Source organism: Salminus brasiliensis, chromosome 18 (assembly GCF_030463535.1).
Source record: "Salminus brasiliensis chromosome 18, fSalBra1.hap2, whole genome shotgun sequence".
Lineage (NCBI taxonomy): Eukaryota > Metazoa > Chordata > Actinopteri > Characiformes > Bryconidae > Salminus > Salminus brasiliensis.
The window spans coordinates 6,597,568-6,669,457 of NC_132895.1; the positions used below are offsets into that span (position 1 = coordinate 6,597,568).

Sequence of the window (71,890 nt, forward strand, 5' to 3'; positions counted from 1 at the left end):
TCATCGCCTTCAGAACTGACTGTTCACTTCCTGCCCAATATATCCACCCTTTGACAGATGCCACTGTAGATAATCAACATTTCTTTCTTTCTTTTTACTTCACGGGTCAACTGTTATGGATGATCAGTGTATCTAAATAACAACAATACTTAAATAATTAAAAACAAATCTATAAACAATCATTAAATAAAAAATATTAACTGCATAAAATCATGATTTCTGCCCTCTGGTGGATTAACGGTGCACTGCATGCATCAGCAAAATACATCAATTTCTAAGTTTAAAATTACTTGAGCAAAGTTTTTAAGGGTTTAAGTGTTTAAACAATTGAGTCCTTTAGATTTTAGTTTGTTTTACAATCATGCTGTGAACAACACATTCATTTGATTGATCAAACTGAAGTGTTACTATTTTTTTTACATATTTGTAGGTCAGAAGGTCAAATAATTAAAATATAATTTAAAATTTAAATTATCAGATTTTTCCTGGCAATTATTTGATGCTTCAGGCTTTAAAGGGTTCAATTATTGCAAAAATAACCACAAAGCACCCACAGTGTATAGTGCAAAACATTGAAGACGATTTTATTTTCATCGTTCACAGTTAACACAAGCAACTGCTTTAAGAACTTCCTTCTCCATCCAGAGAAGGTGCGATTCCAAACGTTCCATTCAGTTCTCACTGATTGTACCTTGTATCTCGGTATGTTGTAGTTCCTATTGTTGGCATTTAAAGTGAATTGTTGTACATGCTTTAGATAGCAAGGCAGAAGGGATGACAGCAGAGACTTCAAGAGGACAACAGGATTTGTCTACCTCAAACAGAGCCAGGAAGCCCACCATCACGAGCTGATAACCACACCAAAACACTGCCACCTACAAACCAGTCGACTGGCTAGTTACGTAACGCACCCATTTGCTGACCTGTGCCCTTGGTACTGTGGTCTACTTGTCGTCTTCACTGACTTAGCAGTAAGTAACAGTTTCAGTAACAGAATATTCATACTGGATTAGATAGAATTAACTGATTAGATAAAGAACCAGTATGTATTTGTGCACCTTCTAACAGCGATATGCAAATAAAGACCTTAAGTAAACACAAAAACGCTTCTGGTGCACAGAAATATCTGACGGTTTATATTATATTTGGCATTTTAAAGTTGGGACTAGTAGTAAAGGGTTAAAAAACAGATGTATTGAGGGTAAGAGAAGGCAAATTCTTCAGATTTTACTACGTTTGTCTTCTTCTTGCTCTTGCTACGTCTTTTTTTATTCATCCTTCTGCTTTCATGCCAAGTTTAACCAAACTGTGTTAAAATAAGCTGCAAAGTGTGCAGAAAATGATCAATGGTCAGCTGACTCACATAATCACTCATATTTGGATATGAACAGCAATAACCGGATCCCAGTTCTGTACCAACATATGAGGCCTGTCCTAAAATACAGCACAGAAAGTGAACATGCCGCAGTGGCAACAGATGAGAATTTGGCAGGGGCTACATTTCACAGTGCTGGGCAGATGAAGTCCTTTGCCCAGCTGCTGCGGATGATAATAATAAACATTGACCATCTTACTAGGCGTAAAGAATCAGAACCCAGAGCGGTTGTAACAAATCTGAGGGTTTTGATATTCAAGTGTCAGTATCTCTGTACGGATTAGTGCAACGCTTACTGTATTACTGATCAGCAGAATCCTCAGAATAAGGCCTAATGATGATCTGTATATTCATGACTTCATTATAAAGAAATAGCATTCACAAAATGATGGGAATTGTAACATTTCAGTGCGAGAGACTTCTGAAGTTGTGTTGTCAGCCTGTAGTCAGTGTCCATATTAGGCACTAATGCGAAGATTTGCTTTATTAAAACAAAAAAAAGAATGGCATCATCATGTCCTGGGTTTAAACAACAGACCTCATTCACCACTATGCATCTCTCTAAGAATCTTCTTCAATTTATTATTGAGAAAAGTCAGGACAGGTCAAGGTCTGGGTCAGATTCCTGATGAGTTTATAAACTGCAGAATTGGTCACAGATCTGCTCTTATAACGAAAGAGCCCACTGTCCTCATAAACTGAACAAATCCCACATAAGAAAACACGGGCAAATGTCAAATTCTTTATGAAAACTGCGCAAGTGGGATTTTTAATAAATATATATAATATTTATATATATATATTAGTTCTACTTTTACCCTATTTCCTACTTAACTAGAAAGGTCAATTACACAAGCCCCGTTTATGTGACTCCCCCAACCACTAGCGCAGCCCCCCCCCCAACACTAGAAGGGTGAAGACTAGAACATGTTTCCTCTGACACATGTGAAGCCAGTCACTGCCTCTTTTCGGACTGCCACTGATGCAGCATGTAGCCAGCACACTCTGAGTAAAGCGCGGCTCCCTGGCTCCAATGTAACAGTGAACAGATGCTTGTGCTGACCAACATTACACTAGCTGCAGTGATCCTAAAATCAATGAATGGGGGTCCCATGTCCTAAACCAGGATTACATTTAGCTGTACATACATTTTTCCTCCGAATGTCACCGAATCCTCCACATTACAAAGTCCTTAGTTAAAATATTAACATTGAATACTGAACTGACATTAAAAGACATCTGGCATTCACATGAACAGCATCACTGGCTCATCGTTGCCATATTGGATAATGGTGCATTGCCAATTCCCGTAATTCAGAGGATTCTGTGCCACTCTGGGAATAATACGCACAGAACAAAATACAACTGTGATAGCTGTGATTTAAAAAATCCAGCTCATTTAGAAATGCAGCTTAGACCTGACTGGAGTTCCTAATATGGGCATGACATCAACTACAGAATGACAACACAACTATTGTTTCACAGCACTGATTTTGTCCTCGAGTTTTGACCCCCAGACCTTCATTTTTGCTCAATCCTAATGTGTTGGGGATTCTTGAGGAACGCTTTGGTAACCACTGGTCTACAGGATGTAAAACAGGATCTCACAGTCATTTCTAATGACACTATTACTATTACAGATACTTGGGTTTTTACTTGGCGGGACTGGCATTACTTTGCAAGTGACTTGGAAAGCTAGTTTTGTTGACTTGCTTTTGATGAGCGTTAATACTTCTCTCTTACCAAGAAGGCAGTATGTCACAAAGTAGAGACAAAAAATAAATAATTTAAAAATTCTAGTAATATAAAAAAGCACCTCTACTAAAACTCTTTCCTCTCACACACACACATACACAGACTCTTCGCCATTCATACTCACACTCACTCTTACACACACACACACACACACACACACACACACACACACACACACACACACACACAAAAGCAATATGCATGGTGTCAGCAAATCAGGGTTAATCCTCAGTTCTTTAAGGGGTCTGGTACATAGACTTTGTTCCTCCTTGACACAAGAAGGATGATCTAGCTCCGTGTGTAAGCATGCCCTGCACAACGCAGCAGACCTTCATAAGCACGCACACACACACACAACCCAGAAATCAGTACACCTAAACCGCATATTGCTCCTGTAAACTTCCACACAACCAGAGACCTATACAAAAGGTTGACGCTCCGCTCCGCACTTGAGCTGGGACTCGATAATAGGTTCCAAACATTCTGCTAATTTAGCAGATCTAAGGACAAATGGATGAGCCTTGTGGGGTTTCATAAGAACAGAGAGGGGCCAAATAAACCTGCAGTGTGACCCTGCGTAGGATGACCTCGCAACACTGTCTTTTAAATCCAAGCCTTTCACAGCTCCAGTTTTTTGGCCAGAAACACACATCAGTGGTTCCAAATCCTGTTGTCCACTTGAGGGAATGGGACAAATAACACTGAAATCAAAAGAGTCCTGCGTAATCCGATCTCAGCTTGCAGCTTTCTCCTTTTACCAGCTTCTAGCCCAACTTCTATTTCTCGCTTGCTCTCTCTCTCTCGCTCTCACTCGCTTGCTCTTTCTGTCTTTCTCGCTCTCTAGCTGTGCTCCTGATGGGTTTCGTTATAGTCCATGATCCGTAGTTGTTGCTGCCTTGGCCGTGCCGGTGTCCCACAGGCCGCGCCTCCTTCTCGGCTAGCAGCCCGTTGCAGGCCATGGGTCTGGACCTTTTTAACCACTGTGGTGAGGGCGGGCCCAGGCACAGTCTTTACAGGTGGTTCTACGCAGAGCTCAGTCTTCAGGCCCTGCGACAGACCAGTAAGCTGTGGGCGCAGGACTTCACCCTCGTCACACTGGCTCTCGCTCTTGTTGCGGAACAGCTCCCGTGCCCGCATGCCCAAGAAGCTTTTGGCGCTAGGGTAGGAGCCCACAGTGAGGGGTGCAGTTGGAGAGGGGGCTGGGGGTCCAGGAGGCCCCAGTGGGACGTGCGGCCGAAGAGGCGGCGGCTCCACCAGCACAGGTGGAGGGGTGCCTCGGCTGCCGTTAACAGACTTGGCTTGCCCTGATGGTAAAATGCTGCCGTTACCATGTGGAGACAGGGAGGACTCCGTGTCCTTTATGGAGGCCGCTTTCACTGGTCTATCCAACACCCGGACACTGTGGACAAGTACAGTAGGACAAATCAGAGGTGGAAAACAAAAACGTGTGTCAGTTCATGGAACGATATCTTAGATTATGTGAAACCAAGGCCTTTTAATGGAGATGGGTCTCAGGTAAACACCAACTTTAGAGGAGAAGGAAAAAACTCTCTTAAACTGTAAATGGAAGACAATGTAATAGGATTTAATTCCAAGTTATTTTGGACCACGTTTATTGGATCCATCCATCATGAAATTCCAAAAAACATTCATAAGTTCACATTCATTCATAAGTTCAAGTAAAAATACAAGGTTTATGCATGACAGCAATGATATACAAGGTATTGATGACCAATAGAGCAGTTTGCTTCCAGAGAAGCTAAATTGAGACGAATATCATATAATTATTATAACATAATATAATTATTAACTGGACATTTTAATAAATAAATATACATGCAAATTCAGCTAATCTATGGAGGCATTTCCACAAAATAAGACAAGACAGTTTTACCTGGTCTCTGGGGGCCCGCAGTGCTCTTTGGCTTCCCCTGCTGGTGAAGCTGCAGCAGTGGTAGTAGGAACTTCCATCTCCAGCCTGCTATAGAGCTGCAGCAGCTCTGTCTGCAGGACCTGCGTTATATGCCTCTGAGCATGGTACCTGCTGTCAGACGCCTGAAGGTCCTCCCTATAGAATGACACACAGGAAAGATAGATTCAATGTGTGTGATTATCCTTGGTTTGCCTTTGATGTTTCCATTGTATATATTATATTGGGATATGGGCACACATTTCCTGCATATGTGAAATTGTACTTTTCAATGTCATTTTATTTGTATAACTCTTTACAAGAACTCAGTAATAGGATGAGAGAGTAACAAATCATAAAACAAATAATTTTTCACCCACATAAAGTGAAAAAGAACTGAATTCAGCAGATTTATAATTATTTATAAAAAAATGTAATATATCAATAGAACCAGCGTTTAGATTTCCAGAAAAGGCCAGAGACTAGTTTTACCTCTCTGTTTTAAACCCAACAAGATGTAAATGGGTCAATGTGACCCAAATTCGTTTTAGTGGTGTTAGTAAGCGCAAGTCCATACTTGGCCTGGCACTTAACGTCCTCCAGGAACTTCTTCTGCTCTGCAATCAGGTGCTCCTTCTTGGAGAGTTGCGTCTCCAGCTCTGCTACTCTCTGCTGTGCTGCATCCAGCTTCTGCCCCTGAAGCAGCAGGTTCTGCTTAAGCCGCTCCACCTCCTTCCCCCAGGACACCTGTAACATCTGCACCTCCTGCAGAAGGAGAAGGAGATAAAGGGAGGCAAAGGGAGAGAGAAAAGTACTTTCCATAAGATGCTTTCTGAGCAACATACCCTACAGCGATAACCAGATCTGCCACCTTAGCAAGGACATTCTTACTGCCACTCTGCCTGTCAAACCTGCAGCTCCACATCTTCTTCTCACAGCTGTAACTGAGACTGACCCCAGTGTTGCCATGTGAACCTATCTGTGTTTCTTTAAGTGTCCTTTTCTAGTCATTATGAGAGCAATCCAGACCTGCAGTGTTGTGTAAATACGGTGGTAGAGAGTGCAGTAACACAGGGTTTGGAAATTGTATTCTTAATTTACTTAATTGCTACAGACCAGCCCTTTTTTATAATTTACATGAACAGGCTTCAACAAGATGTGATGGGTGTTTTAGCCCTTCACCAACTAAGACGTGCAATTTCTTCTAAGAAAACCACAGAGTTTAGCATTGAAAGCTATTTCATTTATATTTCAACCAGTGAGTCTCCTCCTCTGACCGCATCATATTGTGTAAAATCAAAGTAGTTCAAGGCTATGGCAGTGGTGGCTCAGCGGTTAGAGCACCGGGCTATCGATAACAGGGTTGTGGGTTCGATTCCCGGGCTTGGCAAGCTGCTACTGTTGGCCCTTAAGCAAGGCCCTTTACCCTCTCTGCTCCCCGGGCGCTGGAGTTGGCTGCCCACCGCTCTGGGTGTGTGTACTCACTGCCCCTATTCACTGGCGTGTGTGTGTGTGTTCACTACCACAGATGGGTTAAATGCGGAGGACACATTTTGCTGTACATAGTACAGTGACAAATACGTGCACCTTTACCTTACCTTTTTACATTATTTTGGTGCCAGGCAAAGATGTTTCAGCTCTGACCTGCCCCTTAGTGGACATTTGTTTTAATCCTCCAGACACATAAAATATTTATAAAAGAATGTGTAAACAATACGGGTAGTAGCATTTGTGAGCTCATTTACATAACAGTAGTAAGGCACACACCTTGCTGATGTCTGGGCCTGTCTGCTGAAGTTCTTGCACACAAAGTTTATGTGCCTCCCCTAACAGCAGCAGCTGTTTGCTCAGAAAGCTCAGCTGTTGCTGGGTACTCTCACTTGAGGACAACTAAAAAAGAAGAAGGAGAACAAACAACAATGAAATGGTGAGTTTTATATGCATCTTAAATAAATACTTATTTCAATATGCATTTATGCTTTCTTTTGATCATATATTTTTTTTCTATCTAAAATAGAAAATCTATTTTAGAAAATCTATCTAGAACAAAATAAAATATAATTTAACAAACAAATTAGGTGAATTGTTACTTATTTTGAGGAAAATTTTTAGCTGTGATTTCAATTTTCTTTTTTTTCTGTTACCTTGGCTGTTAGCTGGTTCAGTTGGTGCCCTGTATGGCACACTTTGTTATTAGCCCTCTGTAGCTCCGCCTCCATCTCCCCCAGCCTCTTCTGACACTCCTGTAACTTACTCTAAAAAGCACACACACACACACACACACACACACACACACACACACACACACACACACACACACACACACACACACACACACACGTCAACAAAACATTTTGTCGTTTTGTTTGTTTGTTCGTTCATCAAAAACTGATTAGAAATGCTGTTTGTTTTCTTCACTCTACAGACACTGTCCACAGTTTGTGAGGCAGCAAAACACACATACCAAGTACATTATATGTCCAAATGTTTGTGGACATCCCTTTTCATGAATGCATTCAGGTATTTTAAATCTCACCCATTGCTGACCATTGCTGATAGCCAATTGAAAAGGACTCCCCGGAGCAGACAGACATGAACCTTGGAACACTGAGACCATGCCGAATGCCAGGCGTGGATTAGAAAGGTGTAATATGAACAGTGATTTGGGTTCGAAATGCTGCGATCTAAAGGCCGGCCAGAGCTAAGGGCAGCTTCTTCTCACAGACCTATCACTGTGCTATATTCAGGGGCATGCTGGAACAACAACAGCCATCCAAGTCTCATTATGCTGACCAGGAGCCCATCGAAATCATATCCTGCAATAACAAACATTAAAGTACCTGTCAGACTGTGTAGAGTCTCACCAATAGATTAACAGACAAAAGTATTGGGACACCTGCTCATTCATGGTTTCTTCCTAAATTAAGGCTACTTGAATAACTGAAAGGTTTTCTACTGGATTTTGCAGCATTGCTGTGAGGATTTAATCGCATTCAGCAACAGGAGTGTTGGTCAGGATGTTGGATGACCATCATCATCATCATCCTACCTCATACCTTAACACACCAACATATCCCAAAAGTATTGGCTGGAGAACCACCCATCATTCCAGAGAACACATTTCTACTGCTCCACAGCTCAATGCTGGAGGGCCTTATACCCCTCAAGCCCACGTCTGGTTTCACAAATGTATTAGAAGGGGTGTCCACAAACATTAGGACATATAGTAAAGCTAGACTGGATGCACAACATGTCGGAGTTATTGTGGCTCTGTAAAAACGGTACCTGTAACTCCTGGTTCTTGGTATAGTAGTCATCTCTGCTCTGCTGGAGCTGGCGGATCTGACTGTGCAGGCGTGTGACCATGGTCTCCCTGTCATCCCACAGCTGCCTGTAGCGCTGCTGTTCAACCTGTAGGCTCTCGCGCAGAGACATGATATCCACATTCTGCAGGTTCAGCTGGTCCTTCTACACAAACACAAAACACACATAAAATGGTGCAATTTTCTATTTAACCAATCAAACTGAACCTCGCTATTTTTTTGTCCTCTTTAGGTTGTTCAAATCTAACAAAAGGAGTTACAGTGTAGGACACCATTCTTTCTATTACTGTCAGTAGAGCATCACCATGATTCTGAATCTTTGAATCTACTATTTTAAGGTAAATCTGCTGCATTAGGTTAATTTAAAAGGAACATATTCCCAATATCGGATTTCCATCCTTGTATCCTAAGAACATTTATTTATTTTAATCTGATTCTAATGTAATATCTTACATTTTTGAGCATTTTAAAAGCATAGCAACACAGTAGTAATCAGAAAAGTGCATTTATCTATCTACTGCTATGCAGTTTCTATGGCATTCCAGGTGGTTTCTATGGTGTTGCTAGCAGGTTGCTATGGTCTCCCAAGTGGTTGCTAAGGTGTTGCTAGGTGGTTGCTATAATGCCTCATGATGTTGCTTACTGCTTCCTAGTGTAGTTTTTTCCTAGTAGGTTTTACAAGCAAATTTGTATTATTTGCACCTTTGCACCGTTTCATTCCTTTTTTGCTTTGCAATGCACAACCATAACAATTCTAAGAAATCTTTCCCTCTGTGCTTCATCATCATCATCATCATCATCATAACTGCCGCTGGTCTTCCTCAACTCTTTATTTGTGCGAACAAACCCTTAGCTGAAATTTTGTGTGAAACAGGAAGGCTTTAATGTTGCTTGCTGAGTGGTAATATCAATATCTGGGGTGGTTACCATGGCGTTGTTCTGCTCCTCCAGTGCTGTGGCGTTGATGATGCGACGGAGCAGGCGGCGGTTGCGCACAGCATGCTGTTCACGCTTATACCGCTCGTAAAGCAGCTGATTATGCAGCAGTAGCAGCTGACTGCGCAGAGTCTGCAGTTCATCCAGAGGAGCAGAGCCTGCAGAGAGAGAAAGAGAATGGGAGGGGGGGGATGGAGACAAAGACAAGTGAGGCAAATGGGTGAGGATGGTGGAGGTAAAGTCAGAAAGAAGTGCACAGGACCAACCAAAAAAAAGAAAAGAATGGTGAGAGAATTTCACCTCCATTATGCAAAAACCTCAAATCTCAAACATCAACAGGAGAACAAAACACCTTAAACTTCAATGGAAGTCGATGTAAAAAGATATTATGCCCAGTCATGGAGCATTTCTATTGGTCCCTTCATCATGGAGTAAAAAACTGGCACAATGAAGATACAAGCTTTGCAGGACAGTGACAATATGTTTCATAAAGGGAGGTTGGGGAAAAAAAGGGAAAAAAAAGGAGTGCAACAAGAGTGCAAACAAGCACAGAGGCCTGCTGTTGGCCCCCAGAGCACACAGAGCTTCTTTCAAAACAGTGCCTCACACAATCACAAATAAATGACTCTTATAAATTACACAACTGCTGGGCCTTATTTAATTCAAATAGTCTTTCCTAGCAGCAGGGTATGCTGGGCTTTTTTTCACCAGTCATCATCTGCTTGTCATTAGACTAGAGGCCATGGGACAGTCAGAGGGCCTGTCCTATTCAGAAACATTAACTCTTTGGTCGGTATGGTCCCACCTGTAGCCACTTTTATAAAACAGTAATTTATTTATATATATATTGATTATTATTATTATTAATTTATTTTTTTTAATTATAAAACATTTTTTAAAATATTTTAATCTTCAGTATAATTATTTGTTGGTTAGCTGTTCAGAACTCAGCGAGCATCAGATGAAACACTCTCTCTTATTGGGACATGTGCTTATTTGTTGTTTCCTAATGGTATTAACGGTATTTAATCATTTTTAAAAAATATCCTGTTTTTGTTGGAGTAACTGTCTTTACTGTCCAGGGAAGAAGGCTTTCTACTACATTTTGGAGCATGGCTGTGAGGATTTGATTGCAATCAGCAACAAGAGCAGTAGTAAGATCAGACCACCCCATCTCATTCTAAAAAAAAAAAAAATAATAAAAATAAAAAATTATATATATATATATATATATTTTTTTTTTTTTTGTTTGTTTTGTTTGTTTGTTTGTTTTGTTTTGGTTTTTTTTGGATGGAGCTCCATCATTCCAGAGCTTAATTCTGGGAAGCTTTATACCCCTCTAGCCCACGCCTGGCCTTACACATGTTGGCATTAAATTAATGTTTATCTGAAATAGAGAGCCCATTTTGCACTGGCAATTTCTGACATACTAGGGACGCTGTGTGCGTGCGTGCGTGCGTGCGTGCGTGCGCAAATGCGCGTGTGCATACACATATCTGTGTCAGCAATGGGTGCAACATAGTAGTTGAATGCATTCTTTAGAAGTGGTGTCCACAAACATTTAAACATACCAATAGGCCACGCGAACGGTGTAATGTTTGCACAACTGTGTGCACCTAATGTGTATCGATACACCTCTAGTAGGTACAAGTATTTGTACATTCCTGCCTAACCCAGAGAGGAAGACTTTCTTCTTTTCTAAACGGAGACTACGATTGAAAAAATTGTGAAAAGTAATATGTTACAACTGGCACAGTCACAATTTCCTGTTGTTACTTGTATGTTTAGAGTCTGCTGATGGGGCCTATAAAGATAGCATCTTCTCAGCCCCTAAAGCATAAACACATTTTACGCACATCAGACAGATCCTGGGAAGACGCAGCACTAGCCTGCGGCAGAAAACACGCTGGGAAAGACGGTACTCTGAAAGTGCTGCCCCCTCCCCTCACAATTTAACACAAGTGCACTGGTGTAATGTTGTTTACCTCCGAAGTGAGTCCAGTCAGCTGACTTGCTTGGCAGAGGTAATCTGAAAAAGATTATATAAATGAGGAGATCAGCAGGGTCAGCAATGTGACGGCATATTAAGCACAAACTTCTGCTCTGGCAGAGAGTCCTGCAGGCCCTCCTGACCCTGGCCTGGACACGCCAAGGCCTGGACAAACCCAGCTCTAGTGCAATTCAATTACTCAACTATGGAGAAGAGGAGAGATGGAGGGAAGAGAACCAGAGAGAGAGAGAGAGAGAGAGAGAGAGTGTGTGTGTGTGTGTGTGTGTGTGTGTGTGTGTGTGTGTGTGTGTGTGTGTGTGTGTGTGTGAGAGATAGAGAGAGAGAGAGAGAGAGAGAGCGAGAGAGAGCAAGAGAAGGAAAAGCTCTGTTTGTTCTGTACTGACACTGGGGCTGTTGACTAGTTGGCTGCTTTTGTGGGCCAGTGTAGGAGACACAGGACAAAGGCTGCAGTTGTTTCAGTGTGAAAGGAAGCCAGCAGGTCACAGCAAGCCTGCAACAAGCTTAACACAGTGCTGTGCACAGTCCTACAGCACAGCACAGCACAGTAATGCTACCCTAAACCATGACATTTTCCACCTAGGATGAACATTTTGGCAGAATACATTAGATTAGGTGGATCAATACAGTTCTGGAGCAAATCAGCAGAGAGCATATACCTTGGAAGCTTGGAACTGTAGGTACTGTATGTGCGGTATGCCTTTATATAAGAAGGTCACAATTCTAACATTTTCATTTATAACTAAATTAAACCTTAAAATATTTAACAATTGTTGAACTGAACAAAGAAAAGCACTGAAATTGGTACAAATTAAACTGGTAGACTATAGCATCATTGTTTGCTATAGTATAATACTTATAACACAATATAATACTTATGTGTAATGTTTATCTCCCCCCCACTTGTGGTGTTTGTGTGGGTTCATGTACCAAAACATTTCACAAGCCTTTATCTGTTCTTGCCCCTTACAATTAAACAGGCTGCTTTTGTCGCTGTGCCTTAAAGCAACATTATGGAGCAATTGTGCTTCAAAAGATCCACTTCATAATCATGTTAATGTTCCACTAATTGAAATAAGAATAGTGTCTCTGTCCAGCTACTGCACTGAGGAACTATGTAACTTCAGTGGAGCTGCATGAGATCTTTGCCAGAATTGTATTATGCTACATAATCCAGGTCATATTTGTGCCAAATCCTATAACATTACTCTACTGCCTCAGTCCACCTGCTTCTTTCGCTTCAGATGCGGGTTTTGCATCTCTCAGCTTGTCAACAAAAGTATATTTACAGCGGGAGAGCTAATGGCAGAGTATGACCTGCAATAGGGAGAAAGTGAATTACACTCCACCAACTGTAGGGGATGCTCCTTTGAAGACTGATATGTAAACGACCACTGAAACACTCCAGCCATTGGCTAACTAGGCACAGGTGAAATAAAAGTGATGGGATTTATGACATCATAAAAGCAAATTAATTACTACATACTTTGTCAAAATAATTTCCAAATCCAAAAAATTCTATAGCATCCTTTCAAGCTTTATGATGTGATTTTCATTTTTTGCTACTGGACTCCCCCTACATGTGGGGAGTGTAATTGGGCCTTAGTTAAGCCATTTACTGTGTAATACAATAAGCCCTCACCTCTTTAGCACCTTGTCGTGGGCATCGCTCCCCTGCTGCACAAGGCGGTCTAGCACCTCAAGAGGAGACACAGACGTTGCTCCAAGACTGTCTTCGCCCTCCCTCACATCTACCAGCCTGCTCTCAGCCGTCACTCTCTCCAGCACTTCAGAGGTCCTGTTGCCCAAAAACAGGGAGGCAGCGCGGGGAAGGGCCAGGTCAAACAGCGCCTCATAGGGGAGCGATGGGGCTTTGCAGGGGCTGGGTGAGAGCAGATTGTATTTGAGAGCTTCCTCATCCACAGCAGGGCTGTGGCGGACGTGGCCAAGAGCCGGGTCCTCGATGGGAGTGAATACTGGTTGGAATGACCACTGCTGCTCTTGGGAAGGGCCGCGGCTGCCCATGCCTCTGCGTCCCACTCGGGTGTCCGTTTTGTCCGGAGTGGAGACAGCGTTGTTGGCTTCTCTAGACAGGCTGCTCTGGGTGGACATGGACGGGGGTTTCTGCTGGGCCCCGGTTAGGGTCTCTGTGGTGTGGAAGAAGGGCGAGTCAAAGCCACGCAGCCCAACTGGATCACGCTTCTCCTCAGTCAACTTTAGCAACTCTTCAGTGATGGCAGCTGTGAAGGAGATGCAGCATAAGTTAGAATGCAGGTTAACTGCTCCTTGTGCAAGCGCTTTTCCTTTTCAAGAAGTACAGTATCCAATAAGATAAGTGTAGGTGGGTCTAGAAGACAAAACAGTAAGTGATCATAAGCATAAGCATCATAATCCAATATTTTGTGTGTGTGGGGGGGGGGACACCTGTAGAGTATGTGAGGCAGTTCAGTGTGAATTATTCTGCATTCATGCCAAAGTGCATTGAAGGGAACCCTGACTGTTAAGACATGCTAGCCATGCTAGCCATAATTTAATGTATAAATGCATGTTTAATGTATCAAATCAGATACATTACGCTGTGGTCTGCACAGAGCTGCAGACCACAGCAATGATTTCAAATCCTATCCAATTATTTATTTATATATAAAATTATAATTGAAAAACATGATTATTAAATAATCATTTACCTTACGAACCTTAAACCTATATTCATGTTGTATACATGTTGGTACTCGTTTTTTTAGCCATATCATCCTGTCCTACATTCCGGATTCATACGATGCACTAAACTGCCACCAGATAGTGATTGTTAACAGGTTTTCTGGCAAGGACAAAAAAAGTGACTAAGAAAAGTGAAGGAAGACTGGCTTTCGTCCCTACCCTCCTCCCTCTCCTTGCCCATCCTCAGCTGCTCTTGTTCCTTCATGTAGACCGAAAGCTCAGTCAGCGTCATGGATACAGTCTCAGCCGCACCATCTGATCCAGACAAAAAAGACAAAAAGAGCCAAGTCATGCCCAAACTTAACCAATCCATCTCAAACAACTCTCAATCATCCACTCTGCTCCACCAGCAAAGCTACTGTATAAAAAGCACTGAATTGCAGACAAACACAATTTACTACACAAATACCTTAGAAAATGCCTAAAAGTCAAATAATAATACTTTAGTAATGGACTTCCCATTATTGCATGGCATGTTTTTCTCTTTCTAAGGGCTTGGAAGGTCAATTTTGTAGTTCTTACCTCTTTGGTTGGTCACCTCACCCCCTGCTCTCTCAAGTTCTCTGACTGGTTCCTGCCTCAGTAAGGGAGGTTTGCTGGAGTCTATTGGTCTACCATCCTAAAAAACAAGGCAAAGTTAAAACACTTTTGCTGCCATTCAGACAGCTGGCCCATTTACAAGGTTAGTCGACAACACACCCATTGCTAAAGACATTGCTAAAGAAGAGTGGCCATCAGTTCAATATTCAGAACTTTGTAGTGAATCTTGGATATTTTTTTAAACAGCACAAAAAAACCTTATTTACTTTCAGTTAGAGACAATGTAAAATCATTTTATTCCATATACAGTGAGTCCAAGAAGTATTTGATCCCTTGCTGATTTTCTTTGTTTGCCCACTAATAAAGACACTATCCTTCTGCACTTTTAATGGTAGATATATTCTAACATGGAGAGACAGAATATCAAGACAAAAATCCAGAATATAATTTTAAAGAATATATTTTAATTAATTTGTATTTCAATGAGGAAAATAAGTATTTGATCCCTCTTGCCAAACACACTCAATACTTAGTGGCAAAGCCTTTGTTTGCAAGCACAGCGGTGAGACGTTTGTTGTAGTTAACCACAAGTTTAGCACACACACCAGGGGGAATTTTGGCCCACTCTTCTTTGCAGATCCTCTCTAAATCATGAAGGTTGGTGGGCTGTCGCTTGGCAACTCTGACCTTCAGCTCCCTCCATAGATTTTCGATCGGATTGAGGTCTGGCGACTGGCTGGGCCACTCCATGACCTTAATGTGATTTTTCTTGAGCCAATCCTTTGTTGCCTTTGCTGTATGTTTAGGGTCGTTATCATGTTGGAAGACCCAACCACGGCCCATTTTCAGATCCCTGGCAGAGGGGAGGAGGTTGTCCCTCAGGATTGTGCGGTACATGGCTCCATCCATCTTCCCAGTGATGCGGTGAAGTAGCCCTGTACCCTTGGCAGAGAAACACCCCCAATACATTATGCTTCCACCTCCATGCTTGACGGTGGGCACAGTGTTCTTGGGGTCATAGGCAGCATTTTTCTTCCTCCACACATGGCGGGTGGAGTTGAGGCCAAAAAGTTCAATTTTGGTCTCGTCTGACCACAAAACCTTCTCCCAATAACTTGGTTCATCTTTCAAATGATCATTGGCATACTTGAGGCGCGCCTCCACATGTGCTCTCTTCAGCAGGGGTACCTTTCGGGCACTGCAGGATGTGAATCCATTGTTGCGCAAAGTGTTGCCAATTGTTTCCTTGCAAACTGTGGTCCCAGCTGCCTTCAGGTCATTTGCTAACTCCTGCCGAGTGGTTGCAGGACGATTTCTGACTGTTCTCAGCATCATTGCCACCCCACGAGGCGAAATCTTCTTTGGAGCACCGGGCCGAGGTCTGTTGATTGTCATGTTATACTCTTTAAACTTTCTGATAATTGCACCAATAGTTGTTACTTTCACATCCAACACCTTACTAATCTTTTTGTAGCCCATTCCAGCTTTGTGAAGGTCAACAATTCTGACTCTGAGGTCCTGTGACAGCTCTTTGGTTTTACCCATGTTGGAGACTTGAAATCTGTGTGATCTGTCTGATTCTGTGGACAGGTGTTTTTCACACAAGTGATTAGTGAGAACAGGTGGCTTCAGGTCAGGTAACAAGTTGATTGGGAGTGTCTAACTGGTCTGTAAAAGCCAGAACTGCTAATGAATACTAAGGGATCAAATACTTATTTCACTCCATGAAATACAAATCAATTAATATATATTCCTTAGATTTATTTTCTGGATTTTCTTTTTAATATTCTGTCTCTCCATGTAAGAATACATCTACCATTAAAAGTATAGAATGATCATGTCTTTATTAGTGGGCCAACGAAGAAAATCAGCAAGGGATCAAATACTTCTTGGACTCACTGTACATGTTGGAGCATTCACACTATCAAACACCATCAATCCATCATGAAATTTGACTGCCAGATGTAAATTCTGTAAGAAGTACCAATACTTCTGTAAGAAATACCAATGACCAATGATGACCAACAGAGCATTCCAGTTCACACCCAAGATTTTCACTGCAACTCAAAAAGTAATTTGATTTGTGATCCATGGTGAAATGAAGTGTGGCAGGGACCACTACTGGAAACTAATACCACAAAGCAAGAAGGGTACCTTGCATAACAGGCTGGTTGTGCTGTGGTGCAGAGAACCAGAGGGCAACTCTTCTGTGAGGCTAGGTGGAGGAGAGGATGCTGCAGGAGTGCTGGAACATGGGGTACCTTTTCCACCAGCTACCAGAAAAAGGATGCAATATTTAAAATAATAAATAAATAAATAACCCACACAAACACAACAAGTCAGTTTCTTTGGCCCAGCATTTTGGATGGAGAATCTCTATTCAGGACTAAGCCTAATCACAGCACAGGAAATTGTCCACATAACATAAAAATAGCTAGAAATCATTTAAAATAAACTATGTTCCTACACAAAAGTAAGGCAGACACAAAAGTTTTAAAAAACAAAAATATTCTAGTCTGACCGCACTGGAGTACAAATAGTGTGAAAAGGTGCAAAAATACACATTTTAATTTAAGTATATGACTTGATTTTCTGCTCTCTACTCTAAATTCTTTATGTTATTATGTACTACACACTGTTTTGATGCAGATTTTGATGTCAAATAAAACTGTCAACAAATCGTCAACTGTCAGCTGTCTTTGCAGCTTCATTCATTCAGTAAGCTTTACAAAAAAATAAATAAATAAATAATAAAATAAAAATAAAATCACCCTAGTATTGATAAACTCTTTAGAAAAAAAGTCCAGTCACTTGAGCATGTGTGTGGCAGAGCATAAGCCCCTCCCCATTCCCATTACTATCAACTGGTCATTTCTACAAAGAAAGGGTGCACTGGTGATTGTACACTCCTATTCACTATTTTGTATAATTGTGTAACATTAAAATAAACATGGAAATTATGAATCTAATTGTCCATTACTGGGCTTTCCACCCCTATGTTTACCTGGAGTGCTGTGAAAACGACCAGACAAGTGAAAGGCACTCTGAGATAGCTCAGGGTTGGGCGACATCCCTCTTGACGAAGGGGGGGTGGCCATGCCACACTGGGAGGAGGGGCTCCAGAGAGTGTCCTTGATGCCATAAATGGAGTTGAATTCACAGCTGGAGTTCTAAGGAGAACAACAATAAAGACCTCCATAAGTTTTAGGAGAGTGAAATCATAATTAAGCACATGTTAGAAAAAATAAAACACATTGAAACATTCAGAACATACAAAATCAACATGGCCTGCACGCTGCGCAACTTACTGACACCATGCCTGCTTTTATAATGCGCCTTTAGCGTCAACAAGCACAAACCAACAACACCTTCATTGCCATCTAATAAAATAAACATTATATTACACATTTTAAAATGCTTTGACGGCAGATGCCAGCTCTGTGTTTCTCAACTTGTCAACAAATGCCCATGTACAGCTGTCCATAAGCGGGCGCTCATATTTATGCCAGTGGTTTGAAAGTGCATTACACTCTGCAACAGCAGGGGGAGCCCAAGAGCAAAAAAAAAAAAATTCAATTCAATTTCACAAATGCCACATTTTGACCTAAGCCTGTCACAATAATAATGTTGACCAACCTATCGTACAATATAGGGATATGACCATTTTTGCTGACCTTGAAATTGCCTATTGTGTTTACTTGTCAAGGAGAGCCCATCAACATTAACGTACAGTTATGTTAACTACTACATTATGCCATTTCATCACCATTATATCAATGTACTAAAATGGTTCTGAAGAGATAAAAAAAATAGCTAAAAAATTAAATTAAATTAAAATACAATTATGAATAATTAAGTTTTGTATTCAGTGTATCAAGCTACACCATAAGCTACAGTTAAGTTTTACAGGCCTTTCTGCCCTACAGAGGCCAATTTATATTTTTCAAACTTTTTCCTGAATAAATAGTTATTTAAGATTAACATACACTATATGCCAATACAATAGGACTCTAGAGCAAATAAACATGAACCAATTGGCACCATTCCTAATGCCAGGACGAAAGCCCCCCAGCATTAAGCTGTGGATCAGTGGAACTGAGTTCTCTGGAATGAGCTGGGGAGTCAAATCCTTAATGCATCTAGTATAACCTAGTATAAAGACACTTACTCCAACAAAAGCATGTCTCCTTGATTTGCGCAGGTTTCCCAATACTTTTGTCCATATGGTGTATCAAAATATTATCTCGTGATGGGAGTCCACCATGTTTTAATAATAATTAAACATAACATATTTGACTAAGAAGCCCAATATAAACAAATAGTAAAAGTAAAACTGGAGTGCTTGCTCAGTTGGGTCTAGAGCTTCTTGGCTCCATATGGTGGGTGAGGGGTTAAGAAGAATGAAATCCCTGCCGATGGGCCACCAGGAAAGGAGGGAGAGCTGCACCAGCATCATCCACATTGCCACAGCAACCAGTCCTGCGTCAGCTTGCGGATGGTGCGATTTTCTGTTTTTAAATCTTAGCACACCCACCCACCCAAATGACTCAATGTTTCAACGTCTCTCCTCACACCTCAGCTCTTCATCCCTCCTGCCTCTCTGCTCACCCCCTACCTCTGCCTGACTACTGGAAAACAAGGAGACGATTCAAGCTGCTCAACTGAAAAGGGGGGGGGGGGGGGGTCATTTACGAACAGCAAATGGTAAATTGGCTGCATCAGAAGTAAGCACTCTCTTGCAGGAAAACAACAATAATAAGCAAGAGGGTCACAGAAACAAACAGCCCATTTCTCCTCCAGCCTCAGTCAACAACTATGAAGCAGATACAGGAGAAACACCTCGATCTGGACCAGTTTGTCACATCAGCATGTCTTAAGTCAGATCACCATGGAAGGCAGTCTGGTTCTAGACAGCAGCTTCTTTCTCCCAGGTAAAAATAGGGACCTGCGGGACTACATAGGCAGAGCTCTACACAGCACGCCGTCTCTGAAAACTGGTGCTTGTCAAATATCTTCCCACTAAACTACTTGCCAGTTGCAGAATACCCCTTTAGAACTCAGGTACTCAACATTATTTTTACAAAAGTAAAAGTGTAGTATATTTTTAAGGGGACATTCAATTCTTGAATAAAACATGTACATTTTAACTTGTAAGACAGCTAACCTGTCCTTACTCCCATAAACCTTTTTAAAATACACTATATGGACAAAAGTATTGGGACATTTTATTGGCATGTTTCTTCCAAAAATCAAGAGTATTTAAAATAATAATAATAATAATAATAATAATAACAACAACAATAATAATAATCTGTCTATCTGTCCAGGGAAAGCTTTCTAATAGATTTTGGAGCATTGCTGTGAGGATGAATTGCATTCAGCACATCAAAAGCGTTTGTGAGGACAGTATGTTATCCCGCCTGGCATTAGGCCTAGTGTCAATAGGTTCATATTTATCTGCTCCATACACCTCTCTACAGGGACTAGGCCAGCTGTGTATATGCATTTGCACATCTGTGTGAGCAACTGGTGTTGGTGAATGCTTGCACTGTCCACAAACATTTGTACATTTAGACTAAATGCACATTCATGCTGATGTAAAGGGGCGTCTTATTTCCATACATAAAGGGAGTATAAATGAGCCTTAAAATGTATGTGTAGTTGTCCAGAATCTCTACAGTATAGACAACATGGGTCATTCCACATTCACACAGAGAATACACAGTAAACTTTAAGATATGGACAAAGCATCCACACGATGGCCAAATGGAAGGGTAGTAAGCCAACAGAAAATACACAGTATTTCAGTGACATTACCGGTCGGCGGGTGCTGGGGGGGCTGCGGTAGGCTTGCTGGGTCCCTGAGAGAGAGGCCAGGGGGAGGGGAGGGAGGACAGGCTGCCGTGGAGTGGAGAACTGAGTCGAAGATGAACTTCCTGCAGAGACAGAAATTTCTTTGCTGAAACCATCATACGCTATTGGTGTGTGTGTGTGTGTGTGTGTGTGTGTGTGTGAAATATATATATATATATATATATATATATATATATATATATATATATATATATATATATATATATATACACACAAGTAAAACAGAATAGTCCTACCATAGCTGCTTAGGAAGTCAGTGTAAGGGCTGGCAGTGCAATCAGAGGGGCGCAAGTGTAGATGGCCACAGAAGTGCTCAGGCAGGGTCGAATAACCCTCCTCACAGGACGCTTCCCTCGGGTCCAGAGATACTTTGGCACACTCAATCACAATATCATGGATTTCAAACCTCCTCCACCTGTAGGGAAAAAAGTTAAACATAGCTTTACATGCTTGTTGTGTGTTAAAGACTGTACAAGTGGCTTTAAAAAAGCCCTTACCTAGTAGGGTCAAGCTCATGGTCCTTGGTTCCAGTCACTAATTCTGGGTGTATGCGAACATGTTCAAGCATTGGCTGAAAGGGCAGAAACGAGAAAAGGCATATTTTTATTATACATTTGTGATGGATGATGCTTCCTAAAAACCTCTGAAGAGACAGTGCCCTCCTGAGCATAGGACTGATTGGACACAAACATACATTATATTTGATATATCATACACAGATGAGTGTGTGTACAAAGGGGAACTTCAGCTTGTTCTTTTTTTTAACAATTAAATAGTTCCCTTCAACCTGGAGCGGGCAATATTATAATATTTTATATAGTGTAGTAATGTAAGAATAAAATGCTGTTTGTGCTTTTCTTGACTATAAGTACAATTGAGAGTAAAATTATGTAAGTTAAACAATATATTAGGACATTAAGGATGGATAATGTGGCACAGGACTTTGTGTAACTTTTAAATGGTGTTAAATAACAGAGAAAGATTTAAAAGTCTATAAAATGAGCCATTTTCTATCTTGCATAATATTTGGATGATTAAGTTTTTTTTGATTTGTTATTAGTTATTAAAATATAATAACCATGTGCATAAACCAAAATTATGTGCCCATATTACATATGTTGTGTATTACAATCATACAACAGAGCTTTTTCTGTGCCGGTGCACACCCGGTGCAAAAAAAATTTAATGTTCTGCTGAGGCAGGAAAGTGTTAGTCTTAGTTATTAGATCCATTAGACGGTGTAGTCCACTACCTTAACGACCTCCTCAAAGGTGTCCATGTTCTCCTTCATACTGTAATGTGAGCGCAGATAGGAGATGAAGTTGCAGGGGTACATGCCATAAAGGCGATGGAAGAGGGAATAGACGCTAGCGTGCAGGTGGATCAGGTACACTTCTGAAATGTGTCCTGCAAACCAGACAAGACAAGACAGCTCACTCTGATGCACATCCACGTGTTATTGTTGATTTGGTAGAAAACATGAGGTCTACAGCTCATAGTGATCAAAAATGTCCTTATTTCTGTCTATAGTGTTTCTCAGTTTTTGCCTCATTTTTGACCTAAAGGTAATGTTGAGTTCAGTGTCTAGCTTCTGTAGACCAATAAGGAATAAAGCTGTTGTGCATTTACCACATTATGTCCAAAAATATCCAGTCACTGCTGTGGTCTTTACTTTACCTCATTTAGGCAAGCAATTGCACACATAGCACAGCCAATATAGCTGAATGGTAAATGGCAAACGTGGAAATACCCCCTAATAATACCCTTGATTTCAGAAGAAAAGTTGGAAGAGAAAGTGTCTACATACTTTTGGACATATAGCATCAACTGAGGTGAGTCTAAAACAAAAATTTCAAACATGCCCAACCAAATGGCCAGTTTTATAACCTTTGCAGGGCAACATGGCTGCTGACTGCTTCTATTCTCCTACCTGGATTCCTCAGGTTCCAGGCAGCCAGGCGGCCAAAGACGTCAAAGAACTCATACAAGTGCTGCTTCCCAGCTTGAGGGATCATGGGTAGTAGGGTCACAAGCACTAGCACTCCAGTTATGAGAACCACAACATCTGTGTCCGTCTGAAAACCAAAGGAGGAAACATTCAAAGGTATTAAACAAAGAAGACACATGAGGCTATGTCCCCATTCTACACTATTCTCAAGAATGCTTTTCTCAGCAAGACCCTCTACAGTCTATAGCCCACCTTGAGGCATTTGAGCAGGGAGAGCAGCAAAGGGTAACGGGCGATCTTGTGGATCCAGGACGGCTGCTTACGAACCACTTGCCCCAGCAGGTTGAGAGTGGGCAACCGGCATGCCTGCCTAGCCATGCACTCGTTCATCTTATCGAAGAGGTGCTAAGGGCGAGAGGGAAAAGAGGTAGACATAGAAAATAGTCATTAATTTTTTTATGTCTCTAAAGTCATTAAAAGTAATTAAAGCAGCAGTATGCAAAACTGGCAGTTCTTGCTCCCGGTCACACCTTACAGTCAAGAAGTGATATTTGCTCCCACCACTAAGAAAACAGGCTTCACATGCATTTCTGAACAAGCTGAGGGATATGGAACAATCACTGAAAGTGACAGAAGTATGTGGACTGAGGCAGTAGCATAATATTACAGGATTTTACATTAATATGGGTTAGGCAGCTTTAATGCATACCTTGCAAGCCCACTTGCATAAAGTTACATAGTGCTGTAGCTGGTGCGCTGAGTATGGAGTGGCAATGATAAAGATGCTATTTACCATTTTACAAGTCAGTCTTTTTTTTAAGCGGTTATTTTAAGGTAAAAATGCTACATAATGTTGCCTTTTGTCCCCCGAGAGACACATGTATGTATGTGATGTGGTTGTTATTTGTGGACATGCCCTTAAATCTGGTTATAGCAAGTATCTTACACTGAAGCCAAGAAATTGAACAAGGACTAGTGTGTGAGTGCCTTGTCAAGCAGAGAAGCACAGGACAGCACAGCCTTGTTTAAGCAGATGCGGATGGTCCTTCTGAGTTAAAGAGAATCCATCACCTTCAGGAACACGGAGTACAATGCAGTATACACATAGTACACCACAAAATAACATACTTGCAAACATAATGCAAGTCCATAGATTGCTTGTGCATATGTTTTAAAAGTAAATAAATGAATTATTTAATAATCATATTTAACAGGCTGTGAAAAACAAAACATTCTTTATCAGATTTTGTACTCTGGGCGATTTGAGCAATTTGAGCTTAAACGTTCTAAACCATGGGAGCAAAAACAATGTTTGTTTGGGAGCAAAAACAATGTTTGTTTGGGGCGAAAAGATAACATTATAATAATACAGATCACGACACAGGAGTTACAATTCAACATATTGCGATAGTGCAGGCAAAGAGATGTATAGCGATTTTTCAAATAAAATTTTAAGGAAACTGTCATAGTACACTATCAAATGTATAAAATTAGAATAACAAGGTTTTAATTAAATGCAACCAGAACAGTGGGATCTGAAAAGAACTGTTACAAATTTGCAAAATATAATATTGCGACACTGAAGAATAACTGAAAAAAATAATTAAATAAAAAAACTAAATTAAAAAGGAAAATAATAAATTATCCAAAATAAGTGGTTTTATCTAGAGAATAGATAAAACACTGGATGAAGGGGCTGGAACTTTTTTTAAGGACTTTTTTTTTCCTTGTTCTGTCTTTTACTAATTTACTAAATCTACTATCTAGGTAAAGCTGCTTTGTGACAACAACAGTTGTAAAAAGCGCTATACAAATACATTCGACTTGACAAATAAAACCACACATAAAAACCACACAAACGTGATCTAAAGAGGACAGCTGAAGTCTTTAAAATACATAGAAATGTGTTTCTCACAAAAACTAGCCATTAGTAAGTTGTCTTGGTTATGAACAATGACCATTTACACAAATGAACCTTTCCTCATCCACTGTTAGAAAGCCACTGAAGAAGCAGAATCTTACCTTGTCATGCGGCTCTCTTACTGAACACAGGATGTGCATGGCTTGGGTTGAGTTGGTCTCCAGGACATAATCCACCAAGCCATTCAGGAGCATAGATCCTCGCTCTGTGAACCACATTTCACATCAACCCCAAAGAAAACATGCAGCTCTAACACAAACCAGCAAACAAAACACAAGCACATCATATCAATAAAGTAAAAAAAAAAAGGACAGCTTAAATAGTTAGTCAAGCACAAAATGCACCTGTACTGAGGTGTTCGTTGATAAGACCTTTGATTTCATCAAGCTGTTGGAGATCAGAGGTCTCCAGGAGAGGGAGCAAGTCCCCCACATTGAGCTGTTCCCTGGCCATGTTGGTGCTGGCGATGTGGAGGTGTGGAGGGTGTGTGGCTGAGATGGACAGTGGGGGGGTGGGAGGCTCTCTCAGACTGCTCTCTCACGGCCTCCTGTCCTGTCTGACGGGTCCCTGGGCCACCCGCCGATCCAGTCTCCAGGCACCACTACACAGGAAGAGACACAGGGAGAGATTGATAAAATGTCCAGTCAATGTCAGTTAGGCTAGTCCTGTTTTCTAGGCATACGCTGAACATTTCTTCTTCACCTCTCTTATCATGCATGGGCATGAAAAAAAAGAGCTGATTTACTCCAGAGTTAGACATTTCATCCATCCAGATCTTCTCAGAAGATCTTCCTGCTTTAGATCTTTATTTAAAGTGCTATTTAAAGACCTTGCCTTGGATAGAAAAATGTACATTCAAAAGGACATGCATGTTTGTGCTAATGGGCCAGCTAGGGGATATTTGATCAAATCATGATTAGGGTTGCAATGGTATGATAACAGACTCAGAAAAGATCATGGTTTTACAGCATCACGTTATGATATTGCACCATTATTAATAATTATTCATAATTATTAATTATTATTTTTTCCTCAGCGTTTTCTGATTGAACAAATAAAAATTACTACACTATACTACAGAAATTCTATTTTTATAAAGGAAGCATATGTAAAAAGTCTCTCTTTTGATACTTGAATAAAAATAAATTAGACAGCTACAAATTAGCTTTTTTTTTTTTTACAATTTAGTATTTAGATAATAATTATTTTAATTAAGATTAACCTGCTGATCATTTTCTCCATTAATCATGTGAGTGTTTTACAAAAACAGAATTTTGAGATTACCTGTTTTCTTTTTTTAAAAACTGGCATTAAGCACATATACACGGTATGATAACCATCCATTTTCATCCAATGATGGATCTAAAACAGGTATACCACTGCAACCCTAATCGTGATCATATTTTTTAATTATTGTATATTGTATACACAATATGCCTTCAGATCATCAATACTGTCAGTACTTGAAGAACCCTGACCAACTGCATGTTTTATTACATACATAACTTGTATGTCTTTAAATATCGTGATATATATTATTATTTGTACCATATCGCCCAGCCCTGGGGAAAGCTAAACGTTAGGTTCTTCTTGCAATTCAACAGACGCATACAGACATGCAATACAAATTTTCAAAACCCAATATGTAACAAATTAGTCCTGACAGTACTGACAAGACCACAGTTCTTTTACCAGTTTTAAATGCAGTGCATTTACGTCAAAGCTCAAAGGAGGTGCAGCTCAAGAAAAGCCCGAGCCATCAAAGGATAAAGGATAAAGGATAAAGGTGCACGTATTCGTCACTGTACAGTGTGGACTGTACAGCGAAATGTGTCCTCCGCATTTAACCCATCTGGTAGTGAACACACACTCACACACACACACGTGTTAGGGGCAGTGAGTACACACACACACCCAGAGCGGTGGGCAGCCAACTCCAGCGCCCGGGGAGCAGAGAGGGTAAAGGGCCTTGCTCAAGGGCCCAACAGTGGCAGCTTGCCGAGCCCGGGAATCGAACCCACAACCCTGTTATCGATATCCCGGCGCTCTAACCGCTGAGCCACCACTGCCACCAAGGCAGTGGGCTGAGAACAGAAGACCACTCTAAGAAATGAGACACTGATACTTTCAGTTGTTTGCGATACTGAAACCAGCCTACACTTATTCCAATCTAATATTTCCTCTTTAAAAACCGCTGAGCTTTAAAATGAGCTATTTTTAATTAAAACACTTCACTTAAGATGAGCTTCTAAAAGTAGACCATCATACTGAAAGTACTCAAACGCTCTACTACCCCATATAAAAAAGCACAGCCAACACCACCTCAGACAAATCCCTTTCTTCCCCAATCCAAGAACTGATCTAGAACTTTAACTCTGCTGATCAGGTCTAGGATCAGATCCTCACTCTGCAAAGCACATTTCACACGTCTATACCAAAGAAAGCACGGCCAAACACAGTGCATCGATCAGATTAAATAAAGAGTGCAGCTTAAATAATTCATCAAGCACAAAAGGCACTTGTATTGAGGGGTTTGCTGATCTGCAGATTTGGTTTGATCTGATCGAGCAGTTGGAGATCAGAGGTCTCCAGGAGAGATACTGAAACCAGAAGATACTTAATACTTCTGGTTTCAAGATACTGAAACCAGAAGATACTTAATACTAGGGCTGTGTATTGCCAAAAACCTGCAGATACAATACCTATCCCTAGGGATGCGCCGATCCTACTTTTTCTGTTCTGATACCAACACTGATACATAAACTTTGCGTATCAGCGATACCCCATACTGATCCGATACCACTGTTGAATTAATAAACCAGATACCTCACCATGAGGAAGAGACTTAAGGCAGCAGGATAAAACCTTCTCAGTTCTTATATGGAAGACCAGCTGCGGCAGTGACATCATTACCCACTCTCCCTCACTCTCGGCTCTCCTCCATTACAGGCGCATGTCCATAGGGTGCTCTGATCTTCAGTAATGAAGCCTAGAATACCATCGATGCGGGAAGCGGGTTCAGTGAATAGATCTGTCCTGTGGATTGTCCTAATTATCCGATACCCAACCCAGCAAATTTTGTAAGTATCAGGACCGATATTTGATTGTAGTAACGGATCAGTGCATCCTTACTTATCACACTACATGGGATACGATACATGAATCGCAATATATTGTGATACCTCATGCAATAGTGAGATCTTTTTTCTTTCAAGGATAATAAATCTGCTGCACTTCATCTAATGAAATTAGTCTAATTACACTGTTAGTAATGAAACCTGCAGCTGATCAGTGTTTATTAAGCACTAACAGTATCCTCACTATGCTTAGAAAAGCTTATAGTTATCACAACAACAGAATTTATCACAATTCAATAAAATATCGTCTTATTGCCCAGCTCTACACCATCATATGCATAAAATATGAGTAAATGAGAAAGGTTGACTTTTATGCAATCAGAACAGTGAGATCTGAAGACTAGCAGTCAGGGTTAATAAAAAAAACAGACCAAGGAGCTAGTAGTAGACTTCAGGAAACAGGAGAGAGCGCACACCCCTATTTCCATCCATGGGACCACTGTGGAGAGGGTCAGCAGCTTCAAGTTCCTTCGTATTCACATTACTGAGGAACTTACATGGACAGAACACACCACACAGGCAGCGAAGAGAGCACATCAGCGGCTTTTCTACTTCAGACGGCTGAGGAGGTTTGGTGGGAAGCCCCACATACTCAGGACGTTCTACACCAACACTGTAGAGAGCATTCTGATGGGCTGTATCACCACCTGGTACGAGAACTGCCCAGCGCACCATCAGGGTTCAGCTGCCAATCCTTCTGGATTTATTCACCAGCCGCTGTCTGAGGAAGTCAAGGAGGATTATCATGGACTTCACCCACCCAAGCCACTCCCTGTTCTCACAGCTGCTCAGCAGCAGGAGGTACAGAAGCTTAAAGACCAGAACCAGTCGGTTCAGAGACAGCTTATATCCTCAAGCAATTTGGCTGCTGAATGAACAATGGCTTGTGGACTGTGACCTCATCTGTATCATCACACCTCCTCCCCATACAAACACACTCTGCACCCTGCAATTACAACCGGAAACCCTAGGCACAGTCACACTGCTCCTACAAAGACTTCCCCACCCACACTACACCTGAACTCACACCCATCCAGTGTCTTTTGTAAATATATGATATAATCTGAATGTTTACATTATTTACAAAAGACACTGTACATTTATCTGCTTGTACCAGTGCAATATTGTATATAGAGAGTCTGTATAATGTGTGTACATGTATAGTATAAGTTAATGTGTAAATATTCAGTATTTCTATTTTGTAAATGTGTCTTCTTTTTGGTACTACTGTGAGGGAAGATGCACGAGGGAGGTTTTCACTGACCTTTACACCTGTGTAAAGTGACCTGACATATCAATATTTTGTTACACCCCTACTGCGTTTTAAAATGTTCATGTTCATTTTTAATTAAAAACACTTTAATTAAGATGAGCTTCTAAAGTCAGTGGCCTAATGGTGAGAGAAGTGGGCTTGAGACCAGAAGGTCACCAGTTTGAATCTTAGTAGGTAGAGGTAAGAACTGGGGGTGGGCGGGAGTGAAGGTAGCCTCCTCCCTCAATCCACGGCCTAACCTCCAGCTGCTCTTCTGGCGCTGGAGTTGGTTGCCCATCGCTCTGGGTGTGTGCTCACTCCCCTTAGTACACTAGTACAGTGTGTGTGTGTGTGTGTGTGTGTGTGTGTGTGTTTGTTTGTGTTCACTACTATGGATGGGATAAATGCAAAGCACACATTTCACTGTACAATGTACAAATACTTGCACCTTTACTTTTTAAAAGCCCTCTGAAACACTATTACCCCAAACGAAGAAACACACAGCTAACACAACATCACACAGTGTGAGGGTGTGCAATTCCCAGACTGATGTGTTACAGGGTTGAACTGATTCCTTTTTCCTCTCCGATATCCGATCCAGCATTTACTGCAGGTATCGTTCCGATACCTACACCCATTGTTTACAAATATCAGGCATCTAGGGATGTGTGATTACACTGGCACTACAACAATTTCATCAGACAATTCATCAATCTGGTGTTTAGACAGACAGACCTCCCTATGCACTAAACTGCAGGTCAAAAAGACAAGCCTCAAACACTATAAGACTAAATATGCTGCATTCAGACTAATAAAAAAACGAAGAAACCCCTGTGGCCAAACTCCTGGTGAAGCAGACGCTGTGTTCCCAAATCAGCAAGCCTTCATGCCATGCACAGCTATACTGCTATGGTCATGTTAACCTTAGGTTAGAGGACACTGCATGCTGTACACTGGGGCAGTGTATTGGAAAGAAGACAAGGCAACATGATACGCATCATGATACAGGGGGTTACTAATGAATATACTGTGATTCGGTAAATAAACTGCAGGAAAACTGTCATAGTATTAAAAACAATTATCATATGCATAATTCTGAGTAAAAACAAAGTTACCTTCCAGTTGAAGTGAAATGAACCACCAAAATGAACCACCAATATTTACATTTACATTTATGGCATTTAGCTGACGCTCTTATCCAGAGCAACTTACAAGATTACTTGTATTACAGAGCCAATGTAGTGTTAGGAGTCTTGCCCAAGGACTCTTATTGGTGTAGCACAGCATAGTCACCCAGACCGGGAATCGAACCCTGGTCTCCCACATGGTGTTGTAACTGGCAGGTAGTAGTGTTATCTGTTGCTCCACAACAACCACGATATACACAATGTAGTTTACATATAAACTACTCATTAAAAAACAATACCAAATACCAAAATCAATAAAATCTGTGAAATACTAAAATAAAACTGTGATTTTTAGAATTGATTAAGTATTGCAAAAGATATTGCAGTACATTTATGTATTACTATTATTTTACATCCCTCCTGACCCCACGCATCCGTATTATGCATATTGCATCTACTTAGGATTTATACATACTAGATAGGTTGTACTGTATTATGGAGTGTATCTGTCAGAGCAGGGTGTTCTAATGATGTGTAGATAATGAGCAAACTCTGTGAAGGTACAGAAGACACCATTACTTGCACATTTTGTAAATTCCAACAATATTTTCCTTAGTTTGTATAATTTCCCAATTGGCCGATGCAGATCCAGTGCTTTTCTCTAAAAAAACACTAAGCTTTAAAACTGCAGTATTTGTTTAAGATGATCTAAAAGTAGGCCAACAAGCTCAAACTACTCACTCCATCAATCCATAGGTAACACAGCATGTGCTACCTCAGATCAGATCCATTACAAGATTGAATTGGATTGGTTTCCTCTGATATCCGATCTAGCATTTCAGCTGATATCAGCCCAATTCCAACACCTGGTCCCAGGTGTCCCAAATGTGTATATCTCACACTGGACTGTGAGACATACTGGCTTCCTGCAGCTGCTGCCCGCATCAGATTCAAAACCTTGATGCTGGCCTACAAAGCCAAGAACGGACCAGCCCCTCCATACTTGATGGCGATGGTCAAAACCCGATTCGCACCAAGAGTCCTTCGAGCTTCAAGTACGGCTCGGCTCGACCCACCATCCCTCAAAATCCGCGGAAGACAAGCGTCCAGAATTTTTTTTTGGTCCTGGCACCAAAGTGGTGGAACGAGCTTCCCCTGGGTGTCCGAACGGCCGAGTCTTCTCTTCTGAGAATACTTGGACGAATAGCAGAGTACTATGGTCACCTTATTGACTTGTGCTTAGTAATGTCTAAAGCATAGAGATATCTTTGAACTACTAGTCTATTCTAACTAGCTATGGTTTTTCTTGGGTAAATAGCAAAGCACTTTGTAAGTCTCTCTGGATAAGAGCGTCCACTAAATGCCGTAAATGTAAATGGACTGATGCACACTATGAACATGTACATGCTTTACCGTATCTACCACCTCTAATTCAACTCAAGCAAACTCCTCCGGGTGTTCCAGCCTCCTCCACCTACCAAAAACACACATGGCTAAGCAAAGCTGCCTCCTGGGTGTGAGGAAATGGTGTGCAAGAGGTCACTTGCAAACGACTGGCTCTCCACACTGTCCCAATGATTCCGGGTAGGCTCCTGCCCCACCACGACCATGACAAGGGAAAAAGATATGTCTGCAGATATGTCTGCCTTGCATCCAATGATGCAGCGTATGGTGATTCCTGACCAGGAAAAAAAGTGGATATACCTGCCTTACTCCCAATGATTTCAGCTAGGATGATTCACAGACCCAACACAACCCTGAACAGGAAAAGGTGGACATGCCAGCCTTGCGCCCAATGATCCAAGGTATGGGGATTCAGAGACCCAACTCAACCCAGCTCACATCAACCCTGACCAGGACCAGGAACAAAAAAAAAAAAAAAAAAAAAAAAAAAAAAAAAGATGGATGGACTGATGGAAGACTTTGGAAACTTTTGTTTACCCCATGTGAGACAATAAATGTGATTCCAGGCTGCATGATTCACTGCAAGACTCTGCAGGAGCTGGAAGCTACAGGAGAAGGCCTGGCGTTCATTATACAGAGCAGTGCACATTCCCAAGCCAAACCTCCTCTACATTCACACAGGATCCAAGCAATATTATCTAGCTGTTTACTGGATAACACAACTCCTCGATGATCAGCCAGAACTCGTTCAGTCAGCACGGGTCCTCCCTGCCGTCCCTCCTTCACCAACATGGGACTGGCGTAAACAACAACTGCCCGAGAACAATGGCCAGGACTCACCGGACTGACTCCACAATTAAAAACAGCTTCTTAATCCCCCCCAAAAACACACTGCTTACTGGTTTGAATGCACACAAACACATGCATGTGGGAATATGCTGTGGCTCATGCAGCTCGTCCACATAAATCAATGAGGACTGGAGGCTATTATCGCACTCAGTCCGGAGCAGGGCAGCATTACCGTTAGCTTTTGCGTTAATTCAAACAGATGCCTGGTTAAATACACAAACAAAAATAAATTCAACCCCTCGTTACATTTTCTAGGCGGTCGCGGACCGTGACATTTCCCTCTACTGAAATAAATCTGCATAAAAAAACACGAACCCTGTTTACCTCTTAAAGCAACTGCACTCCACAGGGCGCCGCCATCTTGACCGCCTCACACCCCGCCCTCTGCGCTTACCTTCCGCGACCGTGCAGAGAAATAGCCCCATAACATGTTGTGATGTGGCACCAAAACCGCGCGGTGTAGAGGAAACCGTCTCCACGAGACTTACGACGGCATTTATACATGCTTATTATGATATGCATATTTTTTTATTAGAACTGAGCAGTAACTTTAGGGCTTATTTCTGCATCTGGGCCCGGTGTTGTTTTCTACTAAAGGTGGAGGAATACGATGCGGCGATGCGGTTCTCTCGTGACTCAGGCAGTGTGCGCATGCGTAGGAAAACATGAACAGCAGCAGCAGCAGCCTGCAAATGATTGCAAATTAAGGTGTAAAACCCTAAATTTGAAGAAAATAATTTTTCATTCTTTTATCTGTTCGCTTCATTTATTTAACTGGGGTGAGCAACAGTAATATACTGTTGCGGTTTGTCCAGAGGAGGAATACTGCTGAAATAATGTCTACATAAATAAACAATGCAGATATTTAAGAAATCTTACAAATAAGTACTAAGACACCACCACAAAAGACTTTCTATTATCAACAGAAAGCAAGTGAATATATACTATATATAATAGTTATATACACAAGTCTAAGTATATGCCTGTAAAGTGGTATAAATATGCACATTTGATGAATTGTGTAATCAGCCAATCATGTGGCAGCAGTATAATGCATATAATCATGCAGGTGCCTTCCAGCAGCTTCAGGTAAACTTCAACACATCAGCCATCAGAATGGGGAAAATGTTTTCCCAGTGATGTTTAGTGTAGCATGATTGGTTTGAGGCTGGTTTGAGTATTTCTAGAACTGCTGATGTCCTAAATGTCCTGATGTAATAAAGAAAACACATCCAATGAGCTCCAGTTCTGCAGACCAAAACAACTCGTTGACGAGAGAGGTCAACGCAAAATGGCCAGACTGGTTGTGAGCAGAGAAGCATCTCAGAATGAACAACACATCCAACCTTGAGGCGGATGGGCTACAACAGCAGAAGACCATGCCAGGCTTTCTGAGCCAAGAACAAAATGCTGAGGCACAGAAAGCAGTGGGCGCAGGATCACCCACACTGGACAGCTGAGGACTGGAAAAACGTGGCCTGGTCTGAGGCACACGGATGGTAGGGCCAAAATCCGGTGGCAACAACTAGAATGAATTAGCCCAGCTTGCCTTGTGTCAACAGCCCAGACTGGTGGAGGTGGAGTAATGGTGCGGGGGGCTCTTGGCTCATTAATACCAACCAGTTAATCATCACTTCAGTGCCACAGTTTATTGGAGTATTGTTACTGACAATGTGCCACCATAGACACAGTTTACCCATCTTCTGCTAACGAACATCACGTGTGAGTTTTTTTGGGTGAATTTATGAGAGCTGTCAGTTAAATGTTCTTTTATCTACCAGGAACACCCAGATTTCTGTGAATGGACTGCATGATGGGTACCACAAAGCGACAGATCCATTACCATGTAATTACAAGCCACTGTTGTAGGTTCACTGGAATAACAGGTTCCTCTTATTATGTAGGAAATGTGGCCACATAACATGATGTATCACTTTCTTGTCCACTGTCAGGACTCTTCTCCAGGCAGCAGTTTATGGATTAGAAGTTATTAAAGACTGAAGACATTTACTGCATCTGTAAAGGGACTAGACATTTCTGTCTTTCTGATCATTTGCCCGGCCAAGTTATCATTCAATTGATTTTATGGGTGTACAGTGCCACCCTGTGGTACACTCGCGTTACTACAATACTCCAGTTTTCCTCACGTTTTCTGGGAAATGAAATAATTGTACTAACTGTGTCACTTAAGGAAGGATTTGATGGCTTGCCACATTGATGGATGTCTTAATGGACATGGATGATAAATTAGAAAGTTTATTCAGGTACTGTTTTATCCAGCATGGTCTGAAGCACTTAGCTGATCTTTAGCTGGGTTTTAGACCTACTACTGCTGCTGCTGCTGCTACACCTACTACTACTCCTACTACTATTACTACTGCTTCTGCTACACCTACTACTACTCCTACTACTGCTGCTGCTGCTGCTACACCTACTACTACTCCTACTACTATTACTACTGCTTCTGCTACACCTACTACTACTCCTACTACTACTGCTGCTGCTGCTACACCTACTACTACTCCTACTAGGGTTACTACTACTTCTACTCCCACTACTACTGCTGCTGCTGCTACACCTACTACTACTACTGCTGCTGCTGCTACACCTACTACTACTACTGCTGCTGCTGCTACTCCTACTACTATTACTTCTGCTGCTACTATTGCTGCTATTACTATTACTACTACTACTGCCACCGTTACTGCTACTACTACTACTACTAGGACTACTACTACTTCTACTCCCACTACTACTGCTGTTGCTGCTACACCTACTACTGCTGCTGCTGCTACACCTACTACTACTACTGCTGCTGCTGCTACTCCTACTACTATTACTTCTGCTGCTACTATTGCTGCTATTACTATTACTACTACTACTGCCACCGTTACTGCTACTACTACTACTAGGACTAGTACTACTTCTACTCCCACTACTACTGCTGTTGCTGCTACACCTACTACTACTGCTGCTGCTGCTGCTACACCTACTACTACTCCTACTACTATTACTTCTGCTGCTACTACTATTGCTGCTATTACTACTATTACTACTACTACTGCCACCGTTACTGCTGCTACTACTACTACTACTGGGACTACTACTACTTCTACTCCCACTACTACTGCTGTTGCTGCTACACCTACTACAACTGCTGCTGCTGCTGCTACACCTACTACTACTCCTACTACTATTACTTCTGCTGCTACTACTATTGCTGCTATTACTACTATTACTACTACTACTGCCACCCTTACTGCTACTACTACTACTACTAGGACTACTACTACTTCTACTCCCACTACTACTGCTGTTGCTGCTACACCTACTACTGCTGCTGCTGCTACACCTACTACTACTACTGCTGCTGCTGCTACTCCTACTACTATTACTTCTGCTGCTACTATTGCTGCTATTACTATTATTACTACTACTGCCACCGTTACTGCTACTACTACTACTACTACTACTAGGACTAGTACTACTTCTACTCCTACTACTACTGCTGCTGCTGCTACACCTACTACTACTCCTACTACTATTACTTCTGCTGCTACTACTATTGCTGCTATTACTACTATTACTACTACTACTGCCACCGTTACTGCTACTACTACTACTACTGGGACTACTACTACTTCTACTCCCACTACTACTGCTGTTGCTGCTACACCTACTACTACTGCTGCTGCTACACCTACTACTACTACTGCTGCTGCTGCTACTCCTACTACTATTACTTCTGCTGCTACTATTGCTGCTATTACTATTACTACTACTACTGCCACCGTTACTGCTACTACTACTACTAGGACTAGTACTACTTCTACTCCTACTACTACTGCTGCTGCTGCTACACCTACTACTGCTGCTGCTGCTGCTGCTACACCTACTACTACTCCTACTACTATTACTTCTGCTGCTACTACTATTGCTGCTATTACTACTATTACTACTACTACTGCCACCGTTACTGCTGCTACTACTACTACTACTGGGACTACTACTACTTCTACTCCCACTACTACTGCTGTTGCTGCTACACCTACTACAACTGCTGCTGCTGCTGCTACACCTACTACTACTCCTACTACTATTACTTCTGCTGCTACTACTATTGCTGCTATTACTACTATTACTACTACTACTGCCACCCTTACTGCTACTACTACTACTACTAGGACTACTACTACTTCTACTCCCACTACTACTGCTGTTGCTGCTACACCTACTACTGCTGCTGCTGCTACACCTACTACTACTACTGCTGCTGCTGCTACTCCTACTACTATTACTTCTGCTGCTACTATTGCTGCTATTACTATTATTACTACTACTGCCACCGTTACTGCTACTACTACTACTACTACTACTAGGACTAGTACTACTTCTACTCCTACTACTACTGCTGCTGCTGCTACACCTACTACTACTCCTACTACTATTACTTCTGCTGCTACTACTATTGCTGCTATTACTACTATTACTACTACTACTGCCACCGTTACTGCTACTACTACTACTACTGGGACTACTACTACTTCTACTCCCACTACTACTGCTGTTGCTGCTACACCTACTACTACTGCTGCTGCTGCTGCTACACCTTCTACTACTCCTACTACTATTACTTCTGCTGCTACTACTATTGCTGCTATTACTACTATTACTACTACTACTGCCACCCTTACTGCTACTACTACTACTACTAGGACTACTACTACTTCTACTCCCACTACTACTGCTGTTGCTGCTACACCTACTACTACTGCTGCTGCTGCTGCTACACCTTCTACTACTCCTACTACTATTACTTCTGCTGCTACTACTATTGCTGCTATTACTACTATTACTACTACTACTGCCACCGTTACTGCTGCTACTACTACTACTACTGGGACTACTACTACTTCTACTCCCACTACTACTGCTGTTGCTGCTACACCTACTATTACTGCTGCTGCTGCTGCTACACCTTCTACTACTGCTGCTGCTACTACACCTATTATTATTACTTCTGCTGCTACTACTATTGCTGCTATTACTATTACTACTACTACTGCCACCGTTACTGCTACTACTGCTACTACTACTGGGACTACTACTACTTCTACTCCTACTACTCAAGTCAAGTCAAGTCAAGTGGGTTTATTGTCATTTCAACTACATACAGAGTACACAGTGAAACGAAACAACGTTCCTCCAGGACCATGGTGCAACATAGACAGTGCATACAAGACACAAGTGCAACACAAACAAACAAGTGCGGACAGACAACACAACACAGTACAGACAGAGGATAATAAATAATGACGGTAGTGTGCAAGTTGTGCAATGTGCAATAAATAGAGTCCAGTGAGGTAGTAAAGTTATTAGTGCAAATGCTTGTGCAAAAAATGCTTCCCATGTTATCTGGGGTAAATGGTTGGAAAGAGAGAGAGAGGGAGAGTGTACATGTACTACTGCTGTTGCTCCTACTACTGTTGCTACTTCTACTACTACTCTAATAAATGATACTGTATGTCCTTATATTTTGGCTTAATTGCCATTTTAATGACAGGATGTTTATTAAGTAAATTTATACATTTATTAAATATCTTTATAAGAATGTATGGAAAGTCTAAAAAGTGTTAAAATGCATATGATGTTTATAAAGTGAGTACTAGGTTGTGATTGTACTTGAAAATGTTGTAGGGTGTATCTCGGGCGTATCTTAGTCTGCGGGTTCAGGATAGGTGTGATATCTGTAAAGCTACACCCTAGACATACAGTATCAGTCTATCACCAAACCCACAAAACCCACTTCCTCTGTAAACCGCCCTCCGCCTCGCAGGTGTCTGGTATTAAAATTGATCAGAAGGGTTTTTTTAAATGCCAAACGATCACAGAATCTAATCAGTTGTCTCTAATGGTCAGGGAAGGCTTTCTTCTAGAGCATTTGGAGCATTGCTGTGAGGATCTGCATGCATTCAGGTCAGGATGTTGGATGATTGCCACTCCTTTTTATTCCCAACTACCCAACTCATCCCAGAAGTACTGGATGGATAACCACCATTCAAGATAACCCAGCTCCACTGCTCCACAGCCCAATGCTGGGGGGCTTTGTACCCCTCTAGCCCACACCTGGCATTAGACATGGTGCCAACAGGTTCATGTTTATCTGCTCCAGAGAGTCCTATTCTATTGGCAATACTTCTTACCAGGGACTTGCACATCTGTGTCAGCAATGGGTGCAAAATAAAGTAGCTGAATGCATTCATTAGAAGGGGTGTCCACAAACATTTGGACATGTGTACCAAAACAACTAAGCATTACACTGAATTGTAGGAATGGCACAGAGGCATGTGTTGTCTAGCAGAAGTAACCCTGCTGTGTGTGTGTATTTTTGTTCTTTTCTTTTAGTAATGATAAATTCCTGCCGTTTGTCTCCTAACAGTCACCATATTCAGTCCAGAAAAGCAGCGATAAAGAAACTGGCACAGGTCTAAAGACAACAAAAGTCTTATAACAGGCCCTTTGAAACCTGCTTTGAAAGACACTTTTGATATGTGAGGACAATGGACATATCCGGGCTGGTGGGGCTGGCCTTTTCAAGCAGTTTCTTGTGGGCGAAACAATCACCCCTCCATTGATTCCTACCAATAATGAGGTCATATCTTTATCCCCCATCAGAGTTTAAGAAACTACTCAGTTCCTTTACAGAAATTCATTCAATGGATTTCATGACAAGCATTACAAGCAGATGCAGAGAACATCTGATTGGCTTTGCATCAGTTAACTGCATCCCATTCATTAATTCCTGATTCTGCACACAACGTCCATGATATTATCCACATTCACAATCTACAAAGTTTTATTCACTCAAGTATGTTTACTTATTTGCTTATTTTTTAAAAGTGTAGCGATGCAGTCAGTACTGTCAGACCTGTTGGTGTAGCGTAGTGGGCAATAATATATGATCTTGTGGCTCCAGTATATTATGTCATAGCCTCAATACATCATACTGTGGCCTCAATAGAAACTATATTATCTTGTGGTCAAATATATTATCTCGTGGCATGATTGTTTTACCTTGTGGCATCAATATCTTATATTTTGTGGTCACAAAATATCACATTATAGCCTCAATACACAATATTATCAATTATATATATATATATATATATATATATATATATATATATATATATATATATAAACAATATTTTGTATCTATTTGTATATATTGTAAAGCCACAAGATCATATATTATCATATATTATTTTGAAGCCATAACATATTATCTAATATGTCATATTTTGGCCCCAAAATCATATTGTGGCATATATATATATATATATATATATATATATATATATATATATATATAACATATTATCTTGTGGCCTCAAAATGTCAACCTAATATATGGCATCAGTATGTTATATAGTTATCACATCGTATTTAACACAACCTTTGTGCCACCATAGGGGCTCTGCATCGAACTAGAATGCTCTCTCTATCAGTTAAGATCTCAGCATTACTAAGAAGCTTCTGAGAAACTGGACTCTGTTCTCTTGAACCGATGTCACACATTTTACTAAAATAATCAACTAAAAATGTAGCTCCCTGTTAATACACTGCCTGCAACTATTTCTAAATGATAAAATGAGATGAGTGCAACAAGGACAAGATATTCCCCTGAAACCTTTGGAGAATGTATTCTGTGATAGATTGGTTTAAAGCTCAGATTCTGGATTACATGCGCGTTACCTAATGACATTATTGCATGAGCTGGTCTCAGATCTGAAACCTCGACCCCTCCCAGGTGCTATACCTCAAACACCAAGCTGTCTTTGGTGTAAAACCGCTGTGAGGGGCGTTACCTCCTGCACTGCGCCTTATTTGAGGAAACCTCCTGAATGAAAGGGCAAAGCGAGGTCTACAGAGCTTCTTGCTCCAACGATAATCTTTTTGTTCTTGCATGCAAACCAGCTCTATCAGCACCACCACAGGGGGTTTCAGCTGCACGCTGGAGTTTGAGCAGGTAAGCCTGAGTGTAGTCTCACTTATGAAGAAGTATTTGTACCTCAGCTCTCATTTTATAAACAAATGTAAATAGTTTTTACAGTGAATGCAGATGTTTTTTTTAAGATTTCTAATTGAAACTTTTTGAAAGAGGTGGGGGTTACTATACCGTGCAAAGGTCACGGTACAACGTTCTTCACAGGTTTCAGATAATCTGCAGAAAAAATGTACGTATGATGGTATGATAATATTAATATCCACATGCCTTGTTTCTGAACTTAACCAGAAATGTGCCAAAATGTGTGAATTATTGAACACAAGATTTTAAAAATATATATATTTTTTGTCTAATGAAGTATATAAATGGCAAGCCGATTCTTTCCCTGGGAAGTTTCCTTCCCAACTCAAATGTAGAATCTCACTGATTTGTATTTCTCCTGAGCTTTATTGAACAGATTTCTCCATTTCCAGGTGTCATCTTCACCTCTGAATGAAAAAATGAGCTTCAGTGCCAGCGATCTCTCTGACTTGTTCACCATGTGGGAAAAACTAAATCTGACACACCATGACAGCAACATGTCACAAGTAGAGACCCAAATATGCCATACCTCCTTCAGTCGTTCTGCCCTCCTGAAGACTGTGTGCACCATCTACATCTTCTGCTTTGTGGTGGGTGTGGCTGCCAACACCCTGGTGCTCTGGGTCAACCTACGCTCGAGACGACGAGAGCGCCATGAGATGCACGTGTACATTCTCAACCTTGCCATGGCTGATCTGTGTGTGGTGGCCACGCTTCCTATATGGGCGAGCTCCCTTGCCCAAGATGGTCATTGGCCCTTTGGTCAAGTTGCCTGCAAGTTAACTCACCTGACCTTCAGTGTCAGTCTATTTGCTAGCATCTTCTTCTTGGCCTGCATGAGTGTGGATCGCTACCTGACTGCAGTGCGGACCGGCGAGACCTCGAGGCAATGGGAAAGGCCATCACGGCGTATAGTGTGTGCTGGAGTTTGGCTGATTGCTCTGATTGCTTCAGTGCCTGACACCTACTTCCTCCAGTCGGTTAAATCTCTGCATGGCAACGTGACCTTGTGCCATCCTGTGTATCCACAAAACAACCCCATGGAGTGGATGGTGGGAGCAGAATTAAGCTTTGTAGTGTTGGGCTTTGCTGTGCCCTTCCCTGTCATCGCTACCTCATATGCACGGCTAGTAAGTGCCTCGGCCCCTTCAAATTGCAATCAAGGCCGCAGTGTCAGCAAGAAGACCATCGTTACTTATATTGTGGTCTTCCTGGCCTGCTGGGTGCCTTATCATGCAGTCCTCCTTGCTGATGCCCTGGCCTTGCTTGGAGTGCTGTCACTTAGCTGCAGGGAAGAGAATGGCCTCTTTATTGCGCTGAATCTCACCCAGTGCTTGTCCATGCTTCACTGCTGTCTGAACCCACTGGTGTACACTTTCGCACGGCGCCACTACCGCTACGACTTCATGAAAGCTTTCATCTTCAAATACTCCACCCGCACAGGCCTGGCACGGCTCATGGAAGGCTCTCAGGGTACTGAGATTGAATACGCAGCTTTGGAAAACCAGTTGCAGCTGTGATGTAGGACCTCTGGACTTTCAGTTTGGACTAGTGTTTGGCTATAAAACAAGGCTCTGCAGCTGTTTTAAGGTTGGAAGTTCCACAGTAACCTAATTTACAGCTACTGTAAGGTTTGTTCTTGGACATAATTGTGACCAGTGGGGAAACTAATCAGTTAGACTCATTATAAAAACATACCAAATATGATTAATTGATAAACAATGACCCATGTGTAAAAACTAAGGCAAAAAAATGATGGAATATAGCAATGCAAATGTGTCCTGATATGCCCAACACATTTAAGTGGCAATAATAGACAATAATATATGTAAATTTAAAGAATAAAGACTATAACTATTTAGATGACATCAGTTTAATCAGTGTAATCAGCATATAGTTTAGTTTTCAATAGAAAATGGATTGCAGCTTTATAAACGCAAAGCAAGATTTCATGAGCAGAGGGATTAATGGAACTCTAAAGACCATGAAGAGCACTGGTTAGGCCTGTAACAATTGCGCACCACCCATTCTCACCTGCAACTTATATGGCACTTATATTCCAGGTCATCCATTCCAGACTGAGTTTAGCAGTAACTCCCTCAAAAACAGAGGTGCCAGAAAGGTTATGAGATAAAATTTCATATTAAATTTTAAATTTTGGAGATGGTCCACGCCCCGAACGCCCGAAGTTGTATTTGTCACATAGATAGTTGTTCACAGTACAGCTAGCAGTAAAATGCTTTAATAACTAACATTAAATAATGTAAACATTTATAAAGCAATAATAACAAGTATATAGGAATAACTATTGCAATATATACACAACATTTACACAAAATACAAAAGAAATGCAGGGATGAGTTGTCAAGTGTAAAGTGCAATGTAATGTGATTGAGCAGGGGGTAGTAATTATTATGATAAGTGATATGTTCTTTGAAAAGTCCTAAAAGTCCTAAAAGCCCTGTTTTCTCACTTTTACTTACCTCTTTTAGAGGGGCTTCAGCCTAACACACCTACCTAGAGGTTGCTCCGAACTGTTAAAGTCTTCAAGGCCGTGGAACGTGCTAGCATTACCCTAAGTTAGAACCACTTGATTGAAAGTTGGCCATCTCTCAGAAGACCTCTTTCAAAATTGTACATTTATTTTGAATACTGTAAAATTAATAAATCATTAGCATTGTTGTGAATGAATGTGTCCTAATATGGCCATATATTCATAAGTGTTTTCCAAATGTGTTTGTTGTCTGAACTTGGAGACATTCTGAGCACTTTCATGAACAGGATAAGGGCATCTTGACTGGCTTCACTCTCATGATTTATATAATGTCTACAGAAAAGTCAGTAAAAAAGGTGCACGTATTTGTCACTGTACAGCGTACAGCGAAATGTGTCCTCCGCATTTAACCCATCTGGTAGTGAACACACACTCACACACACATGTGTTAGGGGCAGTGAGTACACACACACACCCAGAGCGGTGGGCAGCCAACTCCAGCGTCCGGGGAGCAGAGAGGGTAAAGGGCCTTGCTCAAGGGCCCAACAGTGGCAGCTTGCCGAGCCCGGGAATTGAACCAACAACCCTGTTATCGATATCCCGGCGCTCTAACCGCTGAGCCACCACTGCCCCAACGTGTTACAGTTAGAAAGACTATAAAAGCCATGTTCAGTTATTTCAGTTTGCATGTGTCCTAGTCTTATTTAAAAAATCCTCTAAGGAGATTTGTGTTCAATATTCATATCAAAAGCATGCTGTGAACTGTTTATTTTCAGAGGCCTACATAATAGAAGCCCCACTGTGTTTCATGTTTAATCAAATTTTAAAGGGAAATTGGTAAAAGCAAAAAGATGAAACAACAAACATCAAAAAAAAAAGAACAATGAAAAGATTGAAATGATAAGAACAATGAATGTGTTTGGTTCTGATGTTTTCCACTAAGTACCTCAATACATTTGCTGAACTGACCTCATGATGCTCTCATTTAAGACTCTCTTAAAGGAAAATATTTGTACAGGAAACATAGTTACAATTAATAAATATATAGATAATACTGGTGTGTGTGTGTGTGTGTGTGTATGCATGTGTGCGCTGCACAGGTTGTGGGTTTGATCTTTGCTCCAGACGCAGCCTAGGAGGAATTTGGTGTGGTCTTCCCACGTCCTTGTGAGTTTCCTTTGGGTATTCCAAGTTTTCTCCCCCAAAAAACCCCCACACTGGGAGTGTGTGGTACGCTGTGATGCACGGGTGTCCTGACCAGGGGGTAATCCTTCTTTCCTCCCAGCGATTCTGGGTAGGCCCTGGACCAACTGTGACCCTGACAAGGAAGGAGCGGATAAGAAGCTGAGCAGTTACGCTGAATACAAATGTCAGACAAACATTGTAGTGTCCCTCTGACGTTTTGATTTTACATGAGATCATTCTGGGTGGATAATCCATGTTTTTTATGACATTATTTTCAGTTTATAAACATTAGGTAATAAAACTTGCACTGGAAAAGAAAGGTACTGAAAATACACAAAAGGCAATTATTATCATTAGGCAATTATTTTCAATTTGTTCTTCTTACAATCATTTACTGTTTGTTGACATGAGAACAAGCATCTCGGGAGGGCCACGTGAGTTGATAAAGTTAATATTTGCTACAAACTAGATTAAACACGATGCGCAGAAAAGCCCATCCATGTTATCTCTGTGTTGAGCCGAGTGCCAGATCACTGTGGCCTCTTTCCTTTCCCTGAGGGACGCGTCATATCCTACAGAAACTGATGTAGGACGTCATAGTGTCCGTATATTAACCCAGGTTGTTAGCTGCATGCTGTACATATAGTATAACGTATTATTCTTTTCTCCAGCTTATTTTAATAAAAACACAACCTAACTGTCATATTTACACACAGTTACACACACATACACTTTCCAGCTTCCTCACAAAGTGCAGTAATGACGAGGCTTTGTGATTTCTGTTTACTGTTTATTTTAACAACTCTGTTCTTTCCACCAAATTCCTCTAACTTCTACTTTCTCGCCGTTCTTATTCCATCCTCGCCTGCTCAACTTCAACTCTCCATCATCTCAGCACCATGATCTTTCTGCTGCGTCTCTCTCTCTCTCGCTATACTGCGTTTTCACACCAGCTGCCAGATGTCCACCTCTGTTCGTCTGTTCTTAACAGAGTCATAAAATAAAGGTACATAATATCAGTTAACACATCTTTAGCTCCATACTGCTGTTATCAGTGATCACTTATATATCTCTTCATCTGTTATTAGTTTACCATGCTCTTTTCTTAGTATTTCATAATAATAGATTTTTTCACGTATAGTAAAGTATTACTTACCAGTTCTTTCATTGAAGGTCGTTTTCCAAAGCCACCAGTTTTTAAAAAAAGTACAAATAAAAAAACAGAGAAGATAAACCCCCCAGTGAGCAAGCCAAGGGCGACAGTGGCAAGGAAAAACTCCCTCAAAGCTGGAGGAAGAAACCTTGGGAGGAACCAAGACTCACAAGGGGGGACCCATCCTTCTCTGGTCAAAAGCAGTTAGAAATGAAGAAACCAGGTCACAAGCAGCTGTTATCTCCCTGGCACTAGTGGTCTTCAGATCTTCACCCTGAAAGAAATCACCAGAACAGCTTTGTATTAAAATCTCAACAATATAAAATCAAACTGACTCCAAAAAGATCATTAAACATCTCCATCTGATTCAAACTCTGCTGCAGAGTTTAAACCAGAGCCTAGAGAAATAAACAAACACATAAACTTACCTCATCTTACTGCTGGACTTTTCCTGATTTTACCTTAAACTGACTTGTACCCTGAAGAGGTGTTAGACTGTTGTGGAATGCCTCATCATCATCTTCTCATATTCTGATCCACTTACTGCAGCTCAGAGACGCAGTGGCAATAGGACAAGCACAGAACGCCAGTCATCCCTGTCTCCAGCACCCCGAGGCGCTCCCAGGCCAGCCGGGAAGAGTAATTCTTCCAGCAAGCTCTGGTCCAGGGTTTACCTCGGGGTCTCCTCCCAGCTGGTTGTGCCCGGTACATCTCCAAAAGGAGGCGACTGGGGGGCATCCTTATCAGACACCCCAAACGACGTCAGCTGGCTCAACTAAATGAGAAGGAGCAGCGGCTCTACTCTGAGCCTCTCCAGGATAACAGAGCACATCATTCTATCTTAAAGAACGAGCTCAGCTAACCTAACAAAGAAAGCTCATTTCAGCCGCTTGTATCCGTGACCAGGGTGGGGAATTGGTAAATTGGTAAACTGAGAGCTTTCTGAGGTTCATGCAAGAGCTTTCACAAACTTCTAGGGAACCTCATCCACTCTGGGTGTCTTGCCACTGTGTAGCTTTTCAACCACATCAGTGACTTCGGCCAGAGAGACGGATGCCCGGAAATCTCCAGCCCTACCTTCTGGATAGAAGGCATGTGCCTCAGGATTAGGAGCTCCTCAAAGTGTTCCTTCCAATGCTCAACAAGATCCTCAGAGTTCAGAGCTTCATCACCCTTACAGAGCACAATTTGGGCAATGTCCCTCCTTCCCTTTCTGAGTTCTTGGAGCGTTTTCCAGAACCTCTTTGAGGCCGCCCGAAAATCAGTCCCCATAAACTCTACGGACTCTTCCCATGCCCTGGATTTTGCTTCCGCCACTGACAAAGCTGCTACCTTTATGTGTGTCTGTACCCATTAGCGGAATCAGGAGGGCCCCGATCCTCCTTCATCCTCTTGACAGCCTCCCTCACCGCTGGTGTCCACCAACAGGTTATTTGGATGCAGTCATAACAAGCACAAACAAGGTTTTGGTAACAGCTATGAACAGTTGCTTCCACAACGGAGGTCTTCAACATGGTCCATTACGAATCCATGTCCCCAACCTCCTCCGGGACATGTGAAAAGCTCCTTTGAAGATGAGAGTTCGGAGATGATCTTTTCGGACGAGTCCTCAGCCAATTTTCCCCAACAGGCCTTTACTACTTCTTTGGACCCGCCAGGGCTGGCTGATCCATCTCACCACCAGATGGTGATCAGCTGAAAGCTCAGCACCTCTCTTTACCCAAGCGTTCCCAAACACACGACCACAGGTCAGACGACAAGACCTCAATGTCCATAACTTACCTCTGGCCCAAGGTGCTCTTGTACTAAGTACACTTATCAGCAACCTTGTGTTGGAACATGCAGTTTGTGATGGACAAACCATGACTAGCACAGAAGTCCCATCACATCCCACCCATGATCAATGGTCAAAGCTGGAGCTTGACTTAATTTCTGTTGGTCACGGACATTGCTGAAGACTGGCTGCGTGAAGGGGAATCCGACACAGCTTCTCTGGCCAGTCTGCGGATGCCTTCCTGCACCAAACCTTCACCAAACACGTCTGTTGTTGTCCTTGAGTCAAGAAGGTTGGCCTGAAACGGAGAAGAAAGCTCAGAGTAAATAGAAGTCTTATTTCTAGAGGAACAAAACACTCTTCTAATCTGATTACAGTGCTTCAAGTGTTTGTGCTCAGTAACAGTATTTCTTCACCTCTTCCAGAGCGATGAAAGTGGACAGAATATCTCCAGCCTGGCCAGAGGCGATGTCGTCGCCCAACAAGTTGTCCGTCAAGGTTGCGGCCATCTCTTTCTCCCTCTCGGCCTGAAGCTCCCGCTCTTTATTGATGGGCAGGTTTCGGACCTCGTCCACAATCCTGGATGAACACATTTACAGTCAGAGCAGTGCATCATTCTACAGTCCAGGTGGACCTTTTCATAACAGCTGTTGACAGACTGAAAGTAAAATAAGGAGTTTATCAGCTATGCTGTTGAACCTTACTTCATCAGCTTCTGGCGAATCTCCTGAAACTCTCTCTCATTCCTGTCTATGGCTTCCCGTAGCAGGACCAGATTCTCAAAGTTGTCGAGAGTCAGGTTGGTCAGGCAGCTGTCATGCAATGGTGTCTGGCGATGGGTCATGCTGGTTTTGGTGACCACTTCCTCCACATGTACCAGATCTTTCTGAGATTCATCTTCTTCTGACTGTAATTGAGACAAAAGTTTCAGTTGGAATAAAATAAGAGGACAATAATGACTTACATGCAGACAATATATATATATGTTCAGCTAGGGGATCTTTAAGTAGGGGGTTAAACTGGGTATTTACACACTGTTGTTATCATGAGCGGAAGGTAGAATGTAAAGCAGGCTTACCTTAGTGGAATCTGATTCCACAGCTAGTTCCTGATTGGTGATGATGACAGAACTAAAGAAGTTCAGGAAGATGAACCCACAGCTGAAGATGAAGACGAAGAAGTACACCAACGCAGCATAGCGAAGTGCTTCATCCACACTGAAATGTACAGAATATTAAATTAGACAAAACTGTCTGTAGAGCGGCTATAAAATATGAATCTTTGCACCAAATACAAACGTGCCAAAACAGATGGACGTACACTGAGGTTTACTGCGCTCACATATGTTCACCTAGTGTTGTGTTTCAGAACTGACACTTTGCTCATTTAGTTACAGTCAGAGATCCAGACAAGAGCTGCTTACCCCTTAAAACCATAGTAGATCTTAAACCAGCCATTCTGGGTGATGCAGATGAAAAGAGTGTACAGGGCTGTAGGGAAGTCTCCAAAAGCAGATGGGACTTCATCTCCAAACAGCATCACTCCACACAGGCCAAACATCTAGAGCACAATCAAAGACAGAGTCGTTCACACATAGCGTACAGCATTACACCATGAACAAGACACAAGTACAGAGACCTCATCATTTTGATCGTTTTGAGATTTTAACATTTAAATATGAATCGTGGGAGAGCACTTACCACCATGAAGCACATGATGAGAACGAAGATGTTCAGCAGTGCAGACATGGAACGGGTGATGCTGTTGAGGGCTTTGGAAAATCCCTCGAAGGAAGCAAACAGCCTGACACTCCGAAAGAGTCGCAGCATTCTGGAAAACGAGGAAAGAAAGAAGCACAAATATTGAACAGTTAAAACTGTGAGCTCGGTCTGAACAGACAGACCATCACTCTTCTAATTTCCATCCTTTTAAGAGGAACACTGATCTAGATGGAAAACCTGATGAGTTTTTAAAATGTGGGAACACGTCACTGTAATTTTCCTCACCTGATGAGCCGATTTTGGCTCGGGGGCAAGAATGTGTACCCTGCCATCAGCACCAGATTAACCAGGAAATCCAGGACATTCCACCCACTCTGCAGATACAGAAGAAGGAATAATCAAATAAGACTTGATGAGACACAGCAACCTTCTACAAGGTCTATATGGATTAATAGAAAACAGGAAAAAACAGTACCATCCAGAAAATCCTGAAACCATAGGTGAACTTCAGAACAATCTCTGAAATGAAGACGGTGAAAATGATCCGCTCCCAGATCAGGAATGCAGTCTCATGGTCCTGAAATTACAGTCAGAAAGAGAGCGGAGGTTAATATACAGTGTTTCTGAAAGTACACTCACACACAAGTCCCAGAAACATCACCTGTCCTACAAAACACACTGACAGAAGCACAGAGCTGTGCTGTAGAGTTAGTCAGTCAGTGGGAGAGTGAACATGATCTGAAGATGATAGAATATTTAATAAATACACAAAGAGGATTATTTTAATGATCAAATGAAGGTAGACCTTCTGAAAATATCTGGTGGCTTTAAGATTTATGGTTCTCACCTTGGCAATCCTTGAGTTGGTCTGGACGCTGATGACGATACAGTTGATCAGTGCAATAAACATGATGAGGAACTGGAGAATGGGAAACTCCACAATGTACTGGAACATTGCAGTGATGTAATTTCCAATGTTGTAATCAGTCTACATGTGAGAAGAGAAGATTAGAGCATTAATAACTTTTGGTTAGGACTCAAAGGCCTGGTGAAGAGCCAAAGCTGGCCTTTTAAAAATCTCAGGATTTATAGTAGAAAAATTCCACATTTCAGGACATAATAAATTGAATCCAGTGACGCCTTATAGTTCATTACTGAAGGGTAACTTACATTTTCGTGGAGCACCTCCATGAGGCCCTCTTCTGCTTCCTCCACTTCCTCCATCACGCACTGCAAAGAGGATGTTTTCTGCATCCACAAATGACACACATTCATTTAGACTTTATATCCATACACACATATTACATAGAATCTATTCACCAAAAGCTCTGGAAAGAACCTGAAAGAACAGGTAAATGGAGAAGTTGAAGAGAACAGGTAAAAAAGACCCTGGTCTACCTTGAGCATGGCGAGGTGGTCCTGATTCTGTCTGCTTGGAGACAGAAGGGCTTTCTCCTCTCGTTGTTCTTCCTCCTTCTTCTTCTGCTGATCGCTCATCTCTTCTGAGACTCGATCAGCTGCTGTCTGCTCCTTAAACGTTCCGCCGCTCTGTTCGTTACCATGGAATCGAACCTCTCTCTCTATGACGTCATAAACGTTCCACCATCAAACGTCACCCAGCCGACGAGCGCATCCGCTAGTTAGCGACGTATGCTAGTCTAGTCAGGTCACGAGGACTGATCACATGTCGTTGATCTTAATACTAAGTGATTGTAAATGGACAGAATATTGATATTTGATATTATCTAGTGGTCACTGATCAATAAAAATGGAGATGAAAATATTAGAATTATTAGAACTGAATATTTTCATAAATATACTTATATTTCTAGGCAGTTCACTGGCATGGAGGAGCAACTTCCGGTTGATAAAAGCAACCCCCTTATTTCTGGAAGTGTTTCACTCGTAACTGAAGTCATTCTGAATTTGTATTAACAGACAATTTAGCTCAACTTTAAAGAACAAATAATGACTATTGATGAATAATAAAGGTTTAGGTTGTGTTCGATAGACAAGACTATCAGTATTGTGATATTTCAGATTAGCATTACCTGAAGGAAATACAGAGCTTGCAAGGCAGGTAAATAAGCTTTTCTGCAGCTTCTGTAAAAAACTTTACAATATGAAAAATGTGGAAGGAAAGCTTTTATCAACCATGTGTTCAAAAATGAAAAAGAGGAGAATTGATCAACTAAAGATTTCATTGTTTTGTAATTATAAAATATGTTGTAAAGCCTTACAGTCTGTTCCACATCAAACACACTGATATTCTTTTGAAGTCATCATTTTTCATTTGGAAATTTACAACTAAACAAGTTTCAATATATAATCCCAATGTGGCATTTCCATTTAGATTTTACATTTTTATAATTATATTCCCCCCATTCCACAATCCTAGCCCACCCACCTGTTCCCCCTCAGACCCAACATGTAGAAAAACCCCACCCAGACCCCTACACACAACCCTGACACACTGATATTCTTCATTTAAAAATGAGGGAGAAAATAGATGTATCCTTTGTAACACTGATAGAATTTACCAAAAAGGTAAATGAGTGGAGAAGCAGAGCAGCATTCAGAGCCACATTTTAAAATGATTTCCACTCCATTTTTAACCTAATTTAGTCTTTTACACACAACATTTGGAGCATCTTAGTGTAAAATCATAAAGGTGATCACTTGTCACATTTAAATCATGTACAAAACACTCATTAAACTCATTAAAAGCTCAATAAACACTTTTAAAGTCCTAACTATGTGGGCATGTTATGTGGCATTCCAGTACATTACTCTCCTGATTCCTCCAATCAGAACACAGAACACTCTTCAGGAGTACACATGATATTTCCAGTAGAAATGGGAGAAACCACTAGTTTTCTTCTTCTGATACTAAGTAATAACAACACTAGTATCCTGATACCATTACAAATAATTATACAATAAAAATCTTTTGGACTCATAAAAAGGAGGAATCTGTGATTTCTACAGTGAAAATGTTTAAAATTTAGTGATAAAATTCTATTTAAAAGCTTGACTCTCGTGTGAATCATTGACTGTTTAGGAAAATAACTCCAAATGATTTTCTATTACAGATTTTGTTCTGCATCCATCACAAGATGTTTGGAAACTTTGGAGATTCTGGTCCACGTTGACATGGTTGCGTCACTCAATTCCAGCAGTTTTATGCTGCAGATCTCGTTTCTGCAACATCCTAAAGGTGGATCTACTGGATCTAGTGACTGGAAACGCCATCGGAGATGACTTTTGCTTGGTGAGATCATGCTGGAAGCAGCCGTTAGAAGATGTATATGGTCAGCAACAATTCTCAAATCCACCCTGACCTGATGGAGGACTGACTGCTGGACTCCCCCACTACTGCTATCTGCCTAAAGACTATGTTAAGTTTGAATGGGCTCAAACTATCTGCCACTGTTATTCTTATTACCACCATTAACCCTCATTACTCTCATTATTCTGACCATCTCTATTATGATTATATTAGACTATATTATGGGTCCCTCTGTGAGTCTTGGTTCCTCCCAAGCTCTTTTCCACCAGTGCTGAGGGAGCTTTTCCTCGTCACTATCAGCTTTTGTTTGGTTGATCTCTTGTCCTCTTACTGATTCCTGTAAAGCAGTTTTGTGACGATGGCAGTTGTAAAAAGCAATGTACCAATAAATATGGGTTGAGGCAGTCTGCATGTGCAGAGGGACTTTATTAGGGCTACAGCAATACTTGTTGTCAGGACAGGCAGGTACAAATCCATAATCCAGGTAAAAGAACTAAGCAGAGGGTCAAAACCAGAATAAACAACAAAGTAACCTGACCACATCAAAGACAGGTATTGAAACATACTTCATGAAGAACCCTCCAAACCGAGGTGCTAAAGAGGAGTCCTAATCAGTCCAATCATGAACTGCACCTGTGTGCTGGAGATGAGCCTTAGGTAAAGGGTGGAGCCTTCACACTTTGGAGCACATGACCTGTGCATGAGTTCACCACTGAGGCCAGCAGATGGAGACATTACAACTATACAACTAAGTGGTCTTTCAGGGTCATCTGGTTTTGTGTGTTTTTTGTTTTGTAATGTCATTAAATGTTTCTGTGTGGACAGACAGACAGATGGACAGACAGACAGACAGACAGACAGATACTTTATTGATTCAGAAAGAAATTTAGCAGCCAGTAGCAGTTACACAATAACAGCACAGTAAATACAAACCAGATTCCAAAAAAGTTGGGACACTAAACAAATTGTGAATAAAAACTGAATGCAATGATGTGGAGATGGCAAATGTCAATATTTTATTCGGAATAGAACATAGATGACAGATCAAAAGTTTAATCTGAGTAAATGTAACATTTTAAAGGAGAAATATGTTGATTCACAATGTCATAGCGTCAACAAATCCCAAAAAAGTTGGGACAAGGCCATTTTTACCACTGTGTGGCATCCCCCCTTCTTCTTACAACACTCAACAGATGTCTGGGGACAGAGGAGACCAGTTTCTCAAGTTTAGAAATAGGAATGCTCTCCCATTCATGTCTAATACAGGCCTCTAACTGTTCAATCGTCTTGGGCCTTCTTTGTCGCACCTTCCTCTTTATGATGCGCCAAATGTTCTCTATAGGTAAAGATCTGGACTGCAGGCTGGCCATTTCAGTACCCGGATCCTTCTCCTACATAGCCATGATGTTGTGATTGCTGCAGAATGTGGTCTGGCATTATCTTGTTGAAAAATGCAGGGTCTTCCCTGAAAGAGATGACGTCTAGATGGGAGCATATGTTGTTCTAGAACCTGAACATAGTTCTCTGCATTAATGGGGCCTCTCCAGACATGCAAGCTGCCCATGCCACAAGCACTCATGCAACCCCATACCATCAGTGATACAGGCTTCTGAACGGAGCGTTGATAACAACTTATGGGTTATCCTTGTCCTCTCTGGTCCGGATGACATGGCGTCCCAGTGTTCCATAAAGAACCTCAAATCGTGACTCATCTGACCACAGAACAGTCTTCCATTTTGCCACACTCCATTTTAAAAGACCCCTGGCCCAGTGCAAACGTCTGAGCTTGTGGAGCTTGCTTAGAAATGGCTTCCTCTTTGCACTGTAGAGTTTCAGCTGGCAACGGCGGATGGCACGGTGGATTGTGTTCACTGACAATAATTTCTGGAAGTATTCCTGAGCCCATTCTGTGATTTCCTTGACAGTGGCATTCCTGTTTGAGGTGCAGTGACGTTTAAGGGCCCGGAGATCACAAGCATCCAGTAGAGTTTTGAGCGAGTTGAGTTACAGATTCTCTGAATCTTTTGATGATGTTAAGCACGGTTGATGATGATAACTTAAAAGTCTTTGCTATGGTGGGTAACACCATTCTGGTATTGCTGCACTATCTTTCTGCACAACAATGGTGGAATTGGTGATCCTCTTACCATCTTGGCTTCAGAGAGACACTGACACTCTGAGAAGCTCTTTTTATACCCAATCATGTTGTCAATTGACCTAATTAGTGTTAATTGGTCTTCCAGCTGTTTGTTATATGCTCAATTTCCTTTTTCCAGCCACTTATTGCTACTTGTCCCAACTTTTTTGAGATTTGTTGACGCCATGACATTGTGAATCAACATATTTCTCCTTTAAAATGTTACATTTACTCAGATTAAACTTTTGATCTGTCATCTATGTTCTGTTACGAATAAAATATTGACATTTGCCATCTCCACATCATTGCATTCAGTTTTTATTCACAATTTGTTTAGTGTCCCAACTTTTTTGGAATCCAATTTGTACAATAATAAGAAATACATTTAATAAATACAGATAAATAAAATAAAATAAAATAAATAATAATTAATAATGGAAGAATAATGAATGAATGAATAATAATGTGCAATAGGAGAGTGTATCAGCAGATATGACAATACTGACTACATTTCTGCATATATTGATATAGAAGTAAAGTGTCAAGTGTCCAGGAGTGCAGATGTGTAGGATGTACAGTAAAGTGTTAATAGTGCAGATAAATAAACCTATGATTAAACATAAGAGACTCAGTCCTCATCTGTCCTCCTCCTTCTTCCAGCCGTACTGGGAAGAGCTGCAGAGCCTGATGGCTCTCAGAACAAAGGATCTCCTGAGTCTGTCTGTAGAGCAGCTCTGTGACAGTAACCTGCCGCTAAACTTGCTCCTTTGGTCCATAATGATGATTGCAGTGGGTGACCGTCCATCATCGGTCATAATGGGGAGCTGTTTGTGCAGCGTCCTCCTCTCTGCCACCTTAACCACAGAGTCCAGTTCCACACCAACCACTGACCCAGCATGTCTTTTTCATGCTTCCTCCCCAACACACCACAGCATAGAAAAGACGGCTGGAGGCCACAGTCTGATAGAACATCTGCAGGAGCTTCCTACAGATGTTGAAGGACCCCAGCCTCCTCAGAAAATAGAGCCGGCTCTGGCCCTTTCTGTACAGGTTGTCTGTGTTGGCTGACCAGTCCAACCTATCATCCAGGTGCTGTCTGAGATACCTGTAGGTCTTAACCATCTCCACATCGACCCCCTCAATAGAGACAGGCTGTGTGACTGGCCTAGCCCTGCATTTAAAAGTGGACGATTTCACACTCACTGAATATGGGTTTGGAAAAATGGACGGGAGGTTGTGTGATAATTAGCTGAATTAACCATTCTAACAAAGCTCTTCTGAAGAGTATGTGAACATCTGATGCTGCTTCTGTAAGCACTCGCCCAATTACTGTTACAGTAAGAGAGGTAAGGAGAAATCAGTGTAACACAAGTTCAGAAGAATTTCTTGTAGCAGTGAACATTTTATTCTTCTGATGACGCCAATATTTTACTATTTTATTAGAAATGAGTGAAATCTGTTCTTTCCAGCACAATTTGTCATCAATGAGTATAACAGGAAATTTAGTCCAGTGATCCTGAGTTAATATGGGACTAGTCGTACAGATTGGTGGAAGAGTATTAATGTTTTTATTTTTAGGACTGTAAAGCAGGTATGAACTTTTCTGATATTCAGGGATACTTTTTTTGCTCTAAATCAATAATCAGTGTTTGATCATATGCAGTGAGTTCAGTTTCTACAAGGTCTGAGTGTGAGACCTACACACTTGCCATGACCTGCACATTTACAGCCATCTAGTGGAGGTTTGAAGTGAATTAAGTCAAGTCAGATTTATTTGTATAGCTTATGAATGTTGTTGTCACAAAGCAGCTTTACATAATTAGCAATTAAGAAAAGACAGAAAAGAAAAAGAAATAACATATGAAGACATGAAATATCTAAGACCCCCAGTGAGCAGCCAACAGTGACATTGGCAAGGAAAAACTCCCTCAGAGCTGGAGGAAGAAACCTTGGGAGGATCCAAGACTCACAAGGGGGACCCGACCCATCGTCCTCTGGTCAGAATTATTTATAAATTATTGATAAACGTTACCAAACCATCTATACTGTTGAACTGTTCTGATCATAATCATAATATACTAATCATGCTGTAGTATCACCTAATATAGTCATGGCAGTGATGGTCAGAGTAATGAGAGTAATGATGGCTAATAGTGGTGATATTAATAGTGGAAGATAGTTAAGAGTCTATTTAGGTTTTAACATGGACATTAGACAGGTAGCAGTGGTAGGAGGGTGTGCCGCTGGTCTGGCATCGGGCTGGGTGACCATTTACTCTTAGAAGGTAAAGAGACTTAAAAGAGAGTTAGGTCTGAGAGGATTTTATGGAGAGCAGAGAATGGTGAGCAGTATCAGAGTGTGTCTGACGACTTTGGCAGGTCTGACTATAACAGTCTAATTAAAAGGAGAGAGCCAGAAGGTAACACAGACATGGGAGCACCCTGAAACGCTAGCGTCCATCTGTTCCACCGTACACAAACCTGAGTGATCGCGTAAGATCTCACAGGTACTCAGGAGCGAGGCCATGTAGGGCTTTGTATGTTAATAGAAGAATTTCGTATTCAATACGGAATTTAACTGGGAGCCAATGAAGTGCTGATAGAACTGGACTGATATGGTCAAATCTTCTAGTTTTAGTAAGGACCCTGGCTGCAGCATTTTGAACTAGTTGAAGTAGATTGAGGTTCCTGCTGGAACAACCTGACAAAGTGCATTACAGTAATCTAGCCTTGAGCTAATAAAAACATGCACTAGCTTTTCTGCAACCTGTAGAGATAAGCAGCTTCTTAGTTTGGTGATGCTCCTAAGCTGATAAAGGCTGTCCTACTAATATTAGCTATATGTTGCTCAAATGATAAATCTGAATAGAATATGACGCCAAGATTTTTAGCTGCTAGACCAGGAATAATGGAAGTATCAGCCAAGTCTAACAATAGGTCAGAGTTTATTTCTAGTGTCTTTTGGAACTAAAAGGAGAATCTTGGTTTTGTCACTGTTAAGAAGAAGGAGAAGAAAGAGTTTTATTTTTTGTTAAGAAGAAAGAGTTTTATATCCTTTACACAGTCCTCCATTTTCTGTAATCTACATTTATTCCTAAGGTTTGGCTGATATATAGAGCTGTGTATCATCTGCATAACAGTGGAACATGTATAATGTACACACGTCGACAAAATTGTTGGTACCCGTCGGTCAATGAAAGAAACACCCACAATGGTCACAGAAATAACTTGAATCTGACAAAAGTAATAATAAACAAAAATTCAATGAAAATTAATAAATGAAAATCCAACATTGATTTTGAACCATGCTTCAAAGAATTATTCATTATTAATTATTAATAAACTCATGAAACAGGCCTGGGCAAAAATGATTGTACCCCTGAAAATAATGTGATCAAAGGAACATGTTAAATCAAGGTGTGTCCACTAATTAACATCACAGGTGTCTACAATCTTGTAATCAATCAGTGGGCCTATATATAGGGCTACAGGTAGTCACTGTGCTGTTTGGTGACATGGTGTGTACTACACTCAACATGGACCAGAGGAAGCGAAGGAAAGAGTTGTCTCACGAGATTAGAAAGAAAATTATAGACAAGCATGTTAAAGGTAAAGGTTATAAGACCATCCCCAAACAGCTTGATGTTCTTGTGACTACAGGTGTACATATTATTCAGAACTTTAAGATCCATGGGACTGTAGACAACCTCCCTGGACGTGGCTGCAGGAGGAAAATTGATGACAAATCAAAGAGACGCATAACATGATTGGTAACAAAAGCCCAGAAAAACTTCTAAAGAGACTAAAGGTGAACTTCAAGCTGAAGGAACATCAGTGTCAGATAACACCATCCGTCGTTGTTTGCGCCAAAGTGGACTTCATGGGAGACGAACAAGGAGGACACCACTGTTGTAAACAAATCATAAAAAGCCAGACTGAAATTTGCCAAACTACATGTTGACAAAGCTGCAGGAGAATGTCCTATGGACAGATGACACAAAAATCTAACTTTTTGCCAAGGCACATCATCTCTATGTTCACAGAGGGAAAAATGCATATCAAGAAAAGAACACTGTCCCTACTGTGAAACATGGAGGAGGCTCCATGCTGCTTTGCTGCATCTGGCACAGGGTGTCTTGAATCTTTGCAGGGTACAATGAAATCTCAAGATCAAGGGATCTATCAAGGGATTCTAGAGAGAAATGTGCTGCCCAGTGTCAGAAAGCTTGGTCTCAGTCGCAGGTCATGGGTCTTGCAACAGGATAATGATTCAAAACACACAGCTAAAAACACCCAAGAATGGCTAAGAGGAAAACATTGGACTATTCTGAAGTGGCCTTCTATGAGCCCTGACCTAAATCTTAATGAGCATCTTTGGAAGGAGCTGAAACATGCCGTCTGGAAAAGGCACCCTTCAAACCTGAGACAACTGGAGCAGTTTGCTCATGAGGAGTGGGCCAAAATACCTGCTGAGAGGTGCAGAAGTCTCATTTACAGTTACAGGAATCGTTTGATTGCAGTGATTGCCTCAAAAGGTTGTGCAACAAAATATTAAGTCATGGGTACCATCATTTCTGTTCAGGCCTGTTTCATGAGTTTCATTTTTAAAACAATTCTGTTGAAGCTTGGTTGAAAAGCAATGTCTGACTTTCAGTGGTTCATTTTTATGGCATTTTTATTTATTACTTGTCAGATTCAAGTTATTTCTGTGACCATTGTGGGTTTTTCTTTCAATAACCGAAGGGTACCAACAATTTTGTCCATGTATGTAAATAATAGTGGTCCTAGAATAGAGCCTTGCGGAACTCCATATCTTACTTTTGTGTAATTTGAAGATAAATCATTTATCTTTACAAACTGATAGTGTTCAGTTACATATGATTTGAACCATGATAGGGCTGTAACTGTAATTCCAACCATTTTCTCTAATCTTTCTAGTAATGCAGTATGATCTATTGTAACCTAACCTAACCTAAGGTTGCACTGAGGTCTAGTAGGGCTAATAAAGATACATAGCCTTGATCAGAGGCAAGAAGGAGATCATTTATAATCTTCACTAGGGCTGTCTCTGTGCTGTGATTGGGAATCCAGATTGGAATATCTCATACATGTCATTTTTACTCGGGTATAAGCAGAGTTGTTGGGCCACAGCTGAGCGAGCTTTAATGAGTGTCTTTCTATATTGACTAAGGCTGTCCTTCCAGGCAGAGTGGAACACCTCTAGTGTCCTCACTGTTTGTTTTAAGGTAAGAGTTTGATCACTGTACCACGGTACAGGCCTTTTTTGCCTTGTCATTTTACTTTTAAATTTTGCTACTTTGTCTAAGGATGATCAAAGGATGTTTTCTAGACCGTTTCTTAATTTAACTAGCTCTGTTTGGTTTGACGGAGTGTAAGCTAAGGTCGAGAGGTCTGTGAGGTTTTCAGTAAACTGTACAGCGGTCACTGGGATTATTGCACGCTTTAGACAGTGGTGGGGGGACAAATTAACATTTTGCCTAAGATGTAGCTCAAAGGAGATTAGATAATGGTCTGATATTACTGAGCTTTGAGGAATATTTAGATGATCATTGCTAACACCCAGGGTCAGGACTAAATCTAGGGTATGATTACAGTAATGTGTGGGTCCAGTTACGTTTATTTTGATGCCGACAGAATTCAAGATCGATGCAAACGCCTTTGTTAATGGATCATCTGCTTTTTCAAAATGAATATTAAAGTCTCCTACTATTATAACTTTGTCGCTGCACACTGCCAAGTCTGCAGCAAAATCACTAAATTCTTTAAAAAATTCAGAGTAGGGCCCTGGAGGCCTATACATATTAATTAGTGTAAATGCATTTTTATTTGTGGCTGGGTTTGATATATTAATGTAAAGAATATCAAAAGAAGTGAAGGTGATACAGTGTTTTTGAATAATCTAGTGTATTCTGGTAGATTATGCATACTCCACCTCCTCTGCCTGATAATCTAGGGCTATGTACATATTTATAACCTGCAGGGGTGGCTTCATTTAGTGCTATATATTGGTCCGGTCTAATCCAGTTTTCAGTGAGGCAGAGAATATCTAGTTTCTGATCACATATAATTTCATTTACAATGACTGCTTTCAAGGATAATGATCTAATATTAAGTAGACCGAGCTTTAGGTCTGAGGTGGAGCTGTTATCGTTAGAATGAGAGAATTTAACACTAATTAAATGATTAAAACGAGCTGATTTAGATATTCTATGCTTGGGTTTAATTCAGGGCACAGCACAGTCTCAATACAGTGAAACCTGGGTGACGCCTCAAAGCAGCTCGCAGATGGTCAGTTTAGTCTGTCTGTTTGCGGCCTGGTCCCGGCTCTGGATTGTCAGCAGCCTTTTACACTACTCTGCCGACTGACTAGCAGACTATGAGCTAAGCTGCACGAAAGTAGGGCAGCACCCTCCTGCGTGGGGTGGACGCCATCCCTACCTAATCACTCTCAGGAAACTTTACTGCCTCACAACGCTCTGCATGTATCCCTCCTCCATGAATCAATATGATTACGTTAACTTAACTTAAATTAAATTTAAATAAATTAAAATGTATTTATTCCTAAACTAAGCTAAAACATAATCTCAGACATCAGACAGTGTACATTTGGACATGGCTTGAACATCGGCAACTACAGACCCATTTCTCTTCTCTCTCGAACGTTGAGTGTACAACCAACAACACTCAGGTCATCCTTTCTTTCACACCTTCCCAAGAGACGTGAGCGAGACCTGCTGAGATGTGGGTCTCCTTTGAGAACTCACTGGTCACTCCATCTACAGAAGCTCAAAGTCTTGGTGTAGTCATGGATGATCAGTTATCGTTCTCAAGTCATTTTGCAAATCTGACTTGGACATGCAGATTCCTCCTGTACAACATCTGGATAATTCAGAAAACTCACCTCTTCTGAGAGGACTTGGGCGAAGAGTAGAGTATTATGGTCTCCTTATTGACTTGTGTTTAGTGGAGTCTAAACTTAGAGGTTTTTAGTCTATTCAGACTAGCTGAAGTTATTCTTGAGTAAACAGTGAAGTACTTTTGTAAGTCACTCTGGATAAGAGCGTCTAAATGTCTTAAATGTAAATGTAATCATTTCATGTAATAACGTCCTGTAAGTGAAATAAACTCCTCATGACTGAAAGACCTCCTTTCCACTCTTATCGTATTTCAGTCAGTGAACTAATTTGCATATTTACACAGAGTTACACTTTCCAGTTTCTCACAAAGTGCAGTAATGACGAGGCTTTGTTGTGATTTCTTTTTACTGGTAATTTTAATAATTCTCTTCTTTCCAGTTCAAACTGTCTTGCCCTTTTCTTTCCATCCTCGCCTGCTCAGCCTCTCTCCATCATCTCATCACGTCTACTCCTCACCTTCTGCTGCGTCTCTCTCTCTCTCGCTATACTGCGTTTTCACACCAGCTGCCAGATGTTCACCTCTGTTCGTCTGTTCTTAACAGGGTCATAAAATAAAGATACGTAATATCAGTTAACACATCTTTAGCTCCATACTGCTGTTATCAGTAATCATTTATACATCTCTATATCTGTAATTAGTTTACCATGCTCTTTTTAATTTCCCCACACCACTAACAACTGGCTAATTCTTAGTATTTCATAATAATAGATTTTTTACGTATAGATATTTTAAAGTATTACTTACCAGTTCTTTCATTGAAGGTCTTTTTCCAGAGCCACCAGTTTAAAAAAATCAATAAATAAATAAAGAGAAACAAAACATAGAAGATAAACCCCCCAGTGAGCAAGCCAAGGGCGACAGTGGCAAGGAAAAACTCCCTCAAAGCTGGAGGAAGAAACCTTGGGAGGAACCAAGACTCACAAGGGGGGACCCATCCTCCTCTGGTTAAAAGCAGTTAGAAATAAATAAACCAGGTCACAATCAGCTGTTATCTCCCTGGCACTAGTGGTCTTCAGATCTTCACCCTGAAAGAAATCACCAGAACAGCTTTGTATTAAAATCTCAACAATATAAAATCAAACTGACTCCAAAAAGATCATTAAACATCTCCATTTGATTCAAACACTGCTGCAGAGTTTAAACCAGAGCCTAGAGAAATAAACAAACACATAAACTTACCTCATCTTACTGCTGGGCTTTTCCTGATTTTACCTTAAACTGCCTTGTACCTTGAAGAGGTGTTAGACTGTTGTGGAATGCCTCATCATCATCTTCTCATATTCTTATCCACTTACTCCAGCTCAGAGACGCAGCGGCAATAGGACAAGCACAGAACGCCAGTCATCCCTGTCTCCAGCATCCCGAGGCGCTCCCAGGCCAGCCGGGAAGAGTAATTCATTCAGCAAGCTCTGGTCCAGGGCTTACCTCGGGGTCTCCTCCCAGCTGGTTGTGCCCAGTACATCTCCAAAAGGAGACGACTGGGGGCATCCTTATCAGACACCCCAACAACCTCAGCTGGCTCAACTAAATGAGAAGGAGCAGCGGCTCTACTCTGAGCCTCTCCAGGATAACTAAGCACATCATTCTATCTTAAAGAACGAGCTCAGCTAACCTAACAGAGAAACCTCATTTCAGCCGCTTGTATCCGTGACCAGGGTGGGGAATTGGTAAATTGGTAAACTGAGAGCTTTCTGAGGTCCATGCACGAGCTTTCACAAACTTCCAGGGAATCTCATCCACTCCGGGTGTCTTGCCACTGTGAAGCTTTTCAACCACATCAGTGACTTTGGCCAGAGAGACGGATGCCCGGAAATCTCCAGCCCTACCTTCTGGATAGAAGGCATGTGCCTCAGGATTAGGAGCTCCTCAAAGTGTACCTTCCAATGCTCAACAAGATCCTCAGAGTTCAGAGTTTCATCACCCTTACAGAGCACAATTTGGGCAATGTCCCTCCTTCCCTTTCTGAGTTCTTGGAGCGTTTTCCAGAACCTCTTTGAGGCCGCCCGAAAATCAGTCCCCATAAACTCTACGGACTCTTCCCATGCCCTGGATTTAGCTTCTGCAACTGACAAAGCTGCTACCTTTATGCATGTCGGTACCCATTAGCGGAATCAGGAGGACCCCGATCCTCCTTCATCCTCTTGACAGCCTTCCTCACTGCTGGTGTCCACCAACAGGTTCTTTGGATGCAGTCATAACAAGCACAAACAAGGTTTTGGTAACAGCTATGAACAGTTGCTTCCACTACGGAGGTCTTCAACATAATCCATTATGAATCCATGTCCCCAACCTCCTCCAGGACATGTGAGAAGCTCCTTTGGAGATGAGAGTTCTGAGATGATATTTTCAGACAACTCCTCAGCCAATTTCCCCCAACAGGCCTTTACTACTTGTTTGGACCTGCCAGGACTGGCTGATCCAACTCTCCACCAGATGGTGATCAGCTGAAAGCTCAGCACCTCTCTTTACCCAAGTATTCTCAAACACACGGCCACAGGTCAGACGACAAGACCTCAATGTCCATAACTTACCTCTGGCCCAAGGTGCTCTTGTACTAAGTACACTTATCAGCAACCTTGTGTTGGAACATGCTGTTTGTGATGGACAAACCATGACTAGCACAGAAGTCCCATCACATCCCACCCATGATCAATGGTCAAAGCTGGAGCTTGACTTAATTTCTGTTGGTCACGGACATTGCTGAAGACTGGCTGCGTGAAGGGAAATCCGACACAGCTTCTCTGGCCAGTCTGCGGATGCCTTCCTGCACCAAACCTTCACCAAACACGTCCGTTGTTGTCCTTGAGTCGAGAAGGTTGGCCTGAAACGGAGAAGAAAGCTCAGAGTAAATACAAGTCTTATTTCTAGAGGAACAAAACACTCTTCTAATCTGATTACAGTGCTTCAAGTGTTTGTGCTCAGTAACAGTATTTCTTCACCTCTTCCAGAGCGATGAAAGTGGACAGAATATCTCCAGCCTGGCCAGAGGCGATGTCGTCGCCCAACAAGTTGTCCGTCAAGGTGGCGGCCATCTCTTTCTCCCTCTCGGCCTGAAGCTCCCGCTCTTTATTGATGGGCAGGTTTCGGACCTCATCCACAATCCTGGATGAACACATTTACAGTCAGAGCAGTGCATCATTCTACAGTCCAGGTGGACCTTTTCATAACAGCTGTTGACAGACTGAAAGTAAAATAAGGAGTTTATCAGCTGTGCTGTTGAACCTTACTTCATCAGCTTCTGGCGAATCTCTTGAAACTCTCTCTCATTCCTGTCTATGGCTTCCCGTAGCAGGACCAGATTCTCAAAGTTGTCGAGAGTCAGGTTGGTCAGGCAGCTGTCATGCCACGGTGTCTGGCGCTGGGTCATGCTGGTTTTGGCGACCACTTCCTCCACATGTACCAGGTCTTTCTGAGATTCATCTTCTTCTGACTGTTATTGAGAAAAAAGTTTCAGTTGGAATAAAATAAGAGGACAATAATGACTTACATGCAGACAATATTAATATGTTCAGCTAGAGGATCTTTAAGTAAGGGGTTAAACTGGATATTTACACACTGTTGTTATCATGAGCTGAAGGTAGGATGTAAAGCAGGCTTACCTTAGTGGAATCTGATTCCACAGCTAGTTCCTGATTGGTGATGATGACAGAACTAAAGAAGTTCAGGAAGATGAACCCACAGCTGAAGATGAAGACGAAGAAGTACACCAACGCAGCATAGCGAAGTGCTTCATCCACACTGAAATGTACAGAATATTAAATTAGACAAAACTGTCTGTAGAGCGGCTATAAAATATGAATCTTTGCACCAAATACAAACGTGCCAAAACAGATGGACGTACACTGAGGTTTACTGCGCTCACATATGTTCACCTAGTGTTGTGTTTCAGAACTGACACTTTGCTCATTTAGTTACAGTCAGAGATCCAGACAAGAGCTGCTTACCCCTTAAAACCATAGTAGATCTTAAACCAGCCATTCTGGGTGATGCAGATGAAGAGAGTGTACAGGGCTGTAGGGAAGTCTCCAAAAGCAGATGGGACTTCATCTCCAAACAGCATCACTCCACACAGGCCAAACATCTAGAGCACAATCAAAGACAGAGTCGTTCACACACAGCGTACAGCATTACACCATGAACAAGACACAAGTACAGAGACCTCATCATTTTGATCGTTTTGAGATTTTAACATTTAAATATGAATCGTGGGAGAGCACTTACCACCATGAAGCACATGATGAGAACGAAGATGTTCAGCAGTGCAGACATGGAACGGGTGATGCTGTTGATTGCTTTGGAAAATCCCTCGAAGGAAGCAAACAGCCTGACACTCCGAAAGAGTCGCAGCATTCTGGAAAAGGAGAAAAGAATGAGGCAAAATATTGAACAGTTAAAACTGTGAGCTCGGTCTGAACAGACAGACCATCACTCTTCTAATTTCCATCCTTTTATGAGGAACACTGATCTAGATGGAAAACCTGATGAGTTTTTAAAATGTGGGAACACGTCACTGTAATTTTCCTCACCTGATGAGCCGATTTTGGCTTGGGGGCAAGAATGTGTACCCTGCCATCAGCACCAGATTAACCAGGAAATCCAGGACATTCCACCCACTCTGCAGATACAGAAGAAGGAATAATCAAATAAGACTTGATGAGACACAGCAACCTTCTACAAGGTCTATATGGATTAATAGAAAACAGGAAAAAACAGTACCATCCAGAAAATCCTGAAACCATAGGTGAACTTCAGAACAATCTCTGAAATGAAGACGGTGAAAATGATCCGCTCCCAGATCAGGAATGCAGTCTCATGGTCCTGAAATTACAGTCAGAAAGAGAGCGGAGGTTAATATACAGTGTTTCTGAAAGTACACTCACACACAAGTCCCAGAAACATCACCTGTCCTACAAAACACACTGACAGAAGCACAGAGCTGTGCTGTAGAGTTAGTCAGTCAGTGGGAGAGTGAACATGATCTGAAGATGATAGAATATTTAATAAATACACAAAGAGGATTATTTTAATGATCAAATGAAGGTAGACCTTCTGAAAATATCTGGTGGCTTTAAGATTTATGGTTCTCACCTTGGCAATCCTTGAGTTGGTCTCGACGCTGATGACGATACAGTTGATCAGAGCAATAAACATGATGAGGAACTGGAGAATGGGAAACTCCACAATGTACTGGAACATTGCAGTGATGTAATTTCCAATGTTGTAATCAGTCTACATGTGAGAAGAGAAGATTAAAGCATTAATAACTTTTGGTTAGGACTCAAAGGCCTGGTGAAGAGCCGATCTTTTAAAAATCTCAGGATTTATAGTAGAAAAATTCCACATTTCAGGACATAATAAATTGAATCCAGTGACGCCTTATAGTTCATTACTGAAGGGTAACTTACATTTTCGTGGAGCACCTCCATGAGGCCCTCTTCTGCTTCCTCCACTTCCTCCATCACGCACTGCAAAGAGGATGTTTTCTGCATCCACAAATGACACACATTCATTTAGACTTTATATCCATACACACATATTACATAGAATCTATTCACCAAAAGCTCTGGAAAGAACCTGAAAGAACAGGTAAATGGAGAAGTTGAAGAGAACAGGTAAAAAAGACCCTGGTCTACCTTGAGCATGGCGAGGTGGTCCTGATTCTGTCTGCTTGGAGACAGAAGGGCTTTCTCCTCTCGTTGTTCTTCCTCCTTCTTCTTCTGCTGATCACTCATCTCTTCTGAGACTCGATCAGCTGCTGTCTGCTCCTTAAACGTTCCGCCGCTCTGTTCGTTACCATGGAATCGAACCTCTCTCTCTATGACGTCATAAACGTTCCACCATCAAACGTCACCCAGCCGACGAGCGCATCCGCTAGTTAGCGACATATGCTAGTCTAGTCGAGTCACGAGGACTGATCACATGTCGTTGATCTGAATACTAAGTGATTGTAAATTGACAGAATATTTATATATGATATTATCTAGTGGTCACTGATCAATAAAAATGAAGATTAAAATATTAGAATTATTAGAACTGAATATTTTTATAGATATACTTATATTTATAGGAGGTTCACTGACAACTGTAAACATGGAGGATCAACTTCCGGTTGATAAAAGCAACCCCCTTATTTCTGGAAGTGTTTCACTCGTAACTGAAGTCATTCTGAATTTGTATTAAGGAAAGCTTTTATCAACCATGTGTTCAAAAATGAAAAGAGGAGAATTGATCAACTACAGATTTCATTGTTTTGTAATTATAAAATATGTTGTAAAGCCTTACAGTCTGTTCCACATCAAACACACTGATATTCTTTTGAAGTCATCATTTTTCATTTGGAAATTTACAACTAAACAAGTTTCAATATATAATCCCAATGTGGCATTTCCATTTAGATTTGACATTTTTATAATTATATTCCCCCCATTCCACAATCCTAGCCCACCCACCTGTTCCCCCTCAGACCCAACATGTAGAAAAACCCCACCCAGACCCCTACACACAACAATGACACACTGATATTCTTCATTTAAAAATGAGGGAGAAAATAGATGTATCCTTTGTAACACTGATAGAATTTACCAAAAAGGTAAATGAGTGGAGAAGCAGAGCAGCATTCAGAGCCACATTTTAAAATGATTTCCACTCCATTTTTAACCTAATTTAGTCTTTTACACACAACATTTGGAGCATCTTAGTGTAAAATCATAAAGGTGATCACTCCTCACATTTAAATCATGTATAAAACACTCATTAAACTCATTAAAAGCTCAATAAACACTTTTAAAGTCCTAACTATGTGGGCATGTTATGTGGCATTCCAGTACATTACTCTCCTGATTCCTCCAATCAGAACACAGAGAGGCTGCTGTCTCTTCAGGAGTACACATGATATTTCCAGTAGAAATGGGAGAAACCACTAGTTTTCTTCTTCTGATACTAAGTAATAACAACACTAGTATCCTGATACCATTACAAATAATTATACAATAAAAATCTTTCGGACTCATAAAAAGGAGGAATCTGTGATTTCTACAGTGAAAATGTTTAAAATTTAGTGATAAAATTCTATTTAAAAGCTTGACTCTCGTGTGAATCATTGACTGTTTAGGAAAATAACTCCAAATGATTTTCTATTACAGATTTTGTTCTGCATCCATCACAAGATGTTTGGAAACAGTCTTTGGAGATTCTGGTCCACGTTGACATGGTTGCGTCACTCAATTCCAGCAGTTTTATGCTGCAGATCTCGTTTCTGCAACATCCTAAAGGTGGATCTACTGGATCCAGTGACTGGGAAGTTACACCACCTCCACCAGTCTGGCCTCTTGACACAAGGCAGGTTGGGTCCATGAATTCATGCTGTAGGTGCTAGATTCTGACCTCACCCAGTGGAGGTTCTAGACCATATGAACCGTGGGGGAGAGGGAGTGATCAGTCTGGGGCCAGTAACTATGTTAGAGCAGCCAATTACTTTTTAGTTTATGGTGCATTGTGGACAATAAGACACAAAAGTCAATGATCAAATAAACATCATATTTCTACAGTTTTCCTCATTTTTATTATATTCTGGATTCTATAGATTCTCATGCTTTTATTTAAATTTGGAAATTTCATAGGCTTTGTTTTATTGAAAGACCATGATATAAGTAACGGTGGTCTTCTGGCTGACACTGCAGCCTTGATCACAATTTGAAAAGGCAGGGGGAACTGGCTAGCTGTGTCTATGAGCCCAACACTACAAAGCTTAATTCCACGCCCACCATCCACTCCATGCAGAGACTTAACCGACTGAAGGACACACCATGATGGCCTTTCCCATAGCCCCGAGGTCTCATATCGTCTTATTTACTTTTGTCTCACTGAAACTTGGATAAAGCCTGATCAGTATTCCCAATTAATTACTGCTCACTTATCCGCCCTGACCTGATGGAGGACTGACCGCTGGATCCCCCGGCTACTGCTGTCTGCCTAACAACTATGTTAAAGTTTAAACAGGTTTAATCTGCCACTATTATTATTATTATTACCACCATTAACCATAATTGGTCTCATTATTCTTACCATCTCTATTATGATTATATTAGATTATACACTGCTCAAATTAAACAATAAAATAACACATCCTAGATCTCAATGAATGAAATATTCCAGCTGAATATCTTTATTCATTACATAGTGGAATGCTTTGAGAACAAAATAACATAAAAATGATCAATTTAAATGAAAATTATTATTCCATGGAGGTCTGGATTTGGAATTATACTGAAAATAAGAGTGATACAGGCTGATCCGGCTTCAGTGGAAATTCCTCAAGACAAGTTAAAATGAGAATCAATAGTGTGTGTGGCCTCCATGTGCCTTTATGACCTCCCTACAATGCCATGCTCCTGATGAGGTGGCGGATGTTCTCCTGAGGGATTTCCTCCCAGAGCTGGATTAAAGCATCAGTCAACTCCTGGACAGTCTGTGGTGCAATGTGGCGTTGGTGTGTGAACCGAGACAGGATGTCCCAGATGTGCTCGATTAGATTCAGGTCTGGTGAACGGCCAGGCAAGTCCATAGCATCAATGCCTTTATCATACAGGAACTGCTGACACACTTCAGCCACATGAGGCCTAGCATTGTCTGAAGGAACCCAGGGCCCTCTGCACCAGCATATGGTCTCACAACAGGTCTGAGGATCTCATCCAGGTACCTAATGGCAGTCAGGGTACCTATGCCTAGCACACGGCCCTCCAAAGAAATGCCTTCCCACACCATTATTGACCCACGGCCAAACTGGTCATGCTGGAGGATGTTGCAGGCAGCAGAACGCTCTCCACGGCGTCTTCAGACACGTCTTTCACATGTGCTCACTGTGAACCTGCTCTCATCCGTGAAGAGCACAGGGCAAATCTGCCAATCTTGGTGTTCTCTGGCAAATACCAATCACCCTGCACTGAAAGCACGAGCCCCACTTGTAGACACCAGGCCCTCATACCACCCTCATGCCTGTTTCTGACAGTTTGAGCAGAAACATGAATATTAGTGGCCTGGAGGTCATTTCGCAGGACTCTGGCTCTGCTCCACCTGTTCCTCCTTGCACAAAGGAGGAGGTAGCAGTCCTGCTGTTGTTGCCCTCTTACAGCCCCCTATACGTCTTCTGGAGTACTGGCCTGTGTCCTGGTATCTGCTCCATGCTCTGGACACTGTGCTGACAGACACAGCAAACCTTCTTGCCACAGCTTACATTGATGTGCCATCCTGGACACTACCTGAGCAACTTCTGTGGGATGTAGACACTACCTCAGGCTACCTCTAGGGCTGAGAAAACTGACAAAATGCAAAAGTGACCAAAACATCAGCCGGATAGAATGAGAACGTAGAAATGGTCTGTGGTCATGTCCTGCAGAACCACTCCTTTATAAGGGTTGTCTTACAAGTGGCCTCTCATTTCTACCTGTTGGTTAATCTTGTGTCCTCTAGCTGATTCCTGTAAAGCTGTTTTTGACAACGGCAGTTGTAAAAAGCGATGTACCAATAAATTGGGTTGAGGCAGGCTGCATGTGCAGAGGGACTTTATTAGGGCTACAGCAATACTCGTCAGGACAGGCAGAGGTCAGGAAACAGACAGGCAGATACAAATCCATAATCCAGGTAAAAGAACTAAGCAGAGGGTCAAAACCAGAATAAATAACAAAGTAACCTGACCACATCAAAGATAGATAGTGAAACAGACTTCACCAAGAACCCTCCAAACCGAGGTGCTGAAGAGGAGTCCTAATCAGTCCAATCATGAACTGCACCTGTGTGCTGGAGATGAGCCTTAGGTAAAGGGTGGAGCCCTCATACTTTGGAGCACCTGTGCATGAGTTCACCACTGAGGCCAGCAGATGGAGACATTAGAACTATACAACTAAGTGCTCTGTCAGGGTCATCTGGTTTTGTGTGTTTTTTGTTTTGTAATGTCATTAAATGTTTCTGTGTGGACAGACAGACAGATGGACAGATAGACAGACAGATAGATACTTTATTGATTCAGAAGGAAATTTAGCAGCCAGTAGCAGTTACACAATAACAGCACAGTAAAAACAATAATAAGGAATAATAAATATAATAAATACAGATAAATAAAAATTAATTAAATAAATAATAATAAATAATGGAAGAATAATGAATGCATGAATAATAATGTGCAATAGGAGAGTGTATCAGCAGATATAACAATACTGACTACATTTCTGCATATATTGATATATAAGTAAAGTGTCAAGTGTTCAGGAGTGCAGATGTGTAGGATGTACAGTAAAGTGTTAATAGTGCAGATAAATAAACCTATGATTAAACATATGAGACTCAGTCCTCATCTGTCCTCCTCCCTCTTCCAGCCCTACTGGGAAGAATTGAAGAGCCTGATGGCTCTCAGAACAAAGGATCTTCTGAGTCTGTCTGTAGAGCAGCTCTGTGACAGTAACCTGCCGCTGAACTTGCTCCTTTGGTCCATAATGATGATTGCAGTGGGTGACTGTCCATCATCGGTTATAATGGAGACCTGTTTGTGCAGTGTCCTCCTCTCTGCCACCTTAACCACAGAGTCCAGTTCCACACCAACCACTGACCCAGCATGTCTTTTTCATGCTTCCTCCCCAACACACCACAGCATAGAAAAGACAGCTGGACGCCAAAGTATGATAGAACATCTGCAGGAGCTTCCTACAGATGTTGAAGGACCCCAGCCTCCTCAGAAAATAGAGCCGGCTCTGGCCCTTTCTGTACAGGTTGTCTGTGTTGGCTGACCAGTCCAACCTATCATCCAGGTGCAGTCTGAGATACCTGTAGGTCTTAACCATCTCCACATCAACCCCCTTAATAGAGACAGGCTGTGTGACTGGCCTAGCCCTGCGAAAGTCCACCACCATCCCCTTGGTCTTGGAGGTGTTAAGTAGCAAAGTCTGAGGCGCAATGGCAGCGTTGTCCGAAAACTTCTGCATGTGGCGCGTCTCAGAGTTGTACTTAAAGTCTGAGATGTACAGTGGAAGGAGGAAGGGG

At 41.5% G+C, this 71,890-nt stretch overlaps 4 protein-coding genes across 10 annotated transcripts; 1 reads left to right on the top strand and 3 right to left on the bottom strand.

Annotated features, from left to right (window-relative positions):
• Positions 1-560: 560 nt before the first annotated feature.
• Positions 561-32,459, bottom strand: tsc1b (TSC complex subunit 1b). The gene is made up of 22 exons (XM_072661641.1): positions 32,404-32,459; positions 24,655-24,911; positions 24,412-24,515; positions 22,642-22,794; positions 22,372-22,516; positions 21,694-21,848; positions 20,939-21,012; positions 20,678-20,856; positions 20,385-20,503; positions 17,572-17,737; positions 16,722-16,840; positions 14,550-14,646; positions 14,187-14,282; positions 12,949-13,546; positions 11,284-11,327; positions 9,290-9,456; positions 8,325-8,507; positions 7,184-7,294; positions 6,807-6,929; positions 5,617-5,804; positions 5,025-5,198; positions 561-4,529 (listed from the first exon to the last, which is right to left on the bottom strand). Exons 2-22 carry the CDS (start codon positions 24,761-24,763, stop codon positions 3,971-3,973), a joined length of 3,663 nt encoding a protein of 1,220 aa, XP_072517742.1. The 5' UTR covers positions 24,764-24,911; positions 32,404-32,459; the 3' UTR covers positions 561-3,970.
• Positions 32,460-39,965: 7,506 nt separating this feature from the next.
• ackr3a (atypical chemokine receptor 3a) lies at positions 39,966-43,716 on the top strand. The gene is made up of 2 exons (XM_072662233.1): positions 39,966-40,108; positions 40,561-43,716. Exons 1-2 carry the CDS (start codon positions 40,046-40,048, stop codon positions 41,686-41,688), a joined length of 1,191 nt encoding a protein of 396 aa, XP_072518334.1. The 5' UTR covers positions 39,966-40,045; the 3' UTR covers positions 41,689-43,716.
• On the bottom strand, positions 42,473-50,136 carry LOC140539507 (cation channel sperm-associated protein 4-like). 4 transcript variants are annotated; one of them, XM_072662231.1, is made up of 13 exons: positions 49,894-50,136; positions 49,666-49,743; positions 49,343-49,483; positions 48,971-49,072; positions 48,781-48,869; positions 48,475-48,604; positions 48,198-48,334; positions 47,853-47,991; positions 47,479-47,681; positions 47,191-47,353; positions 45,004-47,072; positions 44,722-44,830; positions 42,473-43,980 (listed from the first exon to the last, which is right to left on the bottom strand). In XM_072662231.1, exons 1-11 carry the CDS (start codon positions 49,990-49,992, stop codon positions 46,926-46,928), a joined length of 1,428 nt encoding a protein of 475 aa, XP_072518332.1. In that variant the 5' UTR covers positions 49,993-50,136; the 3' UTR covers positions 42,473-43,980; positions 44,722-44,830; positions 45,004-46,925. The 4 variants fall into 4 exon arrangements, with proteins under 4 accessions (XP_072518332.1, XP_072518333.1, XP_072518331.1 ...); XM_072662232.1 differs by lacking the exon at positions 44,722-44,830; XM_072662230.1 differs by lacking the exon at positions 42,473-43,980 and having other exon boundaries at positions 44,617-44,825.
• Positions 50,137-61,218: 11,082 nt separating this feature from the next.
• On the bottom strand, positions 61,219-66,739 carry LOC140539368 (cation channel sperm-associated protein 4-like). Of its 4 annotated transcripts, none has more exons than XM_072662073.1 (13): positions 66,493-66,739; positions 66,265-66,342; positions 65,948-66,088; positions 65,576-65,677; positions 65,386-65,474; positions 65,081-65,210; positions 64,804-64,940; positions 64,459-64,597; positions 64,087-64,289; positions 63,799-63,961; positions 62,089-63,680; positions 61,604-61,884; positions 61,219-61,387 (listed from the first exon to the last, which is right to left on the bottom strand). In XM_072662073.1, exons 1-11 carry the CDS (start codon positions 66,589-66,591, stop codon positions 63,534-63,536), a joined length of 1,428 nt encoding a protein of 475 aa, XP_072518174.1. In that variant the 5' UTR covers positions 66,592-66,739; the 3' UTR covers positions 61,219-61,387; positions 61,604-61,884; positions 62,089-63,533. The 4 variants fall into 4 exon arrangements, with proteins under 4 accessions (XP_072518174.1, XP_072518173.1, XP_072518171.1 ...); XM_072662072.1 differs by having other exon boundaries at positions 62,039-63,680; XM_072662070.1 differs by having other exon boundaries at positions 61,604-63,680.
• Positions 66,740-71,890: the final 5,151 nt, after the last annotated feature.

Excerpts from the sequence above, each read along its gene's own strand:
- ackr3a (XM_072662233.1), top strand. The coding sequence starts at position 40,046 with ATGCAAACCAGCTCTATCAGCACCACCACAGGGGGTTTCAGCTGCACG. Across the intron at positions 40,109-40,560 it reads GCACGCTGGAGTTTGAGCAG|GTGTCATCTTCACCTCTGAA; the intron begins GTAAGCCTGAGT and ends CTCCATTTCCAG.
- tsc1b (XM_072661641.1), bottom strand. The coding sequence starts at position 24,763 with ATGGCCAGGGAACAGCTCAATGTGGGGGACTTGCTCCCTCTCCTGGAG. Across the intron at positions 20,857-20,938 it reads CATGAGCTTGACCCTACTAG|GTGGAGGAGGTTTGAAATCC; the intron begins GTAAGGGCTTTT and ends TTTTCCCTACAG. Across the intron at positions 16,841-17,571 it reads TCGTTTTCACAGCACTCCAG|CTGGTGGAAAAGGTACCCCA; the intron begins GTAAACATAGGG and ends TTTTTCTGGTAG.
- LOC140539368 (XM_072662073.1), bottom strand. The coding sequence starts at position 66,591 with ATGAGTGATCAGCAGAAGAAGAAGGAGGAAGAACAACGAGAGGAGAAA. Across the intron at positions 65,678-65,947 it reads CCAACTCAAGGATTGCCAAG|GACCATGAGACTGCATTCCT; the intron begins GTGAGAACCATA and ends CTGTAATTTCAG. Across the intron at positions 65,211-65,385 it reads AGCCAAAATCGGCTCATCAG|AATGCTGCGACTCTTTCGGA; the intron begins GTGAGGAAAATT and ends CTCCTTTTCCAG.
- LOC140539507 (XM_072662232.1), bottom strand. The coding sequence starts at position 49,992 with ATGAGCGATCAGCAGAAGAAGAAGGAGGAAGAACAACGAGAGGAGAAA. Across the intron at positions 49,073-49,342 it reads CCAACTCAAGGATTGCCAAG|GACCATGAGACTGCATTCCT; the intron begins GTGAGAACCATA and ends CTGTAATTTCAG. Across the intron at positions 48,335-48,474 it reads TCATCATGTGCTTCATGGTG|ATGTTTGGCCTGTGTGGAGT; the intron begins GTAAGTGCTCTC and ends ATTGTGCTCTAG.